The sequence below is a fragment of the Prunus dulcis genome, chromosome 3 (genome assembly GCF_902201215.1).
Source record: "Prunus dulcis chromosome 3, ALMONDv2, whole genome shotgun sequence".
NCBI classification, from domain to species: domain Eukaryota; kingdom Viridiplantae; phylum Streptophyta; class Magnoliopsida; order Rosales; family Rosaceae; genus Prunus; species Prunus dulcis.
The window spans coordinates 6,852,734-6,922,364 of NC_047652.1; the positions used below are offsets into that span (position 1 = coordinate 6,852,734).

General features: G+C 37.0%; 9 protein-coding genes across 12 annotated transcripts; 5 read left to right on the plus strand and 4 right to left on the minus strand.

Moving 5' to 3' along the window:
* Positions 1–4,761: 4,761 nt before the first annotated feature.
* Positions 4,762–5,625, plus strand: LOC117621648 (ethylene-responsive transcription factor ERF084). The gene has a single exon (XM_034352210.1). It carries the CDS (start codon positions 4,762–4,764, stop codon positions 5,623–5,625), a length of 864 nt encoding a protein of 287 aa, XP_034208101.1.
* Positions 5,626–17,181: 11,556 nt separating this feature from the next.
* Positions 17,182–18,299, plus strand: LOC117622928 (receptor-like protein 12). The gene has a single exon (XM_034353746.1). The coding sequence runs from the start codon at positions 17,195–17,197 to the stop codon at positions 18,170–18,172; it is 978 nt and encodes a 325-aa protein (XP_034209637.1). The 5' UTR covers positions 17,182–17,194; the 3' UTR covers positions 18,173–18,299.
* A 6,050-nt stretch (positions 18,300–24,349) lies between these two features.
* On the plus strand, positions 24,350–26,864 carry LOC117623120 (shikimate O-hydroxycinnamoyltransferase-like). Its single transcript, XM_034353982.1, has 2 exons — positions 24,350–24,925; positions 25,787–26,864. The coding sequence occupies exons 1-2, from the start codon at positions 24,494–24,496 to the stop codon at positions 26,702–26,704; spliced, it is 1,350 nt and encodes a 449-aa protein (XP_034209873.1). The 5' UTR covers positions 24,350–24,493; the 3' UTR covers positions 26,705–26,864.
* A 4,032-nt stretch (positions 26,865–30,896) lies between these two features.
* LOC117623166 lies at positions 30,897–36,094 on the minus strand. Of its 3 annotated transcripts, none has more exons than XM_034354044.1 (6): positions 35,439–36,094; positions 33,375–33,425; positions 32,754–32,816; positions 32,593–32,661; positions 31,671–31,772; positions 30,897–31,554 (listed from the first exon to the last, which is right to left on the minus strand). In XM_034354044.1, exons 1-6 carry the CDS (start codon positions 35,808–35,810, stop codon positions 31,267–31,269), a joined length of 945 nt encoding a protein of 314 aa, XP_034209935.1. In that variant the 5' UTR covers positions 35,811–36,094; the 3' UTR covers positions 30,897–31,266. The 3 variants fall into 3 exon arrangements, with proteins under 3 accessions (XP_034209935.1, XP_034209934.1, XP_034209936.1); XM_034354043.1 differs by having other exon boundaries at positions 31,665–31,772; XM_034354045.1 differs by lacking the exon at positions 31,671–31,772.
* Positions 36,095–41,287: 5,193 nt separating this feature from the next.
* LOC117623287 lies at positions 41,288–46,765 on the plus strand. Its single transcript, XM_034354201.1, has 5 exons — positions 41,288–42,353; positions 43,449–43,531; positions 43,794–43,905; positions 45,413–45,465; positions 46,262–46,765. Exons 1-5 carry the CDS (start codon positions 41,414–41,416, stop codon positions 46,439–46,441), a joined length of 1,368 nt encoding a protein of 455 aa, XP_034210092.1. The 5' UTR covers positions 41,288–41,413; the 3' UTR covers positions 46,442–46,765.
* A 550-nt stretch (positions 46,766–47,315) lies between these two features.
* On the minus strand, positions 47,316–49,401 carry LOC117620622 (F-box/LRR-repeat protein 2). The gene has a single exon (XM_034350743.1). It carries the CDS (start codon positions 49,270–49,272, stop codon positions 47,551–47,553), a length of 1,722 nt encoding a protein of 573 aa, XP_034206634.1. The 5' UTR covers positions 49,273–49,401; the 3' UTR covers positions 47,316–47,550.
* A 2,580-nt stretch (positions 49,402–51,981) lies between these two features.
* LOC117621649 (leucine-rich repeat extensin-like protein 3) lies at positions 51,982–53,358 on the minus strand. The gene has a single exon (XM_034352212.1). It carries the CDS (start codon positions 53,356–53,358, stop codon positions 52,108–52,110), a length of 1,251 nt encoding a protein of 416 aa, XP_034208103.1. The 3' UTR covers positions 51,982–52,107.
* Positions 53,359–58,375: 5,017 nt separating this feature from the next.
* Positions 58,376–62,642, plus strand: LOC117623438 (probable receptor-like protein kinase At1g80640). Its single transcript, XM_034354417.1, has 10 exons — positions 58,376–58,945; positions 59,744–59,914; positions 60,037–60,287; positions 60,382–60,514; positions 60,613–60,676; positions 60,780–60,876; positions 60,950–61,052; positions 61,844–61,962; positions 62,041–62,130; positions 62,219–62,642. The coding sequence occupies exons 1-10, from the start codon at positions 58,774–58,776 to the stop codon at positions 62,360–62,362; spliced, it is 1,344 nt and encodes a 447-aa protein (XP_034210308.1). The 5' UTR covers positions 58,376–58,773; the 3' UTR covers positions 62,363–62,642.
* A 2,390-nt stretch (positions 62,643–65,032) lies between these two features.
* Positions 65,033–67,902, minus strand: LOC117622750 (ribonuclease 3-like protein 1). 2 transcript variants are annotated; one of them, XM_034353517.1, is made up of 4 exons: positions 67,791–67,902; positions 67,430–67,668; positions 65,752–65,866; positions 65,033–65,434 (listed from the first exon to the last, which is right to left on the minus strand). In XM_034353517.1, the coding sequence occupies exons 2-4, from the start codon at positions 67,644–67,646 to the stop codon at positions 65,275–65,277; spliced, it is 492 nt and encodes a 163-aa protein (XP_034209408.1). In that variant the 5' UTR covers positions 67,647–67,668; positions 67,791–67,902; the 3' UTR covers positions 65,033–65,274. The 2 variants fall into 2 exon arrangements, with proteins under 2 accessions (XP_034209408.1, XP_034209407.1); XM_034353516.1 differs by having other exon boundaries at positions 65,752–65,869.
* Positions 67,903–69,631: the final 1,729 nt, after the last annotated feature.

Sequence of the window (69,631 nt, forward strand, 5' to 3'; positions counted from 1 at the left end):
TATAAGATGAGATATCACAACGGTTTTAAACGCACCATCGTCTATTTTGTGTCATGTTTAACTATTTTGTAGTAGTGAGCCTTTCCCATTATTATAATAGGTTGAACAACTATAGTATTATAAATTATCTCAAACTCACACTTTGACACACGCAAAAAATCTATTTTCAAGTTCCACATCAAATTGATATCAGTTACCAAACAACTATTGTTCAATTTTCACTTTTTTAAAAAAAAAAAATTGAAACTAGTTACTAAACAAGTTTTCCGTTTAAAAAAAATCAATACTGAAAATTGAAAATTGAAAACTAAACTGTTATCCAACGGGCCTTCGCCAACTGGATAGGATCTCTTCGGAACACCCAAATTTTGATTGGGCTTGGTTGGGCCTATTTTTCATTAAAGGGTTATTTTGTGGCCTTTAGCTATGTAGTATGCATCCACATCATTCCCAAAGTTAATTTATAGCACTTTTTGCACGGATTCAATCCTTTCTTAGGATAATTAGTTAATTGCAGTTTGTTAATTTGCAGGTAACTTTAGGATGTTCGTTGAGAACCTAAAATCTTCTTCTGTTAAGGAACACTAGAAGAAACGATTCACAGATATGCACACCTAAGGCTCGGCTGCATAACACTCACTCCGCCAACTATGATCCAATAACGCCTCCTCAACGAAGCCAAATAGTTAGTTGGCGAGATGGGCTGGATAATGAAGCTCAAATCACTCATGATGACACACACCATGTGTCAACCCAAAACCAGATTGATCGCTATTCATCTCTAGTTTTCTCATTACTAGCTACTTTCACCAAAAAAGAAACAAAGCTACAAGGAATATTCACAAGTGCCTCTACAAGTTGACCCAAAAAAGAGAAACTTGGGCAATTTCACATTTCCCATAAGCCACGAAACTTTCAAAGTCACTTGCACACAAGTTTACACAAAATAATCCAAAGTAGGAAATCATAAAGATATCATGATAGCACACTTTCTTTGTCTTCTTTCTTCTTGGGATTTTCTCACTGACTCTCTCTCTCTCTTTCTCGAAACCCAAGTGAGAAAATGTTCCACTTCTCTCTCTCATGGCAATACAAAAACTCTCAGTCCAAAGAGTGTAAAACACTAAAACCCTCGCGTGCTTCAACCCTCCTCTCTCTTGGGAAAACAATCTTTTCCTTTCTCTATACACATCTCTCTCTCTCTCTCAAACACATAACACAGAGTGAGCCTAGGGTCATATATATAGACAGACATTCTCTTTTGTTCCCACCAAATGTTTCTGCAAATATCAAAACATCGATAAGTTCATTACACACCATCACCTTGGGTATTGCCCAAAACAAGCCAACAATTTATATTCAATAGATTCACATTTCGTCTGTATGCCTGAGTGTGTGTCAGAGAGAAGATTAACGAGAAGGAGAAGATTGACTTCAAACTTCAAAGTTTACTTTTGAAATAAACTAATCTGTTTTTTTTTCTGGGTAGGATAATATAGTCCACCTTATGGACCACCGATCAATTTTTAGTATCCACGGTTTTCTACAAGGCCTCTGAAGTTGGTTTGTTTATTGCAAAGGTTAAGACCAAAATGAGAAACATTTGATTTGCATTATTTTATAATTCCAAAGCTCATGTTCTGAGAGGTTCTCACGTGACCTTTGCGTGCTCATTCTGCACACATTTGATAAGGTAGAAAAGATTGGGACCTTAAGGCTTCAACTGAGAAACGTAATTAGGTTTAGACCTCTGCGTGCATATTTTAATGCAACTCCATGCATGCATATCCTCAGACAGGCACGCAGCTTTTAGGTGATTGGATTAGGGTTTAGGTGAGGTGACCAAACCTTGTTGGGAAAAGTCTAAATTTTCGTGGATTTATATACATAGAAATTATAAATCTCTATCCTACAAACACTGCATAGTTTTTTTTTCTTTTCTTTAAGGTGGTTGGATTAGGGTTCAGGTCAGGCAATAGAATCTTGTTGGGAAGAGCCTCAAGTCTTGTGTTGTGTGTATATATCCTACGCATAACATATTTGTAAAAATACAGAAAAGAAAAATATTTAGACTGTTGGGGCCAAAATTTTTAATTGAATTGTAAATTACTTGACCTTCTTAAATTTGGGGGATCCTATTTTCAATAGTAATGTTTGTTGAGTAAATGATTTGACCTACTTCAAATTGGGGGATCTTAAGATTCTACCAATTGTTAATTGGGTTAGAAGCTAATGTACACATTTTTCTAATCAAACTCCATCAACTAACGTTTTCAGTTAAATAAAGTGGATGATTGTAAAAAGTTATCGTGTAATAAACGAAACGTGTGGTGGCTTTATAAAATTATGCCAAATATCTCAAGGGTCTTAGTAAAATTGAACCTTTTTTCTTGCATTAAAAAACCTTTCACAAGCAAAGGACCTGCTAGTGTAGTGGTTTGGAGTAATTACTCAATTTAGACAAGGTCCTGCGTTCGAGTCCTAGCATCCGTGTAGTTTATATGGATTTAATATACTATCGCCTATCTCAATAAGAAAGGTCCTTAAAAAAAAACCTTGCACAATTCTTCAAATGATGTCCAAGTCAAATGATGCATATTTTTTAATCAAAATATGAACCTATTTTTCCACCAAACTTCACTCATTATTATTTATTTCTATACCAGCGTTATTGAAAGATGAGACAATCGAATTTAGAATATCTGATGTAAGGATAAATGTCTTTTTAGTATCTCTAGTGTAGGAGAAAGACTTTTGTAAAATGAAGACATCATTATTTTTCTATTAACGATCAATAATACTATGACATGAATAATAACACTTTGACTTAGAATAGAATTATTAGACGGGATAACTTTTGCTATTTCGATTGCAATTAAGTTTTTTTTTTAAGGGTATATGTCATTTGAGCTATGAAGGCCCCTAAAACCGTGTTCATCTACGTGTTCTTATTGCATGTCATATGATTTGTCCCCAGCCATCAATTTGTTTTTATCTATGAGCCAGGAGCATATCTCTGACTACATATATGTAATGATAACTTCATAATGTATATTTAAATTACGGAGGCAATAATTCCATTAAATTTCATGTACAAATACAGCAGTTGCGCTAGCACCTCATGACCGTAGGATCTGCTGACATCACCTAACATCGCAAGGCTACAAGTAAAGAGAGTTTTCGACCCCAAAAATCGAAATTCAATCAAAATAAATTTAAGTTTTAACTAAAAAAAAACTTTCAACTATGAAAATATTTTAGTGGGTACCAAGTAACCTTTGACTGACATGATGAAATCATATCAATCTTCAACTTTTATTTTTATTTTTACACAAGATCACTGATCACGGTATCTTCCTCTTGCATGACGGTTCTTTACCTGCATCCTCACGGTCACTTTCGTGCACCTGCGTAATATCGGAACTTGTCTTCTCTTAAGGCAAGCAATCGAGAAATAACATCACAAATTAGATGTAATCAGTCGAACAATCTTTTCTTGACCACAATGTGACGCATTTCTCGCCCTCCGATACTAAATCCAACGGCCATTAACTGCCCTTCATCCAAAGTCTCGAGATCATGAACTCTTTAACACCCATCAAATCATTATGTACATGATGAACCCTCATTGACTCCATGCAGTGGACTACGTATCTTGTGTGGGCATATAATATTAAACTTTAAACTTTAAATATCAATGTATAAAATCTTGAAAACTACTTAGAAGAATTCTACCTAAAATCTTGAGAAATTTAGGTGCCAACACAGTTTCTTTCTCCTATATTTTTAGTTAGAATGATTTTAACTTTTACGTAGTATTAAAGTGAGACTATTTATCCACAAGTCAACAACAATTCAACTACAATTCTCTGTGATGCAATGTAATTCATCCATGTATTTGATCAATTCAACCACATACTAGATATATGAACTTCACATCTAAATATATAAAGTTTTGAGCAAGGGTGAACCTATGAAGGGGCTCAACTGGGCTTTAGCCCAGTGCTTGTTTTGTACTTTAGTCTTTATTGTACAACAAAATACACTACAATTAAATATTAGCTCACTTATATTTTAGAATTCAGCCTATTCTAACCACCCAAATTAGATTTTTTTTTTTTCTTTCTTCTACCCACTGAAATCCTATCATAATTTCACTCAAAACTCACCAAATGACTCCTCCCACCGTATTATGATGTTCCCCGAATTTTAAACTCAATCGGATATCGATTGGTGAGCCTCCTTGTGCATAGGCAATAGTTCCTTCTTGCAAAATATTGGGGCAACATGTACGAAGTATACACTTCATTTTTTCAAATCTTTGTTTATGTAAATAAAACAAAACAAGTACCTGAACAAATTATTTAATGGAGTAATTTGCGGACCTAGCAATAGAGGCTACTCCGTAATTCTACATTTCCATGATAACTCGACACATTTGATAAGGAACTTAAATTACTTAACCAGCCCCTTGACCACACGAGTCCAATATCAGTATGGTAGTGGTACTATCGACATTTTAAAAGGTTTATCCCCGTCCTGCCAAGCATAGACAATGACGTAAATCTGAGGGATTACGGTCTCATCGAACTTGACAGCAATATCTTAATAAAATCTGATTTTTTTTAAATATTAAAAATGGTTTTTTTATTATTTTATTCTGTATATATAAATTCTTAAGGTGTGGGTTGTGGGCTCACAAAACCCCCATTAATGTCTCTCACGTTTTCTCCGTTCACCACAACTATGAACAGTAAGACAATGGCCACCGTTCCGTTCTGTCATAACCCGTTAACGTTTCATGCACCCGAAACGTTTCGGTTTCTGTCCGATTCGAATTCTCTTTACGAGTCTTTTTCCAGCAAAACCCACTTCTCGGTTTCTTCTGTTTCGTTCCCAAACCAGCTTAACATCTTCAACCCACCATGTCATACCAATGTTTCGGCTGAAATCCCGATTTGTGGTGTCAGTGGTAAAGAATCGGAGTCCCAAACCGGAACTCCTCCGGTTCTTGACGGAATCGCGGCCGTTGTCGGCCAACATGTCCTCTATGGAAGCCAAAAGACTTGTAACGTCCCAACCAAAGGCGAAACGACACAAATTCCGGAATTCGGTTACTGTTCGGAGCGTATCGGTTCAGCCGAAACTTCCAAAAAAGATGCCGACAACAAGAAAGGTATTGGAAACCTTTCGGTGCAAAAGAACTACAGGGGAGTGAGGAAGCGTCCATGGGGAAGGTGGTCGGCGGAGATAAGAGACCGAATCGGGAGGTGCCGGCACTGGCTGGGAACGTTCGACACGGCGGAGGAGGCGGCGCGTGCTTACGACGCGGCAGCGAGGAGGCTGAGAGGTGCAAAGGCTCGGACCAACTTTGAAATCCCATCAGTGTTTCCGCTCTCCTCACCTTGCTCATCATCTTCTTCTTCAGACGCAAAGAGAGTGATTAGGGGTAAAAATAATATTAAGGGTTTGAAAAGCAAGAGAAAATGTTCAGTGGTGACTTGTGTGGCTCATTTGTTTAGTGAGGCTCCAACCCATCTTAGAAGCCAAGTTATGGAGATCAAAGAAAATGTGGAGCTTGATTTGAAGCTGGGAGTGAGTGATATTGGTAAAACAACCCCATAATGGAAATTATGTGTTCTAACTGTTCTTTAGTTAACTTTCTAATTTGGGTTTTTTTCCTTTCTGGGTTCTAAGTCATGCATGGGTTGGAACTTGGATGTGCATGACAATGTAAGCAAGCAAATGGCTTTGGTGGATTTTGTAACCAATATATAAAGTATTAAGATTTCAAGTTTTCAAGAATATTTTCATGTTTGTGACCTGGGTTTTTACTAGTGTTGAAGAAAACTTCTGAGGATTGACCTTGTTTAAGATTCTTCATGTGGTATATATTTACACCTACATTCAAGTAACAGTCTGATAAGTTTCTGATTTTGCAGGATTTTATCTTGTATCCGTACTGAATGCTGAGCATACATTTTTGTTGAGCAGATAAATGATGATGTGTGCCTGGAGACTTCGAGTATTTCCTGGCCTTAACTCGGAGTACAATTAGAACCAACCAAATAGTAGGTGACCTTTTTATATGCACAGCACTCACTGAGATCTCAGGATCAGAAAAAGGACCCTCAACCAAGTACAATTTATAACCAATAAAGTCTAGCTAAAAACCAAACCCTAGCTGCACTGTTTTACATGAAACTGACACCATTTTTTTACTGTTGCCTTCCACTCCATGTTTACATATTTTTTTGATATGAGAATCAAAAGGTTAAAATTGGAGTGCGAGCAACAGTATATAGATCGATGGTTTTAAATTCGAATCATCCCTCATTTTCCTAACTTGGGTAACAAAAAAATCAGTATATATGTATATCCCGCCTTTTATTATACAAAAGTTGCACATAAAATCAAATATCAGGTATTAACTTTGTGCAAAAGCTAACTTTATTCTATAAAAAAAGAAAAAAAAAAGTGGGGAAGTCTAATAAAATTCAAAGGTTATAGAAGAACCCCATGAAAGACGGGTGTGGTGGTGGAGGAGTGAAAGAAACAGAAAACGTAAACCATGGAGGTCTTCTCATTCTGGCTTCAACAGGGAAAAAGACAGAGTTAAACTGATACTCCTTCATTTACTTTCCTTTTTTACTGCCACCGAGGAATGACCTGGGGAACTCAGGGAGAGAGAAAGAGAGAGAGAGAGAGCAAAGACACAGCAGGTTTCTATTTTCTATAAGATGCGGATTATACGTCACCTCTCCAAATCGTATTACTGTCATATTGGAAATCTAAACCAGTTCAGTTCAGCAAGCGTCAGTGACATTAATAGGCAATGGACAGTGATAGTACATTGACTGATTGGCGATAGCATACCATGCCATATTATATTATATTTCTTTTTTATTTTTAACAATACAAACTTTAATTAATAATTTAATATAAATAAATAATTAGATGTTATGTTTTTTTTTCGGGGACGAAAACCACCCATAATGAATAGTCCATTGATTTCTGCTGATATTTGGTCCGAGTATATGTTTAGAGCGTTTTCTTTCGTAGGGCGGTAGTGGTAATTGTAGTAATTTATCTTCCTTTCAAGGTCAAATTTTATGGTTATAAGAGCAACTTTAGAAAAGTGGAGGGCTTTTATTTGGGCCAATATGTCTACAGCCCTTCGATCAATGGGCTTAAAATCCTTTTAGTCTTTTTTTTGAGATGAAAGGATGAATTGAATACAAAGGTGTATGTTGGATTAATCTCTGTTGGGGATTCGACTTATTTTTGGCCATAAAGTGCATTTAATGAATTTCGAACACCTGTTATTGAGGCATTAGGTAGCTCGTTAGTCAGTGGCGGAGCTAAAAACTAATATGTGGGGGGGCCAGTACCATAAATGCAAGATTATATAGAGCTATATTTTAACTAATATTGTAGTTGATGCATAAGAAAGAATTGGGTTTTCATGGAGTTTGGGGGGCCCTGGCCATGACAGGCTTACATGTGGCTCCTCCCCCGTCGCTAGTTGTAAGTGACAGTTTACTATTGTAGTTGATGTTAAATTACAAGGTGTCGTGCGGTAATAAACTGTCACTTACAACTAGCGATAGGGGAGGAGCCACATGTAAGCCTATCATGGCCAGGAACCCCCAAACTCCATGAAAACCCAATTCTTTCTTATGCATCAATTACAATATTAGTTAAAATATAGCTCTATATAATCTTGCATTTATGGTACAAAGGAGAGTAAATAGGGAAAATAGGGAATACAATGTTGGATGAACTCAATTGGGTGGAAAAGTGGGTGGAAAAATGAGACAAGGAGGTAGAAATAGCAGAACTCAATTTTATTTTTCTCAAGTACAAAGGAGAGTAAATAGGGAATACAATGTTGGATGAACCTGACCGCATGTACTACTTTTGAGTAGGAGGTTAACTTCAAGAACCATTAGTGACAAAAAATAAAATAAAATAAAGGCGCAACTTGATAATTTCATAAACTTTTGTTGTGATAAAAACCCTTAAATAATACATAAATAGTAAAATCTCAGAAGAAATATATTTGAACTCTGAAAGTGATTTATTTATTATACAAGAGGTGCCTTTTCAACCAATAGAAAGGGTGTGTTTGTTTTTTGGCCATAACATAATGAAATGTAGTATATTAGAGAAATTCATATTAGACAATTGTTTGTTGTAGTATGGTGGATGCCTTAAATCAAGTTTTTTTCTTGGTCGAAAGCCTTAAATCAAGTTAGTGATTAAAGCAAGAAAAGAAACCTCTCAACGCACTGGGCCAAGATCTATGGGTCGTCCCTTATTGATTTCTCATTAACAGTCCAACACCAAATATCAAGCCTAAATCTTAAATGCAAAACTTCAAGGCCCAAACAATATGTTATAATATTTTAGTAGTTTTAACTAGGGGTGGCATTTTAAACCGAAAAACCGCAAAAATCAACCGATATTTTACCGCAATAAAACCGCAATTGATGTAAACCGAACCGCAATCGCGGTATTAAGAACCGAACCGCATTTGCGGTTGCGGTTGCGGTATTTGATTTTCAAAATTTGCGGTTACCGCAAAGTATAGCCGCACGGCTATACTCTATGAATAATTAAGTAAAATTGTAAACCCTTCTCTTCTCTCTCTGTAGCCGTGAGATGAAAACCTGGAATCTGTTTCTTCTCCTGATTCCCATTCGTCTCTCTCTCAACTCTCTCTCAACTCTCTTATTCCCATTCGTCTCTCTCTCTCTCTCTCTCTCTCTCAACTCTCAAAATCGGCTTCTCTCTCACAGACCCGAATCGAACTCATCTCTTCCTCTCTCTCTCGATCTCAATGAAGTGGATAAGTACTTGACGGATCCTTTTGAGAGCCCCTTGAGTAAACAATTCAATCTCTTGAATTGGTGGAAAGGGAACCAAACAAGATATCCTATTCTTTCACAAGTTGCCAAGGATATCTTTGCAATTCCAAGTTCTACGGTTGCTAGTGAAAATGCTTTTAGCCTAGTCAAGAGGATTGTGGATCCTTTTAGAAGCTCTTTGCATCCTAAAATGGTAGAGACATTAGTGTGTACTAGTGATTGGCTTAGAGCGGACGAATTTTCCTTTTACAAAGAACCAACGGATGATGAGGTTGAATTCTACAAGGAAATGGAAGATATGACAACTTGTAAGTAATTAGTTTATTTATGCTAATGTTATTTATGCTTCTTCTTATTATAAAATGTACTAAACTATGTTGTTTTATTTGTAGATAGCATTGGTGCTCAAACAACACAAAGGGGTTCTTCAAATCCACTCACCACCAACACTTGAGTTTGTAACATTGGTGTATTGTATTTTTCCTTTTAGTTTGTAACTTTAATTAACTTTGAATTGGATTTTTCTTTTTGGTTGTAACTTTAATTCATTTTGCTTTTGGTTTGTAACTTTAAAGGATTTGGAATTGGAAAGCTTGAGAAGTTTAACTTTAATTGGAATGTTTGGAATTGTAACTTTAATTTTCTTAGGTTGTGAATGCTTGAGAATTGGAATCAATTGTGAATTTATATATGCTTGAGAAATTGAGGTTGTGTATTTATTTATTTAGGTTGTAAATTTATATTTTTGTGAATGCTTGAGAATTTGCGGTTTTAAACCGCAAATTCGCGGTAGTAAACCGCAAAAATGCGGTCGGTTTGCGGTTTCAAAAATCACCAAACCGCAAATAGTCGGTCGGTTTGCGGTTTGAGTAAAAATTCGCGGTTACCGAACCGCAACCACCCCTAGTTTTAACAATATTAGCAAGGTTTTTCCTTAGGGGGGAAACCAAGAAAAAACTCTAGGAAGTAAAACAATCACTGTTTGGTCTAATAGTTGTTGACAGAGATAAGATTTTCTGATTATAATGATTCAATATATTTACTTGGGTGAGAACCCATGTATATATACAAGCTTAAAGTTGACTAATTACATAGCTGAAACATAGCTCTAAATTACAGCATATAAAATTGGAGACTTAGTCGACTAATCATCTAAATTACAGGAGATGAAATAGGGGAAATACATAATAGACGTGATTGACTTTAACACCACCCCCCCTCCCCTACAGACGGAAGATGCTCGAGAAAGCATGTGAAGTTCGGATAATAAAAACCAAAAACGTACTGCTGAGTGAGACTTGGTAAAGAGGTATGCAGGCTGCTGCTCAGAGGCAAGATAGAACAGAGAAATAGTCCCTTGGGAGACATGGTGGAGAATGAAGTGTCAATCAACCTCGATATATGCTTGGTGCGCTCATGAACACATCGTTATGGGCAATTTGAATAGCACTCTTATTGTCACAAAACAAAGAAGTACATGGAGGAAGAATGACACCCATATCATGAAGGAGCCAGCGAAGCCAAAGAACTTCAGAAAGTGGTATGAGCCAGAGCACAATATTCAGCTTCAGCACTAGAACGAGCAACTACTGTTTGTTTCTTACTCTTCCAAGAAATCAGAGAATCACCAAGAAAGATACAAAATCCAGTAGTTGAACGACGATCAGTGATATCTCCAGCCCAATCTGAATCGGAATAAGCTCGAAGGGTGAGATTGGATTTGGAGGAAAAATGAAGTCCTTGAAACAGATTACCCTTGAGGTACTGTAGGATGTGAAGCACAGCAGCAAAGTGCACTAATCGTGGGGCAGCCATGAATTGACTCACAATGTGAACAGCGTGACTACTATCTGGTCTCGTGATTGTGAGATAGTTAAGACTCCCAACAAGTTCTCCATACAACGTTGGGTTGGAGAGCAAGGTACCATCAGAAGCATGGAGTAACATTATGCTCAAGTGGGGTTTTGACAACCTTTGAACCAGTTAAACCTGCACGTTGTAAGATATCTGAAGCATACTTAATTTGAGAGAGAAAATAATCATCAGGTGAGTAATCAATTTCAATACCAAGAAAATACCGAAGCTGGCCAAGACCTTTCATTTCAAAATATGCATGCAAATGAGATTTAAGACGTCGAATACCATCTAAGTCACTGCCAGTAATGACCATGTCATCTACATAAAGAAGAAGAATAACAATACCATGACCGGAGATGCAAGTGAATATGGCAGAATCATGAGGACTATGAGAGAATCCATATGTAAGAATAGAGATGCGAAATTTCTCAAACCATGCTCGTGGAGCTTGTTTAAGCCCATATAAAGCTCTTTGAGGTTTACATACTTGATGAGGGGAATGAGGAAAGCCAGGAGGTGGTTTCATATAAACTTCTTCATGAAGATCCCCATGAAGGAATGCATTGTGTGATTATATTGCTTTATTGCATGGAAATAAATGGATGAACAACTTCCCAGTGGGTCACCTATCCTGGGATTGGTCTAGCCCCCAACTGGCTTAACTTCAAAGTTCTCATGACTCCGAAGCCAGTGAGCTCCCAAAAGGCCTCGTGCTAGATGGAGGCAGGCATATACATATAAGGCACATCACCCCCTCTCCGTTGGTCAATGTAGGATTTACTAGGGGTGGGCACTCAAACCGGCAAACTGAAAATCCGAGCCGAACCACACCGAACCAAACCGGAAAAAAACCGAGTTGACCAAAAAGTCAAAAACCGGTCAAAAACTGAACCGGACCGGTTTGGACCGGTTTTGGATCCGGTTCCATGTCTTCAAAAACTGAACCGGGCCGAACCGAACCGGTGAAACTAAAAAAATATATAATTTCAATATATATTTATATTTAATGCTATATTTTTAATTTCACTAAAAAAAAGCTAATATTTATCCAAGTTCAATGTCAAAATATCTCTCTTTTCTCACTTTAATATTTATTTTTATATGAAATTGAATAATTTGTTAATTTTCAAGTAAAAAAATAATATTTCAGTTGAGAATTGTATTACAAAAAAATTTTAAAAAATAATTTTTATAATTCGGTTCAAAACCGAACCCGAACCGAAACCGGACCAAAACCGGTTCAAACCGAACCGGACAGTTTTTGAATTTTTTTAATTAAAACCGAACCGAACCAAACCGCATAAATAGTAACGGATCGGTTCTAATTTGAAGCAAAAACCGGTCCAAACCGAACCGTGCCCACCCCTAGGATTTACAATCTACCCCCCTTAAGGGCCCGACGTCCTCGTCGACACACTCGCTTAACACGGCAGAGTGACTCTGATACCAAATTGTCACATCCCGAGATCGGCTCTGCCATAGCACAATATTATCCGCTTTGGGCCCCCTCTCTGCCCTCACGGTTTTGTTTTTGAGAGCTCACTGGTTTCGGAGTCATAGAAACTCCGAAGTTAAACTAGTTGGGGGCTAGAGCAATCCCAGGATAGGTGACCCACTGGGAAGTTGCTCGTGAGCTCCCCAAAACAAAATCGTGAGGGCAAATAGGAGGGCCCAAAGTAGACAATATTGTGCTACGGCGGAGCTGATCCCGGGATGTGATAATTTGGTATTAGAATCAATCTGCCGTGTTGAGCAAGTGTGTCGACGAGGACGTCGGGCCCTTAAGGAGGGTGGATTGTAACATCCTACATCAACCAACGAAGAGGGGGTGATGTGCCTTATATGTATATGCCTGACTCCATCTAACACGAGGCCTTTTGGGAGCTCACTGGCTTCGGAGTCATGAGAACTCCGAAGTTAAGCCAGTTGGAGGCTAGAGCAATCCTAGGATGGGTGACCCACTGGGAAGTTGCTCGTGAACTCCCAAAAATAAAACCGTGAGGGCAGAGAGGAGGGCCCAAAGCGAACAATATTGTGCTACAGTGGAGCCGATCCCAGGATGTGACAATTTGGTTCCCAGTGGGTCACCCATCCTGGGATTGCTCTAGCCACAACTCGCTTAACTTCGGAGTTTCCATGACTCCGAAGCCAGTAAGCTCTCAAAAACAAAACCATGAGGGCAGAGAGGGGGCCCAAAGCGGAAAATATTGTGCTATGGCAGAGCCGATCTCGGGATGTGACAATTTGGTATCAAAGCCACTCTGTCGTGTGGTGCGAGTGTGCCGACGAGGACGTCGGGCCCCTAAGGGGGGTGGATTGTAACATCCCACATTGACCAACGGAGAGGGGGTGATGTGCCTTATACATGTCTGCCTCCATCTAGCACGAGACCTTTTGGGAGCTCACTGGCTTCGGAGTCATGGGAACTCCGAAGTTAAGCGAGTTGGGGGTTGGAGCAATCCCAAGAGTGGTGACCCACTGGGAAGTTGCTCGTAAGCTCCCAAAAATAAAACCGTGAAGGCAGAGAATGAGGCCCAAAGCTGACAATATTGTGCTACGGTGGAGTCGATCCCGGAATGTGACAACAATACTCACCTTTTCATTGTTGAATCCAAATATAACAATATTGCCAATCCAGTCACAATTGCAAAAGCTTATTTTCCCCCAAATTGCCATTTTATTCCTCAAGCTCCTTACAAATCCCTTAAATACTATAGAGATATCCTTCATGAGACCCAGTCAATTGAAATTAAGCCTATCAAAGACCGTAATCACATTATTCTCTATCATTCTTTGTATATTCATCACATCCTAAGTGAAGACAAATGGAGTAATATGATCTAAAAATTCTCCAATCCGATTTACAATATTGCTATTATGATTACATCGAAGCCTGGTATACAATCTTCCTTCACCAAACAATTGATTTCAGTCACTCATGGTTCATTAATTTTGACAGTAAATTCAAAAGTCATTTTCTCATATGGTTCCTCCACTGGTGGGAAAAACATGGCCCAGTCATTGACCTTCTTCCTCCTCAAATGCAAGAATTAGTAAATTATTTTTCCAATAAAAACAAATTCAAAGAATCAGAATTATTCTTTCCCAATCTACTTATTTTCATTGCTAAATACAAAGTTCCTTGGATCCTGAAATGGTCTTACAATGTCAATTGGGATTCTAGAGTCCTATCCCGTCAATTTTCAGTCAAGTGGTGGGATAAGTGCAAAATCGAAAGAATTGTTTATTATGTCAATTCAGATTTTCCTCCAGTCAAAATTCCACAAAAGTCTTCCCAGAAGCCATCTTCCTCTGGAACGTCTCATTCTTCCCTCCCAATAGAAGGAAGATCAAAGGCCGAGTTACAGGAAATTGCCCGGCAATTAATTACACTCATAGTCAACAGTAAAAGTTGTTTCGTTGTTTCCCCAACAAGGTCAAATCACGCAGTAAAAGCAAAAGTCTTCGCGTGCTTCAACAGTCACCCTCCAAAGTATCCAATGTTGCCGACACTCCTTAATCCGACTGTTTAATTAGAGGTTCAGGCCTCAGTAATTGCAAGTTAAATTTTAGTTTTTAGTTTTTAAAGTTTTACTCTTTAATTAGAGGTTCAGGCCTCAGTAATTGCAAGTTAAATTTTAATTTTTAGTTTTCAAAGTTTTCTCTTAGACTCCCTCAAGAAAACTACTATTGTAAAATATGAGTGTAATCCTGTATGTTACTGCAAGTTATTGATAAAATCCTTCAATCAGGATTTCCTGTAAGTTCAATGTTTTCAATTAAACATATTTTCATTTATTCATTACTTTCATTTCTGCATTATTTTCACATATTCTATTATCTTTGCTTCATTACTATCACAGTTAACTTGTCCTTCTGGTTCTAAATCACTATATATATAAACGTGCCTTTTGTCTTTTTTATATAGCCCATGTTGGCTGTCAGCTTTTTTGATTTTTTTTTTCTCTTTCTTCCTTCACTGGTTGTACAGGGTGGTGGGATTCAATTTCAGTGTTTGTTAAGAGCCATAGATTCAAAGTGATCTAATGGCTGAAATTTTCGCTGGAGATATTTCAAACAAAGATACGGAACTGACATGACTCAGACCAAGTCACCACAAGATTCTTTTCACTAACCTAAAAAAATAAAATGGAAATAAAAGAGTGGAGGAGGGAAATGCCCTCCTCCCTCCTCAGCAGGCAACACATTTGGGTTTCCTCCCTTCTCAGCAGGCAACACATTTGGGTTCACAAATTATGTTCAAAGCGATCATGTTCGATTATGTCACTACTTTTAATAATTATAGATAAATATCAATCCTGCAGACGACTTTGACTTCAAGTCTTGGAGTGATTGATTTGGCTTCATCCCCGCTCATCAATCATCCCGATTTTCCTTGATTATTTTGCATGAGCTGTGTCTATAAAAGGAGGTGGATTTCTCGATCCTTAATTACGTAAGATAAGCATTTCCATAATCAGAAAACATAGCTGTGATATGGGAATGGAATCGTGGCCGTCAAAGTTTATTTCTGTACGTTGTTTTCTTTTGCTATTACTCAATGCCACTCACTGTTTTTTACTTGTACAGACTCAGGCACTTGGCCAGGTTGATGAGTGCTCAGCCTTGCTGCAGTTCAAGGAAAGCTTTGCAATTAGCAAGTCTGTTTCTGCATATCCTCTTGCTTATCCGAAGGTTGCATTTTGGACGCTAGAAGGAGATCAGAATCGGAGTAATTGTTGTTCATGGGATGGTGTAGAGTGTGATGAGGACTCTGGCCATGTTGTTGGCCTTGACCTCAGAAGCAGCTGTCTTTACGGTTCTATCAATTCCAGCAACAGTCTCTTCCGCCTTGTTCATCTGCAGAGGCTTGACCTCTCAGATAATCACTTCAATTTCTCTGAAATACCATCAAGGTTCGGTCAAGATCTTTCGAGTCTAACATATCTCAACCTTTCAGATTCCTTGTTTTATGGCCAAATTCCATCAGAAATTTCAATGCTATCGAAGCTGTCTACCCTTGATCTGTCTTACAATTCTCTGAAACTTGATCCTGATATTATCCCTTTGAAACTGACCAAGGGATACATGAGAAGCCTGGTTCAAAACTTGACCAACATAAAACAACTTCATCTTAGTGAGGTAGGTATTTTCTCTACTGTGCCTGATATCTTGGTCAATGCATCTTCTCTCACATCTCTCCAACTTGACGATTGTGTGTTGAATGGGGAATTCCCAGTAGGTATTTTCCACCTATACCAAACTTAGAGATTCTTCATGTGAGTTCTAACCCAGAGCTAATAGGCTATTTTCCCACCTTTAACAGGAGTAATTTCTTCAAGAAATTGGGTGTTGCCTACACGAATTTCTCTGGCCAACTTCCTGGCTCCCTTGGAAACCTTCATGCCTTAAGTGTGTTGGAGATCGCCTACTGTCAATTTTCCCCCCTTGTTCCATCTTCCCTGGGAAACCTTACCCAACTCAGTCACCTAGACATGTCTTTTTTTTTTTTTAGGGGGACGAAAATCCTAGACATGTCTTCATTTGAAGGCTTTCCAAATAATTTTTCCACATGCCAAGTTACTGATTCTTGGTCATGGGTTGGAAAGCTAACCAAGCTCTACACTTTGGGCCTTGAGAATACCCGCATAAAAGGAGAATTCCTATCTTTTGTGGCTAACCTGACCCGGTTAAGTGCTCTAAGCCTCATGGGTAACAATTTTCAAGGAGAAATTCCTGGGTCACTCTTTCAGCTCAAAAATCTTGAATATCTTGACCTTTCCTCTAGTAACTTGAGTGGGTTTGTTGAGTTTGATCAGTTTTCCAAGCTCAAAAAGTTGAAGGTCCTTCGATTATCAGACAACAAGTTATCTCTGCAGAGCAAACCCAATTTGGGTGCTACTTTTCCACAGCTTGAAGTTCTGGAGTTGATTTCGTGCAACTTAACAAAGTTTCCAGAATTTTTAAAAAATCAATACGAATTGTCGTTCCTAGACCTTCGTAACAACAGCATCCATGGGCGAATACCAAAATGGGTGTGGAACGCAACTAGAGAAACATTGTTCACTCTCCACCTCGCTCATAACTTCTTAACAGGGTTTGACCAAAATCCAATCATTCTCCCATGGCAGAATCTAGATTTTGTGGATCTCCAGTCCAATATGTTACACGGATCATTGCCAATTCCACCGCAATCAATCAGAAACTATGTTGTCAGAGACAATAATTATAGTGGAGATATTTCGCGCTCCTTCTGCAACTTGAATAATTTACAAGCTCTTGACTTGTCCAACAACAGCCTGAGTGGCATGCTTCCAAAGTGTTTGGGGAACTCCAGCTCTCTGGAAATATTGGACCTGCACCACAATTCTTTTCACGGCAGTATTCCTCAAATATGTCCAGGCAAAAATAGTTTGAAAATGGTTGATTTAAGTTACAATCAATTACAGGGGAAGGTGCCAAGATCAATGGCCAATTGCACTCATTTAGAGTTTCTTAGCCTTGGAAACAATCAGCTGAGTGACATCTTTCCATCTTGGTTAGGGGCACTTCCAGCTCTACAGTATCTCAGTTTGAGGTCCAATGGTTTTCATGGCATGATTGGGAAGCCTGCAACAAACCATGAGTTCCCAAAGTTGTGCATCATTGATTTATCTAACAATGGTTTTTCAGGTAAGTTGCCCTCCAACTACTTAGACAACTGGAATTCCATGAAATTTGTTGACGATGAGAATCACCAAATTTATTTTCGAGTCTCTCCGACGTCAAAGAGGTCAAATACATATGCAGACTCTTATGATGTTCCATACTCGATCACGACTACTGCAAAAGGTGTTGAGTTGAAATATGATGCGACCCCTTATCAGCTTAGGTTGATAGATTTCTCAAGTAATAGATTTGAAGGAGAGATTCCAGCAGGTATCATTGGGAATCTAAGAGCCCTTCACTCGCTTAACCTTTCCAACAACGCTCTCACTGGTCAGATCCCCTCATCTTTAGGGAACTTGACTGCTCTTGAATCGTTGGATCTCTCCCAGAATCAGCTCTCAGGAAGGATCCCCGGTAATTTGGCACAACTCAATTTCCTTGCATATTTCAATGTCTCCCATAACCATCTTTGGGGGCCTATACCACTTGGCCAACAATTTGGTACATTCCTAGAAGATTCATACCAAGGAAACTCAGGTCTGTGTGGAAAGCCATTGTCAAAGAAATGTGATAGCTCAATATCGCCACCACCATCAATCTTTGAAGAAGATGAAGATTCCGGGTTTCAAATTGCACTAGATTGGTATGTGGTTCTGCCAGGAGTTGTTAGTGGTCTAATAGTTGGAGTGGTTGCTGGGAACTTTTGGACAAGCAAGAATCATGAATGGTTTTTAGAGAAATTTAGCAGGAAGAGGCAACCAAGAGGCACACGGGGGAGGAGAGGACAGAGAAACTAAGTACTTATTTAAAATCCATGTTTATATTGCAGCTGCTGCTGTTGTTGTTTAGAATTCTTGTATGGGGTCTGGTGCATTCTGTTTTATTACAATATGGGTAGTGGTGTAATTTGCTTGTATTAATTTGTGGTGCTGTAAGTTGCTTGTATTAATTTGTACAAGAATGTTTGTAATATATTTCTGTACGAGTACAAAAAAGTAGTGTACATTTTTTACTAGCTACCAACTACATTTTCTGTTTCCTGTTTGCTTTAATTTCTTTGATTTCCTGTATTGTTGTTCTTAATTAAGTACCCAATATTTGGATGCTTAATGCTTACTTTGCAGCCTGTATATGTTGCTACTATCAACTTCTAGTAGGTAATTTGACAAGACCCGCTCCGAATTTCTCGGAACCGGGGACGAATTCTGTGGAAATTCTGACATCACACCGATGCCGGACCCACTTATTAAAACTATAGCCTCTTTTCCATAAATATGAAAAAGGGCGCGAGACTTTCTGCCAAAATTTCGGCAAAGTCTCTCCTGAAAAACGAATATTTACCAAATTCTCTTACCGGTAGAAAGAGCAATAAAATACTTCTCACAAATTTTCAGCATGCAATAAAATACTTTTGCAAAAGGTGTTGAGTTGGAATATATTTGGACCCCTTATCGGCTTAGGTTGATAGATTTCTCAAGTAATAGATTTGAAGGAGAGATTCCAGCAGGTATTATTGGGAATCTAAGAGCCCTTCATTCGCTTATCATTTCCAACAACGCTCTCACTGGTCACATCCCCTCATCTTTAGGGAACTTGACTGCTCTTGAATCGTTGGATCTCTCCCAAAATCAGCTCTCAGGAAGGATCCCGGGTGATTTGGCACAACTCAATTTCCTTGCATATTTCAATGTCTTCCATAACCGTCTTTGGGGGCCTATACCACTCGGCCAACAATTTGGTACATTCCTAGAAGATTCCTATGTTGGAAACTCAAGTTTGTGTGGAAAGCCTTTGTCAAAGAAATGTGAGAGCTCAAGACCGCCACCTCCATCAATCTTTGAAGAAGATGAAGACTCTGGGTTTCAAATTGAACTAGACTGGTACGTTGTTCTGCCATGAATTATTAGTGGTTTAATAATTGGAGTGATTTCTGGGGACATTTGGGCAAACAAGAAGCATGAATGGTTTGTGGAGGAAGCCAAGAGGATCAACAGGAGGAGGGGACGTATTTGAGCCTGTATTTGTTTTTGATATATGGTTTTTATAATGTATTTCTAGACGAATTTACAAATTTCTTCTTTCCTAGCTGTTTGCTATAATCATTTTGATTAGTTACTGTCCAAGCAACCCCATAATATATATCAAGAAACAGTTTGGTATTTAGATCAAACAACTACTGTGACAATCGAGTGTTAGTTGGATTAGCCCAAGTTTTTAGTGTGCTCTTAAGTGGTCTTAAGTTTAAGCTCCTATAGTAATATTAGCAATTTAATAATCAAACGTAACATTAGCAATATTATTGAGTTTTCCATATCTTCAGAGAAGTCATGTGAGTCATGTTTTATATATAGACGACAAAAATAATCTCATGTTTAGGATTTTGAATACTAAAATTTGTTTGGCATTATTCATTTACTCTTATACTAAAAAAAAGTTAATTTCCCTAGTAGAAAATGGCTCTATAGACATAAACAGAAATAGTTTCTAAGATAGAGAATAAGGCAGGACGAACTTATTTTATTTATTTATTAATAAATTATTAGATAAAATTTAACAATATAATCAAAGACATTAACAATATAATCAAAGACATTAGAGTTGGTTTGAATCACTCCTATTCCGAGGAAGTGATGAAGGAGTCCCAAATCTGTCAACTCATACTTTATCTTCATGTCTTCCTTAAACTCTTCTAGCATTGATTTGCAACTGCCAGTGTTGACTATATCGTCCACATAGATAGAAACAATCAAGATATCTTCTCCCCTTGCTTTTATAAACAGAGTTGGTTCACTCAAGCTCTTCTTGTAACCACACTGTGAGAAATAGTTTCCAATCTCTCCATACCAGGCTCTTGGAGCTTGTTTTAGACCATAAAGAGCCTTATGAAGCTTGTACTACTTTTCCTCCTTGCCTTCGACTACAAAACCTTCAGGCTGCTCAACATAAACCTCTTCTTGTAGAACTCCATTCAAGAAGGCCAATTTCACATCTAACTGATACAATTTCCAGCTTTTTTGTGCAGCCAAGGCTATTAAAGTTCTAATGGTATCCAACCTAGCAACCGGTGCATAAGTCTCATTGTAGTCCAAACCAGGCTTTTGTGCATAGCCCTTTGCAACCAGCCTTGCTTTATTCTTCAACACTGTGCCATCAAGATTTAACTTGGTTTTGTAGACCCATTTAACCCCTATAACAGGTTTTTCAGTTGGTCTGTCAACAAGCGTCCAGGTGCCATTTTTTTCAATCATAAATAGCTCATCCTCCATAGCTTTTAACCAAGACTCGCCTTGTTTGGCGTCCTCATACTTCTCTGGATCCATGATACACATAATGCATTGAGCTAACACTTCATTCAGGTTTCTCCACTTCAGTGGTGTATGGTCAAATGCTTGATTGTGCCCTTCACTCAAGTTTGACATGCTTGCAGCTTTACCTGAGATGGGTGACTTGGATTGAACTTCGGAGTCTTCAATACTAAGAACTCTCCTAGATGGAGATAATGTAGATGATGTAGGAGACAACACCATTCTATAACTTCTTTCTGTACTTATGTCACCATGAATAAAACTTCTAGTATTTAGGGATATTGACTCTGAGTTCTCTTCCCAATTCCAGGCAGCTTCTTCATCAAATACAATGTCTCTTGACAAGAATATTTCTTGGATAGTGGATCAAATACCCTATACTCCTTTTCACAAGTTGCATATCCCACAAATACTCCTTTGAAGCTTTTAGGCTCAAGCTTATGTCTGCGATCAACTAGGACATGAACATAGCATAGTGAACCAAATACTTTCAAGTGTGCTATTCTTGGTTTTCTTCCAGAATAAGCTTCAAAAGGTGTGATGTTGTTCAAAGCCTTTGTGGGACATCTATTTAGAATGTACACTGATGTATGCACTGCTTCTGCCCAAAGAAAGTATGGCATCCTCTTCTCATGCAACATGGATTTAGCCATCTCAATCACAGTTCTGTTCTTCCTCTCCACTACTCCATTTTGTTGTGGAGTATATGCAAGAGTGAATTGCCTTTGTATTCATTCCTTTTCACATAATAGGTCGAATTCAGATGACTTGAACTCCCCTCATCTATCACTTCTCAGACACTTAATCTTGAAACCACTTTGTAATTCTGTCATAGCTTTGAATTTTTTTAAACAGTTGAATGCATCAGACTTATATCTCAGGAAATAAACCCAAGTCATGTTGGTGAGATCATCTATCAACAACATGAAATACTTATTTCCAGCAATTGAATCATTCTTCATAGGTCCACACAGATCAACATGAATTAGTTCAAGTGGAGCAGTTGCTCTTTGCGCTTGATTTCTTGGAAATTCTTCTCTGTGTTGTTTTCCAAATTGGCAATCTTCGCAGACTCCATTGTAGTCTTCAAGCTGAGGCAACCCATGCACCATTTCCTTGTCTCTCAATTGTTTGAGACCACCAAAGTGTAAGTGCCCAAGTCTCATGTGCCAAGTCTCACTAGATTGAGTGACATTAGCTTTCAAAACGACTTGGTTCTCAGATAATAAAGCCAATGGATAGCACCTATTCACTTTCTTCTTCACTTTCATAACTAAGCTTTCCAGTGATGGACCATCATACACATTGCACATTCCACCACCAAACAGCAAGAAATATCCATGCTCATCCATTTGACCTACACTTAGCAAATTTTCTTTTAAACCAGGTAGATACATTACTTCTCTAACATACTTTCTGTCCTTATTTGATGTAACAACTAACATAGTTGGCAAAGTTCAAATGCCAATTGGACACCTTGTGAATGTAGCAGGAATAGACTCATTGGTGATTGATACAATAAATTTTGGAATTATGCTTCTTCTTTTTTTTATTATGCTTTTATGTATGGTTTGTTTTGTGTGTTGTTTGCAATAAATTAAGGTTTGGTTTTAATTAATCTTTGTTTTGATGCTCAAATGTTTTTAATAAATAGTCATATTAGTTAATGCTTTTTTTATTTAATGAAAAGGAAACAATACAACAAATTAAATGATAATACAACAATACAATATATGGCAAAGGTGTTTCAATACAACCTAATGGTTTTCATCATTTAACCAATCCGTATTGCTAGATCCGTCGTCATGGAAAAGTTTTCTTCTCATCACATCCCTTCGTCTATGCTTCCAATAGGCCTTTGTTTCAAGAGACATATGGCTCGTATCCATGGCCATGATTTTCATCTCTCTATCATCCATGTCTTTTTCTTGTGCCTGCTGCTGTTGAATTGCAAATGTTTCCTCTCATGCCTTATCCGCTTCATCTCTTTTCAAGTCTCCCTCAATTTTTAGTGAGGTGTTCTTAGCTATTTGCTCCAATAATTGTATACATTCATTGTTTGAAGTGCCCACTCTCTTGGCCTTTGCCGCCTTTCTCCCAATAGGTCTCGGTGGACATGGGAGTGATGACTCCGTTTTCATTGGGGAGTCCAATGGCGAATTGGTTGATGGTGAATCGTGGAGCGGCGTCTCATTCAATACAACCAGCAGACCGGTGGGAATAATTTTGAATCTCGAACAATCCTTCACAACTTCCCAACATTGGAAATGCACGAAACTTTTTTTTGCCTTGCCCCATGGCACCGAACCACATTTGTGCTTGTATGATCTATTAAAAATAAATAATTGGAAGTGCAAGAAAAAAAATTTATTATGCAAGAAAATATAAACTATTTTGAAATGCAAAAATAAAATTGATTATGCAAGAAAATATAGACAAATTGGAAATGCAAAAAAAAAAAAAAAAATTATGCAAGAAAAAGAAATAGAATATGCACACACACAAAAGTTACATTAAATTGATGAAAATGACAATTATAAATATTTTACCTCATCGGATAGATTTTGACTGCTTCGAATGTTCTCCTTTGCTTTTGTCAATGCATTTCTCCATTTTCCTAACTTTTTATTCCGAAGTTTTCATCTACCAGACAACGCCATTTCTGTCCGAATGGAACCCGATCTTTGACAAAATTCTCCATGAATTTTGCTCCACATATGATGGAACTTCATCTCATTGCCCGTAATAGGGTCATGACTAACATTCACCTAAGACTGACACAACGCAATATCTTCCTGAGTTGACCACGAGCCTCCGGTTTCGACAGAAGATGCCATTTTTTTTTTTTTATATATACAAATGGAAAGTAGTAGAAATATGTGACTGGAGAGTAAAAAATATTGGAATGAGAAGAGTTTGTATGGAGAATTGGTGTGGGAAGTGAATAATGTGAGGGGAGAGTAAAAAATATTGGATGAAGAATAAATTGTATGAAGATTTGGTGTGGAAAGTAAATAAAATGGTTAGGTATTTATAGGGAAAAAATAAATTATTTTTTGGTATTTTTAAAAAAAAAATTCAGAATTTTTTCGATTTTTTTTGCAATTTTTTTAGCTAAAAAAACGAGGACCGTCGGATTTCTGGAAAAAAACATATCGGAGCGTCGCGATTGCAACACGTGTCACATGCAGGTTGGGTTCTGTCATCGCTGACATCATCACTGAGGTCGGTGCGCGGAAGTCAAATTTACGTGCCAACGGTAAAAAAAATTTGAATTAACCTGCGCTGACGTCACAGCCCTCGGACTAAAATCCAGACGAAACTTGCCCTTGGGCCTGCCCGGGCTGGTGGGACTCAGCTCTTGCCCGGGCCTCTTCTCTCGAGCTGGATGCCGTTTGGGCTCGGTCGAAGGGCCTTTTGCCCAAGTTTGAAGCAGCGCTGGAACTGCTCTGAGTGGCTAGAGTTTGTTTATACTAGTGAAGAGCATGAAGACCTCCTACGTGGAAAGAAGAAGGTTTAGAAAAATGATTAATAAATAGCAGCATTTTGGAATTAGGTTCAGTGGGGCATTGGGACTATCAAAAGGAGAAATCAAAGGCCATTAATTTAATAATCACTTTTTGAGGTCTTCGGAGACCAAACCTCTGATCTATTGAATGTTAGATGTAGCCTAACGGCTATTCTCTGAGAACTCTAAGCTGTTGTAACCACAAGAAAGCCAAGAGGTCCTCATTTTCTTTCCATTATAAAAGTAAAAGAAGAGTGTGATCCTCTTAAAACCCAAAGAAAAAAGAAGTAGAAAAAGGTGAAGAGATGGGGGAGAAGGTGACAGTTAGCATAAGGGATTCGAGCATGGTGAAGCCAGCCGAGGAGTCGACGCCTCGGGGCTCCCTATGGCTCTCCAACTTGGACCTAGTGTTTCCGCCCTTTCACACGCCCAGTGTTTACTTTTACAGACCAAGCTGTGGTCATGAGCACAATTTCTTCCACCCGGAAGCGCTCAAGCAGGCGCTCATCAAGGCCCTCGTGCCCTTCTACCCTATGGCCGGCCGCCTCAAGCTCAACGACCAGGATGGCCGTTTGGAGGTTGATTGCAATGCGGAGGGAGTGCTCTTTGTTGTAGCTGAGAGCTTCTCTACCGTCGATGATTTCGGAGATTTTGCACCCTCTCCCAATTTCCTTCCGCTCATCCCCCACATTGATTATGCTGCGGGCATATCCTCATATCCCATTTTGGTGTTACAGGTAAGTAGATCAAACCCCCATTTAAGTTTAAGGCTTAGTTTGGGACTGCTATACTTCTTTTAGAAGCAGTTTTTTTTATTATTATAAGTTTTTTAAAGATTTGGTGTTTGGTAAAAAAGAAAGAGAAGCTGTTTTTTTTCCTGTCGTTCCTCCTGGGTATTGAAATTACCCAACAAAACAAGAACCTTTCAACAAACTTGAGATTGAAAAAGCTGAAGCTCCAAGATCTTTTAGGACCAAACAGCAAAATAAAATAACGTATTTTAGGAATTATTCCGACCCAAGTCTGGAAACCAATCTCCTCCGACCCATCATCGTAGACTGCTGCCAGAGAGAAGAGGAAGAAAGGAAAGAAAAAAAATGAAACGGGGTCTAGGAAGGAAGAAGAAAAGAGAAAGGAGGAGAAGAGGAAGTAAAAAAAAAATGTTGGCCTGGGAAGGAAGAAAGAAAAAAAAAACCTGGGAAGGGAAGAAGAAGAGAGAGGAGGAAGGAACAAAGAAAAATGAGAAAAAAGAAAAAAGGAAGGGGGTGTCGACTGAAACAATTGCTTTTGAGTTGTTTTTTCTAATTTTTTATTTATATATTTGTACATTAATGTATTTATTTGTTAACTAAATTAGACATTTTTTATTTTATAATGATAATTTTTTTTTATCGCATTTTTTTTGTCATTATACACTGTTACAGCATTTCTATAAATAAATAAAAAGTTTACTAAACACTTTGACCTGTTTTTCACAATTAGACTACTTTTACAAATGTAACCAGACAATACCAAATTAAGCCTAAGTTTTATGCGTAACCCCCATCCACCCAATGAATATTTGTGTAAAGTCTAGACACCATTTGACATATATGCAGGTGACCTACTTCAAATGTGGTGGAGTGTCACTTGGTGTTGCAATCGAACACCGCATTGCAGATGGAGTTTCTGGTCTCCATTTTGTACATACATGGTCTAGTATTGCTCGTGGGGATCTCTCCAATATTAAACCACCCTTTATGGACAGGACATTACTTCGTGCCCGTGACTCGCCTCAGCCTGAATTCCCCCACACCGAATACCATCCTTTTCCAGAAATGAAATCAGATTCTGATGAGCATCTGCAAACCACAAGTAATATTACTACGTCCCTTTTTAGATTCACGCAGGAGCAGCTCAGTCTCTTGAAAGCCAAGTCTAAGGAAAAGGGAGACGGCCAGAATACTAATACAATCAACTATACAACATTTGAGATGTTGGCATGTCATATTTGGAGATGTGTTTGCAGGGCACGTAAACTTCCGGATGATCAAGACACCAAGCTATTCATTCCAATAGATGGACGGAACAGATTGCGACCCCCACTCCCACCTGGTTTCTTCGGCAATGCCCTTTTCAGAACCACACCAATAGCTGCAGCAGGAGATCTCCAATCGAAACCAACTTGGTATGCTGCAAGCTGTGTTCGCAGTGCTTTGGTGCGGAGGGACGATGATTATCTTCGATCAGTCCTTGACTATCTTGAGCTTCATCTTCCTTGTAATCAGAAACTTGTTACGGGGGTTCCAACGATTCAGTGCCCAAATCTTTCGATAAACAGTTGGATCAAGCTGCCGATTCATGATGCTGATTTTGGTTGGGGTCGACCCATTTTCATGGGGCCTGGCCGCCCATTTGTGTTGGACGGGAGGTGTTTGTTGTTACCAAGTACAAATAATGATGGGAGTACATCAATTATCCTTTGTCTGCAATCTGAGCACATGAAATTATTTTCCAAATTTTTGTATGACATATAATTAGGTCTTTAAGGTTGTTCAAATTTGAACTTGTGTATTAATTTGTGCACGTTGCTTCACTGAGTATTGCAAAACTTTGTTTCAAAATTCATCAACATGTATATTGGTGCATGTACGGTGGCTCTGTTTCTCATGAAATAAAAAGAATATTGAATTCTTATTATGATGAGTTTTTGAAATGTTGTCATTCTGTGTTCACATATTGTTGGTGAGAGAAATGAAGAAGTTGTGCTCGCATGTTGCGTTGCTTTAAAATATTAAATTCCCTCTCTCAAGCTTTCAATTTTGATATAGGGGACAATCCTAAGGCTTTGAATTTCACAAAGATTCGATCTTTTCCCCTCCTAGTCAAGAGATTAAGAAGTGGATGAGATTAAGAGTTAATTATTTTATTAGTTTTTAAATTTTGATCCAATTTGTATTTGAGTATCTCAATTTCCAAAATAGTTCTCATTGTTCTTAAATTTTAGTTTTTTTGGACAAATGGTCCTGCCCTCAATTTTGTTAACTTTTTCTGTTAAATACAGAGGCAAAATGGTATTTTTATATTAAAACCAAAAATAATAATAAAAATAATATCTTTAAAATAACAATAAAAGAAAATCCAATAAAAAAACCAACCACAAAAAAAATATAAAAATTAAGTTTCGAGTAGAAATTCGGATTGAGGGAGAGAGAGAGTTTAATTTTAATTTTTTTAGTTTTTTTTAATTCATATTTTAATCAATTTTGATATAAAAATATTATTTTATTTCTGCATTTAACAGAAAGTAAACAAAATTGACGATAAGATCATTTATCCTAACGAAACTAAAGTTAAAGGATCACGGAACTATTTTGAAAATTGAGGTACTCAAATGCAAATCGGGTCTGAATTCAGTGACTAATAAAAAGATTAACCCGTGAGATTAATGAACAAATTCGAAATCTGGAAGATGATAAGGCAACTCTCATCTATGGCAAAAGATGCATCCACTCCATCTCTCAAATCAACGCCACTGCTTTGTCAACTTGATGGATGACGCCTAGATTCCAGCACTAAATCAAATCTGCTACTTTGTTTTACTAAATAAAAAATCTGATTATTTGAACTTTGAGCACAGCCAGAGATAAAAAAGAACATGCCTTAGTTCAAATCTTCAATGGCCTCCATGGCCACCCTCTTCATCAAAACACAATACTCGTCCCACTCTTTGCCCAAAACGTTCGATATCCATTTCACCCATGCACTGAAACTATCAATCCCTCCCTTGAGGTGGGGTGGGGATGAGGAAGAAGGATGGGAGGTGTTGTGGCGGGACGGAAGGAGAGGAGTGATGGAGTTGGTTTCAGGGCGGCGGGGGGGGGTGGGGGCCCGGGCGGCGCTGGGTGTGTTGTGGGAATCGGAGAACTCGAGGCGATGGGATGGGGGAGAAAAGGACGGAGTGCGGCTGTGCGTCTAGTTTTTTTTTGTATTTTTTATATTTAGTTTTTGCTTAATTATATAAATTTAAAAAAAAAATTGGTTGGTTTAGTAGGTAGGTCTAACAGTAGACATATCAGCATTTAACGATTGACGATACGATCAATTTATGGAATGATGAAATTGGATGATATTACAAACGTAAGAGTGTAAATTAATAAAATTGATATCCTGGAGTTCATATTAAAAACCACTCCAAACTAACAGGGTATCTTTTGTCGTTAGTTCTAAAATTAAACGTATTTTTAATTTTTAATTTATCTAAAAGGACGCACTCTAGAAATTTGCCGTTTTCTGCCTTTTGAAAACCCAATACCGACCCTGATCACTTCGATAAACAGTTGCATTGGCACCTTTTCGAAAAATCCACAAACGACCACCATTGTCCATTGGTCTCTGATAGGGTTGCAAAGAAATCTGAAAAGTTGTCACTTCTATTTCGAAAAGGGCATCCATTCCTTGGGCTCATTACCAGAAATCTCCAAAAGTTGGGGCATTATAATAACACAACGGTCATGTTTTTACCGAATGAACTAATAATTCTTAACCCAATGGTGTTTACTAATTTATATTCAAATAAGAAATTTAATATTAAATTTCTCAAAAAAAAAAAATTCGAACCAAACCATCCGCATTTGTTTAGTTTGGAGGGTTTGAAGAGAGAGAGCAAACCCAAGACATATAAATTGAAACCCAGAATCTAGCAATACAAGATAAAAGTGGCCCAAACCATTAACCCTTCTCCGGATGGCATTAGCAAATCCTTGAGGCCTGGTTATATTACCAAAAGTGGAATTAAATATCAAATGCTTCAGGACAAAAAGAGAAAAGTCAAAGTTTCAAGTGCCTTCTCTTCAGTTTTCTGCCAAAACAGAACTTGTCAGGATTAGTTCCCTTCCTCCAGCATTTGTCATTTCTTCTTCCAAACACCCTAGCAAATTTCCACAAAATTTCTTCTGCATGATTGAAAATATTACCATAAGAATTTTATTTTGAAAAGAAAAAAGGAAGAGAGAACATAGGGGGGGTGATCCCCTAAATATATACACATCCTCACCTGATCAAATTACTCATTAATTAGAATCAAGCATGTCCATGAGAGAGAGAGAGAGAGAGAGAGAGAGTAGTTACACTAATTGCAACTACAATCAAAATCAATGTACTTATGATGGGTGTTCTGATACTACATATGTAGCCACCCATAAGTGTTAATTCATACCTACTCTTGTTCTCTCTGAGGATTTTGGTTTTGGTAAGCTTATTGCAAATCATACATTTATAAATAGCTGATCTAAAACCTTAACTATCCATTAGGTTTTCGAGATTTCAAGCAAAAAAGGAAAATACTATATTCAACAAAGACAAGAAACAAAATTATACACTGTTGAAACCAGAATGACTTATTTATCTTACAATCAATTTTCATTTGAAAGGATTTTTTTTTAATTTAGGATCTTTCCTATTGAAAGGAGCGATAATATACAAAACTTACACACACTACATGAATATTAGGACTTCATACCTTTTCTAGAGATAGCAATTGCTCCAAACTACTAGTGGATCCTTTGCATTTGAAAGGTAGTTTTAGTTTGACCAATTTAAGTTGATTTAATAGTAATCTCTTGGTGGATGTCTGAATGAAGTGACCATGCTTATGTCTCCTGGATAGTTCAAATATATTTTGTGATCATTTTATAATTAATTAGGCAACCATGTGGTTACTGATTTTCTGAAGTCAACGCTCTTTTTTTTGTCATTTTCTTTTTCAAAAGTTTAACATTTCCTTCTCTTCTTTTTTCTTTTTCTTTTTTTCTGAAATTTCCAAATACAGAAGTACTGAGTAGTTATTAGTTTAGTGTTATTTTTCTTCGTATATTACGGGTTTATTTATTGAAATACCTCATGTGGTTTTCAAATAGTCTCAGTTTGCCCTTGACGTTTCAAATGACTCAATTTCTCCCTAAACTTCCATTATGTGACCAAAGTTACTTCATTCTGTTAGTTTTCAAATAAAAATTGTTAAATCAGTTGATGTGAATTATTTTTATAAAAATTCAAAATTCAAAATAAATATAAAAAATGATTGAAATTATTTAAAATAGATATGAAAATTTTATCCTTTTTTTTTATTCCTCAATCATAAGTTCCCACCACCTTCTCCCTCACCCCCCAACCAACCCCAGCAACCCTTCCTCCTCTTTCTCTCCCTCTCCTCCTTCTCCTTTCAACATCATCAAATCCTAACCAACAATTGACCCTGTCTCTATCCTCCCAATTCTCTTTCTTTCTTTGGCAACCATCGAGGGAGATCTGAACTACCATAGATGCGAAATATGAAGTCAATTTTGTGATTCTGTTTGTGGGTTTTGTGCCTTTTGACAAGTGGAGAGAGAGAGAGAGAGAGAGAGAGAGAAGGTAGAAGGCGGGGTGGGTTTTGGTGGGGTTAGTTGAGATGAGGGAGAAGGTGATGAGGGCTCATGATTACAGAGAAAAAATAAGGAGACATTTTTATCTTTATTTTTTAAATCATTTCAAGTATTTTTTATATTTAATTTAGATTTTTTAATTTTTAATATTTCAATTTACCAAAATGCTCAGGTCACTTCAGTTGATTTAATAATTTTTATCTGAAAACTAACGAAATGGGACAACCTTGATCACATAATGAAAGTTTAAGGGGACGATTCGAGTCATTTAAGGCATTTCAACAAATAAGCCTATATCATGGAGTAATTACACCATGCAGTCAACAGTTCAATATATTTTTAATAAACTAAAAGAGGAAAAAGGATGAGGGTTCCCAAAGAACTTCAGACAAACATAGAAACCTGAACAAGGGAAGAATGTATTAACTAAAGGGTTAGGATGTCTACACTACCCTCAGTTCTTTCGTGTATGAAAAAACAAATTAATGTCCGCATTCACTTCCAGAAGCGGTCAAGGTAACTCGTTTTTTGATACTTACACTTTCAGTCTGTCAACCTAAAATACAGTTAGGAACTTAGGATCAAGGAGTTAAATCTTATTCAGCTAAATACCGCTGATGATCTTTATGTCGCATAATTAGAGAAACTGAATTTTTGTATACGTTTGAATCTGCTCAGCTCGTTCGGTATAAAACCTCGGAGCTAGGGTCGTCTCCAAATGGTAGATTTAAATCAGGTAGCGAAAAGGCAGCATCCTGGCTCCCAGCCTCTTCTACCTTGCAAGAAACATTTGGTGGACAGGAGCTTTGGGAAGCGCCAAGATTACTGCAATGAACAATTGTTGGCATGATTTTTGTAGGGACACCAACTGCATTTACTTGCTCAAGTTGGTACGAAATGGATTCACCAGGCACAACAGAAGTTGTAGCTTTCATCGTTGTCAGGGGCAACTGCAAATCAAGCTGTAATTGAACATAAAACCACTATTAAAATCCATGTCATACCTGTTCTATAATACATTCTTATTTAAGTAGCTGATAATCACAAAAATATAGACGGTAAAATCCCATACGCATACTTGAATGCAGGAAGCATCCTTAGTGGAGGAAACTAGAGAACCAGGAGTAGGCCACTGTTGAAATGAAAGTGACCTTGAAGTCTTGAGACAATGTGTAATCGTCTGTGATGCATACCATAGTGTGCCCATTATGTATTAGAAGACCATATATGACATTCCCTTCCCAAGCATAAAAAATTTAACCCTCAAGAAAAGATGAAGCACTGCATCATGCAGCAGGCTGGTTCAAAACATATACATAGTGTCCACATGCATATATTCCGAGACTGAGGTGGACTTCCTACTTAAGCACATTTTCTGAAAGTTCTAATGAGGGATGAGAAAATTTCTGCACTGATGTTGAGATGTTCTGATACTTGATTTGTACCAAGATCACAACTCTAAGCAGATGGAACTACAAGTCTACAACTTTCAACACACGCCCTTAAACGATGCAACAAAGGCCCCAATGCAGACGTCAATCACTCATCCGAGACGACTAAAAGTTCTAGAATCATGTAAAACAGAGAAATCTCCCCGAGAGGAAAGAAAATCAGCACATTTGAGGCATACAAATTATCCTACAAGTGAAGAAGATTTTCTAATCCAATAAAGAACTTATAAACAGCTTTTGATGTGCAAGCATCAAATCTTCACAAAAATAGCTAGGAAGCCATTATTTTATAATAGCTAGAATCTCTCCTAGCTAGAATCTCTCCAATCCAATAATATCTTTTAGTTTTTGAATAAAGAAATCAAAGGCTGGTCACATGAAAATTCATGAAACTTTAAGTTTTAGAATAAAGCCATTATTTGCAAACAAAACTGAATCCGTTATCAGGTTTCAAACTGCAAGTTTCATGAAAATTCAAATATATCCAAGTTCGCTTTAAATGCATACATATAACATAAAGAGTCTAGAGAGTAGTAGCAGCATGTTCACCTTTATTTTTCTCAAGCTTTCATTTGTGGCCCTCTGTTTTTCAACAGTGAGGCGTAGTGTTGCCAGTTGCTGCTCAAGGGATGTATTAAAGAAATCAATATTCAGAAATCTCCACTGAGACGTATTATGAAATAAAAAGGGAGAATGAATTAAAGACATACATTTTTCAAGTTTCGTCTTTCCTTCAACAGAAAACTCTCCTCCTCTTTTAGTTCAGCAAGCGTCTGCACGCAGCCATGAGAAATTATTACTACACTATGAGATATGAATCTAACAAGTATTCCACTCACCACCACAAACAAACCAAAGAAAGAACATGGGAGATGCATAGCCTTAAAATACTTCTTCATCAAGAAAATGGCAAGATGTGGCATTACTGGTTTTCATATATTTGACCCCAAAGTTAGTTTTACAGATGAAATCAAGTATTAGTTTTTCTGCTTCATGCATATGTTGCTAACTAATGTCGAGATAAGTACTCCCATTTAATTTTTCGAAAACACATTTCACCGGCAGACATTAGAATTAGGCTAGTTGTATCGTTCATTACTTAACTAGACCTCCCATTTATTCCAAGGGTATTTACGCAGTAAATGAAAGAGATCCCAAGTTTGAGCCCTATCAAGGACACTTCTACCGAACTTTCTTGTGATTTGCTCAGCAAAGATATTCTCTATGTTCTATGCACTCTCCACAAAAAAATTAATTGAAATTAATTGTGGTATAGGACATAAACGTTCCATGAATATCTTCTTCGGCGCAATACATAATGGTATATTTACCTTCTTCTTTCTTGGTCTCTTGAAGATGGCTGCTTCACTTCTAACAGCAACCTACACAACCCAATATAAGACAACCCAATTAATCACCAAATCATATTTCAGCAAGTTGTACAGTAAATTAAAAAAAAAAAAATTAATACAAATGACAGCTTGCCGGCTCAACGGATATAGGAAGGCCCCCGAACAACTTGGAAGAGAAAAATATAAGACACTTTGCATCCAATCAAGTACACATATTACATGTGGCGGTGATGGAAAATCACTTGCATGGACCATGCCACAATAAATCCATAAATTCTCAACGCTCCAAGGCCTCAAAATTTCAAAAGGGTCTCTCATAACTTTCTCGTGACAATGTGCGTTTCACTTATGCATTCAAATTGTGACCATTTCAAATTGGCAGCCCACAAATAGTGTGAAGCTCCATTATCTTCTTTTCTTTTTTCTTTTTTCCCTTTTTTTTAGCAATTAAGCTCTCAGTTTTCAACCACAATGCATAATGCAACCTACCCCAAAATAAAATTACAAAAAAATACAACCAAAAAAAAAGTCTTGAGGGCCCTACGTTTGTTGAAAAGTTTATGAGTTTGGCAGGCACCAAAAGAGCAAGCAAGTCAGGTTATAACAATTTGGGGGGCCAATGTGGCCTTCCCACCCGAGAGACACTTCTTCTACAGTGAATCTCTCAATTTGATACCCAAAAAGAAAGCACTTTGTCCCATTGAAATTTTTTTCAACTCCCAACTCTGAACCCACCCATATATTATTTTATCTCTTCTTGGACCCCACCAAAACATTGAAAAGGTTAACATGCCAGGCTGTCACATAAGATAGAGTAACAGCCTGATCAGAAATTACTTTTTACCCATTTGACTGTTCCCGTTGGATCCAAGCTTTGACGTCGTCTTTCCATAAAAAGAAGTGACTTGCCGATCAAGCTGTCACGCAAATACGGTAACAGACAAATATTTTTTTCTTGTCGTATTTTAATAATACACCCTCTCCCTGCCTGCCTATGGTCTCTGGCGTAAAAACAACGTCGCAGGACGGGGACTCGATTTGGTTGGCCTTTTACCATGCGCCTGCAGGAACGCCAAACTGTGGCCGACCGCACCCAATCATTCCCCCTCCTCACTGCACAACTGCTCCTCTACCAGCACCACACCAAACCACACGTAGACCTATTTTTTGCCACGAAGACACGCCACCGATAAAGGGGGTGACAATGTTTTTTTCTCTTCCTAAATGCCCTCGAACTTTAAGTACGGTTTGACTTTTGCAGGGTCGTTTACGTCATTTCGCGAAAAACTTAAGCTGCCAAATGCCAGTTGGGGGTATGGTTGTTGACTCCGACAAAAAGGAGTTGGGAGCTGGGAGCTGGGGAGTGTTGTGCTGCACGGTTTCTGGGGTTGGCCGAGGATTTGTGAAATGACGAAAATGGTCCTAACCAGAAGGGTATTTTGGGGTTTTCAGCAGAATAAGCGTGACAAGAGCGGAAAGGAAATGAATGAGAGAAGAAAAAAAACGTGAAAAGTGTCATCGAGTTCTCTGACTCTATGCGTTGAATGGAAGTCACCGATTTTCTCTTGAAAATTAAAAAATTCTAGAAAAAGAGAAAAAGAGAAAGTCATCGTACTCGTAAAGAGGAGGGCATTTCGGTCCACACGATGTTGACAATGGTAAAACGACAACGTCCAGTCCAAAGGACCGGCGGGTCTAGAAACCGGTCGGGCGTACGAAAATGAACGAATTGGCCTGGGCGGTCACGAGACATCCCCATGCACATAGGGGCATAATGGTCAATAGAAAAAAGGACCAGTTGGAAGCCCTCCCTCCAACCAGATTGCAAAAAAAAAAAGAGAGACTCTGACAGGTGCCCAAAGCCAGACAATCCATCCTATCTGACTCCTGAACCTCCCCAGGTAAATACCCCACCTTCCCAGGGGTACTTTCGTCAATTAAGATAGATAGGTAAAAAAAAAAATTGAAAAAAAAAAAAAGAAAAGCCACCGAATCAAAACCCGGCCCGACCCGAATGAATGACAGAGACAGAGACACACAGACCTTAGATCTCGCGGCATCGGTCGGCTTGGGGGCCCTGCTGGACTCTTCGGAGCCGTCGAGGGCGCCGCCGCTAACCGAAGTGGCGCCGCTCCAGGAGAGCGGCGTGGTGGGGCTGGCTCTGGCTTCGCTCGACTCGCCCTTCTTCTTATCCTTACCCTCAACGACGACGAGGTCGCTGGCATGGTGATGACGTGGCACGTTCTTGGAGCGGCGCTGCCTAACGCTCCACCGCAGAGACGGAAGGTCACGGCTGGTCTTGGACGGCCGCGGCGGCTCGGCGTGCCTGAGGAGGAGAAGAACGTCGACGACCGCCGCCTCGTCGTTCATGGCCAGGTTGACCCAGCCGTCGTCGTCAGTAGCAGCAGCAGCCATAGTGTCGTCAGTGTCGTTTTTATCTTTTTTCCTTGTTTTTGCAGAGAGAGAGAGAGAGAGAGAGAGAGAGAGGGGAAGAAGAGGGTGGCCAGAGAAAATCTCTCCTTTTTATTTAGGTGAGTTTTGTGTTGTGTTGTTGTGTGTGTGCAGAGAGAGAGAGAGACAGAGAGAGAAGAAGAGGAAAGAAAGAATAATGAGGGGAGGCTTTTATATGTGGTGGATTTGCTTTGTTTTGTTGGTTGCTTGCTTGCTTTCTTTTTTCTTGTGTTTCTCAACAAACAACTCTTCCACTTCCTTCCTCCTCTTTTGTGTGGATTTTTCCCTTTTCTTTTTTCTTTTTCTATTTCCGATCTTTTCTTCTCATTTTCTGTGGGCCACCATACTGTTAACACGTGGCAGTGTTGGACCAAGCTCGCGTGGCTTTTCCTCTTTTTTTGTTTTGTTTTGTTTTGTTTTCTGGTTATGGGTTTTTGATGGATGACACTAATTTATTTATAGACAGGGTTTATAGGTGTAGATTGGTTCAGAGATGTGAGCTGGACGCGCTCACAAGGTAGGTGAGTGAGTGAGTGAGTGAGTGAAAGAGAGAGAACATGGAGAATTGGGGCAGATGTGGAAGATGGTGATGTTTGTCAGTTAATGATGCGGCACGTTTCGCTTAGGATATGGTGGCCATTTCTTTTCTTTTTTTCTTTCATTTTCCTTTTATTTTTTTATTTTTTTATTTTTTTGGGTATATAGTTATAGTAGGAAATGGAAAAAAAAAAGCATAGAACCCTAGTTTATTTGGCTGGTTTATTTTATAATTTAGTTTTGGAAAGGGCAGTACGGCGTTAGACTTGGCATTTTTGTATAATATTTGGAGTTTGCGGCAAGGCAGCGTCAACCTTGCCATCTTTAATTACTTGAATATTTCGAGTATGTCATCTTCCTTCGCATCTTGTCTAATAAACATAAGGGCAAACTCAATAGTGGAGGCTCTAAATATGGTGGATAGAACTTTTTTTTTAGAGTTTCAACGGAATATACGAGGCTTTAAAATTATCTTTCCCACAATAACAGTAGCTTCTATACTTACGCTCTAAATTTTGTTTACCTCTTTCATTTTTTAGTTTCTTTTTATCACAATATGACTTCAACATGGAAAATAAAATAATTGAACATATTATCAACTTAATCAACGCCGTCATGGTGCTAACCGTGCATCTTTTGGTGTGCCATCTTCATTGATGTATCGTCGAGTAATCATCAATAAAGCTTCCAAACATTATTATTTGCTATAAGTTATACCCAATAAATATAAGTGCTTTATTACATTCATATGTCAGCTTTTTGGTTTTTATCACATTATTATCTATACACGAAATTACTTTAAATGAACATGACAAAAATTAGACAAAATAGAGGACCCATGCGAAGGAAGAGGGGACTGCTTCCTCTTCTTTCACTTCAAATTTCTCTACTTCTTCAAGCATTGTTAACTCCTTTTATTATATTAGTCATCACTACCAGATCAATATACATATATCTTCAAATCCACTTTGGTGTTCTTCTACATCTCAATCTCACTCACACTTCGACTCCACCCTTTGAACTTCTTCTCTTTCGCTACCTACAAAATAAATTTAGGTCAACAGACCACACTCAAGAGTGTTGACCAAAGGCTAATTAGTTAAAGGATTCTCAGAAGATGCAGCAAATACTGGACTTACCTCAAATGCGAGTTATGCTTGCCTTTATATAGTCTCCTTGCTTGGCTAGGGTTTGTAGAATAATTTCATATTTAATTGGGATTATTCTTACCCAAAAATAGGTGATAAGATTAATCAAGGAGGTTTGGTGGAAATCCTCATCCTTAATTCAGGGAGATATCCCTATCTTAAATCAAAGATAATTACCTAATTAAATAGGATTTAATTAAAAAAATTAATTGACATAAGGAATATTTCCTTTTTAGAGTGTCACATTTCTATTGGTTGTTGAAAATATGTGTTCTCATAATCACTCCTCTAGGGTTACATTGACCGTTGGTGTTACACATGACAACAAAATTCTTTCTTCCAAATGGTGTACATAAATTTTTCTAAGATAGTATTATGATGTAATTAATGAGCGTATAATGCAATTGTGATGAATATGAATACAACAGTTGTGATCGCATTTCCAATGCTGATGGAAATTTGAATACATGGTGCGATCTCACAAAATGCCACGACTGAAAATTAATGTGCTTTCCAAATGACAAAAAGAGAAGAAGAAAACAAAAAAGTGCAAAAGAGAGGGAAAACCATTTGGTGCGTACACTTGGCATGTTATGAAAAGGTCTTTCTGGTAGGTAATAATTGATTGCAGTCATGCATTTTTCTCATTCAAGTGGATATGATTCAATTTAATGAAACCTAACAACAGATCATGGTAGAATACGTGTTCATGGCACATAGCTAGTCCTCAAAAACTTGGTAGTTCGAGCGTAACTCTTTGGTATCTAATCAGTTGGTGATGAGGGGCAACTTTGAGGGAGTGCAAACTCAGGGCAGAGGGCCCCAATTTCAAGAGGCCCTTAAATTTTACCGTTGTTTCAATTAAGGTCTAAAATATTAATGATATCGAAAATATAAGTAGTTCAAAAATACGAAAATTTCGATGGAAATATCGAGATATTATTGATATCGATAAAAATTGAATTAAAACTACGAAATTGTAAGAAAAACTTGGGAATTTTTATTGAAACTTTGGAGGATGTTTATTCAATCAATTATCTATTAGTTTATCACAAAAAAAATAGAAGGAAATGCATTGCATAATGAGTTAACTGATTTAAGTTGATTATATAGCGAGCTGACAAACACTATGAGTGTAGAAAATATGTAGTAATTAACGAAATAAAATTAAACGCACCATAATCATTTATATGTAATGATTTACTACAACATTTTACACTTTATACATTACGTGGTAAGATATATGAGTGACTTAATATCACACAGAGTTCTTATGAGGTTCAAATTTTTGCACTATCTTCATCATCTCTATGTGTAGAGTAAGTCTATTGTGGGAAGTAATCATCAAATGATAAACCCACAAAATAATTTTGCATGTAATTGTTCAAAACAAAACAATATAAATATACATATTTTAGCATATTATCATAAAAACATAAACAACATGGTGATTAAAACGTTGGAGGAGTGAAATGGCAAGGGTTTGAATCCTCTTTGTGTGTGTGTGCTTTGTGTTTTTATTTTTCCTTTTCATTTTTTCCATTTCATCGATATTTTCGATATTATAACGATATTGTACCAATATTTTGACAAAATATTGCTGCTGTGTGAGCGAAATTATCGGTATCGATATTATCAATATTTATACGATATGTGTATGGATACGTTCCAAAATATCTGTGACCCGAAAAAACGATAATATCCTTGATATTTTGTCGATATTATCGATATTTTATACTATGGTTTCAATGTGTATGTACAGTCCCCATCTATTGAGGGATACCTCAAATAATTTTATTTGAAGAACACCCTTTAGGGTATCTTATGAATTTTTTTTTCTAACGATTCAAACCATTTATTTTTTTAAGTCTACATTCATAAATCAACATTGCAAAAAATTAGACAAATGGGATTCAAGTGATTTTTTGTAGAGATGATTCTTGAATGAGTATCTACAAAATAGATGGTTTAGATTAGTGAAATACAATATGGAGTGGGCCATACAAGGGTGTCTATCAAATAAGCTTATTTGAGGGATCCCTTAACTAAAGCTCCCTGTATACACTAGCGGATCATGAATTTTTCAGGCTTCTCATCCAGATCCAGTCTGTCGTCGAAACATATGGACAAACCATCTTCGACCTCTTCCTTGGAAAAAGTATCAAACTCCTCCATCTCACCAACGTGGGACCAAAGTATCTCCTGCTGAAAGAGAAAATGGACACTATTAAGCCCGTTTGAGCTTACCACAAGCTTTAACGGCCACTATCAAGGATTAACCTCACCATGCAAAATGCGTAGAACTTTACTTCATACCCGAGTGAATGTACTTGAGGTCAACAATTTTCTCCATATGCATAATCATAGTTAGCTCTTTACTTTGTATTTGTGGAACCATAGTTATGCTCATGGACATGTGTCAAATGTTGAGAATGTTAGTGAGGGTACACGTTAGGTTAAAATGATGAGCAAACATGCAGTCCCAAAAAATACCCACCATTTCCATTAAGTTGGTCCCACATAATATATTAATATTATTAAAACTAGCTTGGGCGTGTGACAATTAGGTTTTTATTTTATTTATTTATTTTTATATTAGTAATTGAATTTAACACTAAGAAAGAGAAAATAGGAACCATATTCTCTTTTTAAATTTTTTTAAAAATCTAAATAGTTTTAATTTACTATATTACCTTCATTTAATGAATATGTTCATTTTTGAATATTTTCTTCAACTAAGGGCATATTTTAGTTTTTTGAATATTTACTATTTTTTGTCTCTGTTTATATATATATATATGTGAATATATTCTTCAAGTAAGGACATATTTTGGTATTATATATATATATATAAAACATATAAGGAGCTGTTGTCATAGGTTTAGTATTTTTTTTTTTGGCTCGCAAATGAGAAAACTTCATTGGTTAGAGGATATCTCTTGTATGCTATTGTCTTTTATTGGTCAATTATAATTAATAATTTGATGAATCATGGTATTTTGATTTTAAGCTCTTTGTTGAATTAGTTGTTTAACAATTCTTTTTTAATATTTTAAAAAAAAACATATGTTGATGAGTTTTAGTTTTGCATAAAGCTCCTAAAATTTCAGGATCATGATGGTCTTCGATCATGTGCTATTAATACTAGTCTCTCCAAACGCACTTTTGAGCTTGAGAAAGGCTTTTAAAAAAAAAAATTAAAATTTATTTTAAAATTAAAAAAGATAATGGGTAGTTGTGCTTCATAAAAATAGGATCCATTATTTGATTTTTCTTTTAATTTTAATTTTTTTAATATGAAAAAGTGTGAATTTACCATATTATCCTCATTTAATTAATAATTTTAATTTTTAATGTTTGCATTAACCAAAGACATTTTATGATATTTTAAATGTTTTATTATTCTTTGCATTTTGCTGTATATATAGATAATTTTTCTTCCATGTAGTTTTTATACAGTTTCGCATTTCTCTCTACACTTTCAATTGCATCGAATTATGTATCTTTGTTACACTCATTTGGCCAACTTGCATATTTGCCAAGAGAATTGTAATCCATAGTAAAGGGCAATGTTGAAAAGTAGCTAAAGTTTGGATGTTAAACACTTTAGCCAAGTTTAAGAAAATGTTGATCGAGTATTGTCCTTTTCGTGTTTAAGAAAATGTTAGTACATATTTCTATCATCAGTAACAAAATTTGCAGTTTCGATTGATCTATATTGATCTATTTGTACTCGAATCAACCTAAAGACCACTTCCATGAAGCCAAACCCGGTCCAACCTCAAAAGAACCCGGTTCCTAAAACCCAAGTATCATCTAAACCCCCACATTTCTTCTCCACGGTCGTCTTCCCCAAAATTCCAAAACCTAAGGCCATCAACCATGACTCTCCAACTGAGAGCCAGACACCGAACTCTAACAAAACCACCTCTCACTCACCTCTTCTCCACCACCACCTCCTCAGACCCATCCGACCCAAAAGACCCAAAAGACCCAACAGACCCAAATCCCCAATCTCACTCTTCCTCGCTCACATCCTATTTCAGCGATGTCAAAGCCAGCCTCAAACAACAACAACAACAACCACAACAACAGAGAAGACCCATTTCTCAAAATCCCTCATTTTCGAACCATCCTCTGTCCAGGACCTCCGGAGCGGCTTCCTTGGAAGAAATCCGCAAAAACCTCTCGGAGTTTCGGCGGCGATCCGCTGTGCCGGAACCCACAGACTCAAACTCTGCACCTTCACAGCAATCTTCAACAGCTCAAGGTTCTAGACAGCAAGTCTCTTTTCAAGAGCTTTATAACAGAAATGTGCTTGGCAAGTCTGAGGACCCCAATGCCGATAAGGGTGGGAAGCTCTCTTTCAATGCGATCCGAGAGAGCTTGAAGAAGATAAAGTCGAATACCAATGTGCAAAGTGATAGGAAGAGTGTGGACCCTATGTCCTTATCGGCATTTACCAATAGTTTGAAGCTCAAGCCGAATGTGATCGGTGGGACTGACACTTTGCCGATGTCGATTTTTGGGAAGGAGAAGATAAAGGGGAGAAATGAAGAAGAGGGCTCGTATGCAATGAAGACAGATTTTGTGAAGTTGTATGACCATGCAGAGCTGGGGGAGAAGTTGAGGAGGTTGAGGCCGGAGGCCAAGGGGGACAGCTGGTTTTCATTGAAGGAGTTAAATGAGAGGTTGATGAAGTTGAGGGAGATGGAAGAGATGGAGACTCAGGCGGCTATGAGCGGCGTTTCGTTTAGGGATTTGAGGGATAGCTTGGTGAAATTGAAGATTTCGGATGAGGAGAAGGTGAAGAAAACTTCGAGTAAGTAAGCAGTTTTGTGCTGTTTTTGTTGAGTTTATGTTAAATTTTTTATGTTATGAATGATATATGTTTGTAGAGTTAAACAGTTCGGTTGTTTACTGAGAAAATGTAGTCGATGAAATACGATGAAAATTGAGACCAAAAGTAAACAAGTTCCTTCTTAGAACACTTGATAAGGTAAGATGGAGAAGATGCAAAGTGAGTCTGTTGAGCAAATAGTTATGTTTGTTGGTCAGAAGAATGTTTACATTTGTGTTTTCTCTTTGTGAAATTAAGGGAAAGAGGAGAGTTTATGACTTTGCACTTTGACATTGAGGGTTTTTAGTGAGGTTTTCATTTTGAACTTCTATGAGAAGCCCTTCCATTTGTTGTTAAAACCCTTTCTAATTTATAGACAATTATGAGAAGGCCTAGAAGTAGCGATTATATTTTTGTTCTTCTTGTTGCACAATTTTGAATATTTGCTGATTGAAGATTTCAATATTTGCTTGCTGAAAAATTGTGGAGACGGAAAAGGAAGCAGTGTTAAAACTCAAGTTTTAACATAGTTTTAACCCAATAGAGATTATGAGAAGGTGCAAAATTCATTTACTGAATAACTCTTGTGCTACTTCCTATATAGGAGCCATATCTCTATATTGCTAGAGAGATATTAACTTGCAAACTTGAATTTTACGACAATTCAGGCTATATATATTTTATTATAAAAGCTTACATAAGTTATAAGTTTAATGTTTGTCTTGAATTTACCAACTAAACATTTTGATTTGTGTAGAAAGTTAGATATGCGACAGATATAGTTATCTTCCCTAAGTGGAATATATACGCTCCTTTTCCCAGTTTAGATTAGACTTTGAAAATATGGCCTAGGCATCTAACATAAATTAGCTCGAGTTCTATCTTGTGGGATTATATTCTGGTTTCTTCCAAAGAAAACTCCTGGGTTCATCACAAGAAGGGAATTATCAAATTTGAGTTTGTTGGTTTGTACTTTTATTAACAAGTATATTATAAACAAAACTTTACGTTGATTGAGCTCGATTGGTTTTATTTGCTAGGTATCCTGCAATTTATTAATTGATTTTATTGTTGCAGTCCAGAGGCTTGATATCTTGGGCCAGTTCGGCCGAACTCCTAGCTTTATGCTGCAACCTCCCAAGGAATACTTGGTTGAAAAGGCAAGTATATCTTTTCTGTTAACTTTATGCATCATTTGGGAATTTTCACAAGATTCATGATTTAAGACGCTAAATTACCCATGCCCCACCATTTTCTATGTTGTCCTCCTCTCTGTCAAGAGTATGTGTTCTTCTCAGATAAATTTTGCTTTGCACTTATAGATGCTTGAGTTGTTGTAACTCTCGCATGAAGTAATACTAATTTTGTTAATGTTGATCAGTAGTTTGGTGCCTAATATGTTTAATGAAATATTTGATGCAGTATTTCCATCCAGATAACATGTCTTCTGCAGAAAAACTGAAAATTGAGCTTGCCAAAGTTAGAGAAGAATTTAAAATGTCAGAGTCTGATTGTGGTTCTGCTCGAGTTCAAGGTATAGGTTATGATTTTGGTTTCATTACACTTTTGTTATTTGTATTCATTTTTATGATTTTATTTTCCATTGTAAAGTGTTCTTTGCCTGTGGCACGCACATTTTTTTGATCGTTTAATTGGGCAGAAATTTAATTCCACTTTTCGTCTAGTTCTTTCAGTTGCCTTGCAAACAGTCTTTTAATCTACTTTCATCGATAACATTTACGAGGGCTGTTTAATTGTTATTTATTATTTTTTCATAGTTTCTTTTCTATATTATATTCTTCATTGTTATACCTTTCATGCTGTTGGAAGAGAAGACAAGGGTGAGAAAGGTTATACTGTGCAAAAGGATGTTCAAACCTATAATATAAATTGACATTGGTTTATAGTGCAGAGTTGTGTCGGCCAAGTCCTTTTAGTGGGTGATAACCCCTTTTTACTTTGTTTTCAGTTAGTTATTATGATAATTACAGATCAAGAACTATAAAGAAACATATTCTAGGAAACTTTTAGTGGTGTTATTTATCAATATAGCTAACCATAGAGAAACCGAGGAATAGAAAAAAAATGAAAAGATTGCGTTTTCTGAACTTTTAAGTAGTGAAGATTGAAAATTTCTGGAGATGTGCTTAGATGGTCTGTGGGTTCAATAAGGGTGTTTGAAGTTTGTAGTTTCTACAGCAATGTTAAAGGTTCTCGTGAGTACCATTTGGTGAACTAGAGTACTGCTTAAGCTGACTTTCTTTCTTTGTTTGGTCTTTGTTGTAGGGTAGAATCCTCACCTTTGATGATTTCAGGAAGAGGGGTATCATCTTAGTTAAAATATTTTGTATGTTAAAAAATGCCAAGGAATCAGTTCACCACCTTTTGCTATACTACAGGTGGCTTAAGAGTTGTGCTCTACTTTCCTCTATTATGAGGAGGTTCAGTTGGTTATATCCGGCTCATTGAATGATTTCCTGCGGCCAAGGGGATATAGAGCTAGTAGAGTCTAGTGATTGTTGGTGGAAGGCTCCCTTGTGTATATGAAGGGAAAGAAACAGTAGATGTTTTGAGAATATGGTTCCAATTGGGGGTCCTTAAGCATTCCAAGACGCAGACCCAAATTGTCTTTTTCACTTACAGAAGGGCCTCTATAATCTATTTTGATGCTCTTCTGGTGTTTTGGAGCAACCTTATACTGTAGTTCTGTAGGAATTAACATTGTTAAGGTCTCCATTGAAGTTTGAACTTGATATTTGATCTTGTTCTTCTTGATTTTTTGTGTGAATAAAATTGTCTTGCTTATTAAAAAAAAGGGGAAAAAAAAGGTGGAACAGGGAATTTGATTTTTGGCAGGAAACTGAGTTAAAAAAAGAATCCAAAAACTGAGTTAAAAGAGAAAAAAAAATTCCTGCCCCACTCCCCTTTCTGGGGAAAAATAAAGGGTTCAATGTGCTGAAATTAGCACCGGCATAGCATGTCTCCTTCTGATTCTTGCTTTGAAGGTTTATTAACTGTATGTTTTCCTGATTGTTCTGCAGTGGCACAGCTCACAACCAAGATCAAACATCTATCTTCAGTTTTACACAAAAAGGTGACAATGGAACCAATAATCTCTTCCTGTTTCATGCTTTTGTTTTCATACTTCAAATATTGTTGGTCATGCTACTATTCCAGGTAGTAGTTTAACTCTTCCCTGTTTTTTGTGCACAATTGACATGGTACAGCTCCACTTGTGGGTTTTGAGATAGCTTTGTGAAGTCTTAATAGTCCCAAGTAATTAGAGATAAAATTAACGGAGGGGCATGTTCATTGGATTAAACACAATGTTAGCTTACCCTAGCTGTTACTCGTTAAGGTTCACCTTGAAAACGAACATTGGCACTAGTTGTGTGCAAGTATTGAGGTGCTGGTGTATTTGTATTTTCACTTCATAATTTTCTGGTGATTATGTTTACCAAAAGCCAGATTGTCCGTGTGAACATTATTGCATTGTTGATTGAGAATACACCTCAAAGAGTGAGATTCCATATATCTCTGCAAGAAGGACATGCATACACATATGCCACCCACCAATCACTCTTTTGCTGTTATTCTTCTCCTGTTACACTTTTTATTTACATCAAGTGGTAAACTTTGAACCACACTGACGCATAAATACTCAGGCTTACTTGATACATGTGGTTTGTGAGTGATTGCACCCAAATTTACTTAAGGCCTTGTACTCGTTAAGGCCATGGAGTTTTCCTTTGTTACCGAAAAGAAAAAAAAGCAATATGCTGATGTTGACTTGTTAAGCATATGTGCATTACATGGGTCTGTTTAACATTTTAATTTAGTGACAGGTTTCTATTACTCTACGTAACAGTTTGTTTATTTATTTATTGTAGGATAAGCATTCCCGTAAGGGTCTTCAAGCGATGTTGCAGAGAAGGAAGAGGTTATTGAAGTATCTTCGAAAAACTGACTGGGATTCTTACTGCTTTGTTCTCTCTAAACTTGGTCTCCGGGACAAGCCAGAGTTTCTCTCTAAACTTGGTGTCCGATACAAGACAGATAACAAAACTTGACCAGTCGACATTGTTTGCCTGTTTCTTCAGCATTTTGATTTGTATCTGGTCAGCTATAACTTTTTTCAATTTTGTAGGGAAGAAAAGTGAAATTGAAGGCCCATACAAGTTTCATTTCGTTTTTCTTTTTCACTTGTTTTGAATAAGTATGTTGCTATTCTGTTCTTCTACTAAGACTTGTTTGGCAAACTTTTCTAGTTATACGACATCCCACTAACACAAGCATTGCTGTATTTGGTTCCAATGGGTTGCGTTAGTAAAGACTTATCAGTTGTAAATTCATCTTTACAGTTAATTTCTTTTTGTTTGTTACTAAAACCCAAATCGAATTCTTGTTTCTGGTCTTCTCAATGGTTTAATCCAACTTTTTGGGAAGAATTCGGAATTGTATTTTTTTTTCCTTTGTTCTCTTGTTTCTTTTCTCATTTTCTACAGCATTGTTGTAATTTTATGTTTCAGTTAAGATTGGGATTCCACAAAACTCCCTTTGATGGAGTTCATTGCCAAGAAAAGATGAGTTCCAGACCTCCCTTTGCTGCCACTCACAGAGCGCACCGAACATAAGCTCCATTCTAGGCATAATTTACCGGATTGAATTAGATTGAGAAATCAATGGTTGAGCTAGCATTAACACAGATACTTTTGAGTTCACTTGCCCTACTGTGCCTTTTTAGTATTTATCTTTATGGAAACCTTAACTAGTTTGTCTAAATCTACTTGCCGTTGAGCCATTTCTTGCAATTGAACGCAATTTCATTGCAGCCATTTCTTGCAAATGAACACAATTTCTAACTTTGGATTCCTTACATGTTAATAAACGTCAAGAAGTTAGAAATTGGAATAATTCCAATACCCATTCCAACTATTAGCGATATAGGTCTTAATAACAATGCATCGTTATGTAAAATTCAAGATACAATTAAGGGTTTAGGGTTTAGGGACATCAACATCAGAAAGCATCCTCTACAATTGCTATTGGCTGTGAACAGAGTTGCTACATAATAAATTGAGTTTAACAATATAAGAAAGACAAACATCCAAATGCAATCTTCACATATTTTTATTCAAAAAAGACTTTGTGCAAGAGAATACTTCATCACCTGTGAAGTTCATTCAAAGGCACCCCCGTCATACACCATACACCCATGACGCAAGAAAAGGTTCCTTTGTCTTTCAGTAAGAACAAAACGACTAGGAGGAACTATTTTCTTCAGTGATGGTCTTGAAAACACCATCCAAGGAACAATATCAGCACTGAACTTATTACACCACTTCAAATTTATCTCCTTCAATTCTTTGCAGTTTTCCACCACTTCCTTCACCCCCTTTGATGTCAAACTGAAGCAGCCTGCCAAGTCTAATTTCAGTAGCCTGCAACATCTTTTACCAATCATAGCCAACGCATCATCATCGATTCCAGAAAACATTAGAGACAACACCTTCAACTTGGGAAGTTCAAACTCAAGGTGCAAAAAAGAATCCGTCATCCCTCCAATGTGGTTTACCTCCAATTGTCTAATCTCAGAGCATCTCTTCAATACTTCTACTATGCCTTCTTCTGTAATTCCCTTACATTTGCTCAAATTGAGCAGTTCCAATTTGGGGCAAATAGATGCAAAACTTGTTATAAAGTTATTGCCCAATGAACTATTTGCCAAGTTTAAAGATTTGATTCCATGGCTTGCCTTAAAGTCAGTCTCAATGTTTTCCTCCCCAATACTTGTTGCTACCATTTCCAACTTATCCAAAACCAGACAGTTTTTTATGAGCGTGTAGAAGGTGATACAGGTCAACCCATAGCAATGACTAAGGTTTATATGATTGATACTATGGAGGAACCTGGATAGCTCAGCTATGTCCTTGTCCCTAAGAAAATATGCTGCTTCAAGATTTAAGTACTCAAGAGATTGGTACTCATTCAACAAAACCGAAATTCCAGAAAAACTGTAGTTTGCGCACCTAGAAAGAGTGAGCTTCTTCAGAGGAAAACGTGCTTCCGCAACTGCATACAGAAATTCATCCGAAATATCGGAATCCGAAAGAGCAATGGCCCATAAAGCTTTCGAGCTTAGGAATGGTACTTTGAATGCTGCATTAACAGAAGGATTCCCAATTCCATGAACCGAAATAGAATTCAAGTGAGAACAGCCACGGATGAGCTTGGATATACCATTCAGTGATATAAAGTTACAAAAGTGAAGCACAACTTGGCTTAACAACAAGCAGTTGGTAGACAAAAACACAAGGGACTTATCAGTAATGAAGCTATTACCGGAAAGGTTGATCTTCCTCAGGCTCTTGAGCTTCAATGACAATGAAAAGATGCCCAAATCAGATATGGGCTTCGACCCAGTTGTGGAATCATCCGCATGATAGCTGATGTCAAGCTCTTCAAGGCATGGAAATGACTCTGCAATCACATTCAGGTCAGAATCCCCAAAGCACCTCATCTTGGAGCAGTTCAAACTCTTCAAATCCATCATTTTGGAGCCCAACGCTCTTAAACCAACCACTGGTAAAGTTGGTTGCTTGGAAACGTTCAGAGATTCTAGATTCAACCCAGATTGCGCAATTTGATGAAGAATTGAGTTCATGTCACTTTGAAATCCAGTGAGTTCTATCTGTTTGATCCGACGGAACCTTTGAAGAAGGCGAGGCAGAAGGGCTTGAACTGTTGGATCAGAAAGTTTGAGACTCAATAAAAGTCTATTGGTGATTGACAGGAATTGCTTGCAGACCTGAGAGAGTGAATTGAAGTGAGAGGGGTGGTCTAGCAGTTTAATTATCAGTTCCCAGCATTCTTCTGGCAAATCAACAGCTTTTTCTGCCATTGTTTTACTTCTTCAAGGTTTGCAAGAACTGAGATGAGAGAAGGATGCGGCACCTCGGGTTTGCGTGTTGTTGCGGGCTTTAGCTTTGATCTGGCAAGGGTCTCTATTTGGAGAAAGACTTTCAGGAGACGGGATAGCAACAAGAAAGCAAGGCACCAATTTTGCTATCCCGACCAATAAGGAGACTTTCAGGAGACAGGATGCGGTCCCTAAACCAATAACGTTGTGACCATGGACGGATAAACTCAGGATTTGAACGTGGGTTAAATTTGAGGAGATTCACTATTATACCCAATATAGGAGTCCAAATTATAAAGAAACTTATATAAAATGAACTTTAGAAACACACTTAAAATCCATTTACAATATAACAAAGAGGCTTTTAACGTTTTATAAATTACAAAATTGCAATTAATTTTTTAAAACAAGCCAAACTCCAAAACCTTATAAAAAACCCAAAAACTCAAAAGGGCATCAAAGTAATTTAATAATCAAAATTAAATTCATTAGGGTTAGTTGTTATTTTTTGGGTTTATTTATAGAAATTAAGTGGTGTAAGATTTATCTACATCATTAGCGCTAAGAATGAGTATATGACTAAATATCCTATTAACTTTAAAAGGGAGGAGGGGGAGGATTATGTGTGAAGATGGTCTTAAATTGAGAAAAATATAGAAATTGTTAATGAAACTTTAAAAAAGGTTACATATTATTTTAACACAAAAGAATTGAAAGAAATCTATTGCATAGTGTGTTCAAGTAAGTATTGACAAAGATTGTAACTTATATGATTTTAATGTATATTAATTAATGAAACAGTATAAAAACATTATATAAAAGCAATAAATATGGGAGTGTGTTAAAAAATTAAACAAAAGTCATTGTAGTTTGTTAGTTGAGTCTCTAAGGACCCGTTCGGTTAAGTTTTAAGGGCCCGTTTTCATTTTCAAAGAACAAAAACAAATCAAGAATCCGTTCGGTGGTAAAAACAGAAAACACTGAGAATGTTTTAATAAAATGAGAACAACTTCACGTATACTTCTGGAAAACAGAAAAACGATGCTTTCATTCTCACAGGAAACAAACGCCTAAAACACGCTGCTGCTCAATCTTCTCTCCCCATCACTTTACCTAGCAAAACAGAAATGAAAATCAAACCCACCACAACCATGACTATCATACCATCGTCACCGCCATCGCCACTGACCCTGCCACTGTCACCAAACCTCACAGACCCAGTCCCCACATCACCACCACCCACCCAATCGAACCCAATACACATCATCGTCACCTAGTAAAAAAGCAATCGGCCCCAACACCTCCACCACCCATACCCAATCAAAGGATCATCTTCGCCATTACCACCCAATAGAGAGGGAGAGAGAGAGAAAGAAGAAAAGAGAAAGTAGAGGAAGAAAGAAAGAAAGAAATGGCCTAGGGAAGGAGAAGAAAAGAGAGAGGAGAGGAGGAAGAAAGAAAAGGGAAAAAGAAGAAAAAAGGAGAAAAAAAATAGCAAAAATGAAAAATATAATAGATAAAAATAATTTTAACTTTTAAAAAATAATATAATTTTTTATTTGTCAAATTATAAAATTTTAAAAATATTTTTTAGAACATAAATGAGCAAAAGTACACTTGAAAAATAACTCACATATTATTATTCTCAAATTGTACTACTAGACACGTTTTTATTGTTTTTATTTTCTGAATCTGTTTTCTAATTAATCTACTAGAAGCATTTTCAAATCATGAAATTCAAATTCGTATTCTTGTTTTCATTCTTTGAAAATATTCTCAAAAAATATTATCTGAAAACGTTACTAAACGGGCCCTAATCCTCTATTGGAAAATGCCCAGGTTGGACACATGTTATTTACAAAAGTTGCATTCTAGGCATTTTTTTTAATTTTATTTTTCTGTGAAGACTATAATCATATGTAGGAATAAATAAATAAAAATTTGTATGGGCTACAGCCCATACAGCCCACAGTGTCAATTCATTCATAGTTGTAACACACATGACAACACTTTCATTTTGCTATTCCAGACCAATAACGTTGTGACACGTGTAACAACACTTTCATACGACATAGTATTATTGGTCGGGATAGCTACATTGTTATCCACATTGCAATTAAGTTTTTCTCCTCTATTTAGGGCTCAACAACCACGGAACTCCCATATATATATATATATATATATATTAGGGTCGGATTCGGTACGGTTTAGTTCGGTTATGTTTTTAATTGAAATAGACAAATGAAACTCTTGCTTTTTAATTTGGATTTGAATTTTGAAGTTCAAATAAGAGAAGCTACTATCAACTAGCTCTTAGTACGATGATATATATATTTTAGAAAAAGGGAATTTAAAGGCTAACCAACTGATGGCCAACCCATATTATGAGTTTTCTGTTGAAATTTCGCCACGAGTTATAAAAGCAAACTATGGGTTAAGTATTTGTATTTGTATTTATGGCAGAATTTAAGAAAGAGGTAAGCTATAACATCAGGGTTAAAAGGACGTGAGTGAAAATGAACTCATTAATTATCAGTTAATTTAGCTATTAGATATTAGTTAGGAAATGTTATAGGTTTCATGATCAAGTGTTCCAACAGAATGCAAACACTTTTACTCTGTTTTGCTCTAACGACATCGTTTCGTCAGTAAATCAGTCATACGCTAAGAATGTGAGAGAATATTTGGCATCCAAATTCTCCAAAACATTGATACATTACAAAACAAAACACAACTCACATTTTGGTACGTAGCAATTATTTTCATCTAGATTGAAGAAGCATAAGAACCAAAGAAAACAATTTAATTAATTAGTTCTTAAGTATAAGAGGGAGGTGAATCAAACGGTGGAAGCTGATCAACAGGAGGCAGAAAAGGGATTTCTGGGGGTGACAATGGCTCAATGAAATCCATATCTGGAGCTGGTGGCGCGGACCCAAATGGAAATGGCTCCTGTGGATTTTGGGGTACTTCAGGAATTGGAGGTGGCAGAAAGATTTCTGGTGACTGAGGAATGGGCAAAGATGGTGGCTGATCAATCACACCAGGGTCTGGTGCAGTTGGGGTTGATATAATTGGTGGTACAAATGGAAATGGCCCCTGTGGATTTTGGGGCACTTCAGGAATTGGAGGTGGAAGAAAGATTTCTGGTGACTGAGGAATGGGCAAAGATGGTGGCTGATCAATCACACCAGGGTCTGGTGCAGTTGGGGATGATATAATTGGTGGTGCAAATGGAAATGGAGGAGGCTCAAAAGGCAGTGGCGGTGATGTAAATATTGGGACAAGTGGGGGTGATGGAGAAGAGTCTTCATCAGGTGGTGGTAAGTCTGGTGTAGGTGGAGGAAGATCAAAGGCTGGTTGCTCTGGTGTAGGTACTAATGGGGGAGGTGTTAGCCATGGAAGGGTGGGTGGTTGTATCATTTCTGGTGGTGGATATACAATTGGGATGGGTGGGGGGAGGAATTCTGGTGGTGGTGGTGGACTAGGAGATGGTGGAGGTGGTGATGGAACTAATGGTGGTGGAGGAGGTGGAGAAGGCGGTGGCGGCGAAGGCAAAGGAGGTGGTGGCGATGGCAAAGGGGGTGGTGGTGAGGGCGAAGGCGGAGGTGATGATGGCGGTGGAGCAGCAGCTAAAGGTGGGGGTGCTGGTGGTGGTGGAGATAGTACTAATGGGGGTGGAGATAGTACTACTGGGGGTGGAGATGGAAGTGAAGGAGGGAAGGGGAGTGTGGGAGGAGAAGGCGGGATACGTGGCGGTCGAGGAGAGGGTCCAGGTTTTGGGTCAAAAGGGTTGCTTGGGGAAGGGTTTATAGGAAAGGGCCATTGGCCGCAGGTTCCAAACAGGTATTGAAACAATGGATCACAGTTTGATCTTGTTCTTCCTCCATGGCTGCTGCCTCTTCTACTTCTGCTTCTGCTTCTGCTTCTGCTGCTGCTTCTAGTGCTTCTTGATCTCTTTTCTTCTTCTACTTCTTTGTGTGTGGGATTGTGCTGAGCTTCTGCGATTGTTTGAGTGATCAGTAGCAGAGCTAAAGTAGTCACAATGATTGCTGTGTTTGCTTTCATTTTCTAGTTCATGTCTCTCTACACTTGAGGATTGTTCTAATATATGCAGTGAACAAAAAGAAGTCTTTCCTTTCCTCACTAATTTTGGATTTAATTTTGAGATTAGCCACATAAATTTTTTGTCAATCATGTCTTTAATTGGTTCATAATGAGGTGAAGTGAGCGAAGTCAACTGCCAAATCTGTAAGATGCTTAAATCCACAGCACAATGTGCATTAATGTGCTGCAATTACTATGCATCAGATAAGGCCACAGGCTCACAGCTATGGATACTAGTTTCAACAATATGGATGAACTCTCTCTCTCTCTCTCTCTCTCTCTCTCTCAGCTGAGACTGAGGAAGGTTGGAACTTAAAATGTGGGCAGAATGGGCGGGTTGCCTAGTTTGAAGTGCCAAGGTTGACAACAATAATGAACAAAACCAATAAATGAGATGGAAAATATAGTTGAGTCCTGCTTCCATATGTGCATGTTATTCAATTCATACATGCTTTCCTTAATTTTACCAGTTTACTTCACTGCACTTGCCATAGAATATACAGATTTTACAGGAGAGAAAACCAGAATGTCTTTACCATATTTGCAAATAGAATAAAGCTTGGGCTTGGGAGAATTTCTCTGATTTACAAGCTTCTTTTGTTGCCCATCTAGTCCATTTAAGAAAATGGACTCTAAGGAAGGAGTTGCTCATTGAAAAAGGCCAGGGCCGATTATTGTCTTTAATTGTTTTCTTTTTTGTTTGGTGACATTGGAGAGCGATCGAACCCTAACCTATCCTTCCGACCTCATCATCCCACTCTCCCTCGCAACTTAGGTTTCAAGGGCTTGTTCTTGAATGTAGGTTTTCTTTGATGCATTAAAAAGAAATGCATCCATATTAGCATTATTAATATGGCCAAAAAACCATTAGTAACATTATTATAGCAAAAATTATCTAACTGATTAGTTTTCTTGCTTCTAAAGTAAAAAGACTTTGGGAGACTCATCACTCCTTTTCCTTTTCCTCCTAATTTGTGGTGTGTTTGGCATCATATGAGTGTTAGTGATGTGTGTAAAGTGAGAGGAGGCCTTGGTCCACTTGAGGAGCAAGCAGACTGACATTTCTTTATCCCACTGAGGTTACCAAACATTATGCGAGGGCCCTAGATTTTGAGGCATGTGCTCAATGTATGACTATCTTTTGGACGGAGTTAGTACCAGGTGACACATTTGGTATTTTGAAAAGTAAAGATGATATGTATTTTTTAAGTCATCGACTGAAACTCGTGTATAATTTCAAGTGACATTTCTAAAATTTTATATTTGTCGTGATTAGAAGAGGGGGGCATACTGACTCCTTTCTGCCATACAAAGTGATGTATCCTCTTATTAATCTCTTGAAGTCTTATCTTCTCACAGAAAAAAGGGAGCAAGTAGAAGCAAATTTAATAAGCTAACTAATATTTGACAAATGAAAGTTTAGCAAGACAAATAATTGTACTCAATAACTATAGCAGAAAAGTCAAAAAGATATATATCTAATAAATTCTTTATCAGTTTTTGTGGCTGAATTCAACAATTTCATTAATTTAAAAAAAAAAATGTGTATAACATTGTGCCGATATTGGAATGATGAGTGGTGCAGTGCTCTTCCATCAAAGAGAACCTCAAGATCACATCAACTCACTCTCCTCCGCCACCAAGAACTCCCTACCTCCAGATTCCGACTCGACCCCTTAGCCCCCGCTTCCTCCTTTCCGATCGGACTCTTATAATGGAGCATATACAAAAACCACCCATCAAATACACGTAAAGACTACTTTGCCTACTAGAAAGAAATGAAAAAATTGTTTCACTCCAAAAATAGATGCAAAACGTGAGAAATCTGACGGTAGGGTTAATCGTGCCACATCGATTTGAAGAACTAAAGATCTAAATTAAATGACCAAAATATAACTCGTATACAATTAGTCCTATAAATTTCTAGCCACTAGTTTACTGAATTGGTTAGATGAGAGGTTGCCAATGAATTTCTTCAAAAACTTCACTGAAAAAGGGGAAAAATAGAAATTGTTATCAAAACTCCAAAAAAATCGTTATTACTCCTCCGTTTTAAAAGCATCATAAAGAAATGACACTTGGAAATGAGATTTTTGAAGTAATGGGCTTCGCTAAGTTGGCGAAAGTGGATGTGCTATCAACTCTGCACTCGAGTTCAAATCCTCCTCTCCGCAATTTAGATTAGATTAAAATAAAATATCGCTTGTATAAAATAAAAAAATAAAAAAATAAAACCTTATTGAAAATGACTCAACTTGTGACCTAAATGCACTTGTATGTCGTGCAATGGCACACGTGCTCTGTTTTTTGTTTTGGTTGCTAAGAGCAAGTCCAGCGCGCACCCAAAATCAGGCAAAAGGCTGTCTTCGCTAGCCCAAACGACCTCCAGCGCGCAACCAATAGCCCAGGCAAGGCCTGGGTCCCACTAGCCTAGGCAAGCCCAAGGGCAAATCTTGCTTGGGCTTCAGCCCGAAGGCGCTGATGTCAGCGGTGATGTCACGCTGACGTTAGCGAGCAAAAATAAATTCGAAAAAATAGAAAAAAATTCAATTTTTTATATAAAAAAATACTAAAAAATTATGGATGTTTTCCCTATAAATACATAACAATTTTATTCACTTTCCCTATAAATACATAACAAGTTTATATTTTGTTGCATATTCTTTTTTTTTTTTTTTTTTTTTGCCCTTGCCCTAGCCTTTTGGGATAGAACCAAAAAAGACAAGGCTGCTACTATTACTATTCACATGAATAGTGACAGCCCTTATTTGCCCTTCCCCTTGCCTTAGCCCTTATGGATGAAGATGCTCTAAAGGGGCCCAAAGGACCAAACCGAGAGCATGACTTTCTCACTTTATAATAATTAGAAACTATTCCAGACATCAGCTTAAAGCGACATGCATGGAGTGTGATGAAGGGATCCTTGATTCAATTTCCATATGTAATGAAAAAAAAAACTATTTCTGACAGTTGATATTATTTCAATTTTTATATGATAGCATAAATATTTAAATATTATTAACTAATGTTGATTGTGTTATTATTATTTTTATTTTCAAAGAGACAGAATGATTGGATTTGAGATCTCCCCCAACAAAGGAAAATGAATACCGCAAAACCAATACCTAAGATTTATCATATAGATTCTTAATTTTGAGATATATTATGAGTTTGTGTTGTTTGAATGTATTTATTAATTTCAAACTCATGATAGTTTTAGGCATTTCATTTTTAGATCAAACGCAGTATAGAGATAAAAAAATGAAGAAAAAAGATAAAGCATGAAATTTAATCTCGATTGTTTAAGGAAATGGATACTACTCCATCCATAATTATTAACCATATTATTATCAAGATTGTCAAACAGGGTTTTCATTATCCTCCATGTTCATTCTTGTATCATCTTTGATTGATGGAAACTCATTCTTTTTTTCGTGTTTATAAATCTATTATAGCAACAATGATCTAGTCGTCCTCTTCTGTTTGTTTTGTTCCCTGTACTGCTAATGGAGTTGTAGATCGTCTTGTTCGATTCAGTCTTAGTCAGGAGGACCTGTTCTTTTGGTTTGCTGACCCACCTCCTTAGTTGAGGGATTGTCTTTGTGAAGAATGTCCTGTTTGGTTTATGGGAAAGGAGGCTTGGGGATGAGAAATCAATTGCTTTCCCATGTTTCGTAAGTCCATGCATGAGAAATGGTTGCCTAGCACATGAGAAAATAGGGGGAAAGTGAAGCCCTACTCCCAACTCGGATTTTATTTTCCGTCCTTATGGGAAAGTTTAGCAAAATGAGCCAACATTAAATGCACATTTTTCATGACCATTTTGTCCCCATTAACAATTTAGAACCACAATATATCATTAAATGCATTCTTTTTTTATTTGATTTAATATGGGTATAATTGGAAAATTATACAAACTATGGATTCCATTCCTACTCAAAACAAAAATGGAAAATGAAATAAAGTGATATCTCCCGGTTACTTTCCCAGCATTACCTAACATGGGAAATGAAACCCATTCATTGGGAAATGACATGAGAAGTGATATCCCCTCACATTCATTCGGTGAACCAAACGGGGATAGTTTTGTTGATGTTTGACACTCTTGTAGTCTATGACATATGTGATACTCTTTCCTTCTTTAGAATTTTGTCCCTCTGAATTTTCATCAAAGAGATTTTAATGAGGCCACTTGCAACATATTATTGCATCTTTGTAACGATTTGATTATCTAATGAAGTCTCCTCTTCTAAAAAAAATTACCCTCATACTCACATCAAAACTTTGACTCTCTTTATTTCATCATAAACAAAAAAGAAAAATTATTTCATCATAAACAAAAAAGAAAAAGAAAAAAAGAAAAAAAGAAAACTAAATCTTTAGTAACAAAATAATAAATAAAATTGTTACATTCCATAAACCCATCACTAATTATTGTACGGAAGTATGAATAACTCTTATAGAAAATAAATTGTGATCTCATCTTTCATCCAACAGATTTTTCATTTTAGCAGAGAAAAAAAATCACTAGTGAGAAATAAAAATAAGGGCAAAAAGTCATTTTTGGTATGGGTAGTTTGTCATATTTTTTACTTTAATCTCTTTAGTTTCAATTTTGGGAATCTGATCAATGTAGTTTCCCTCATACTTTAAGGACACGTCCAAATTTTCGTTTAATTTCTTGATGGAGTAAGTACGTGTTCTTGACGTGAAAGGGTATTTTGGAGAGAATTTTAAAAGAAATTTAACAGATTTTGTAACTTGTTGAATTATGAGGAATTTAAAACTAAAGAGATAAAATTGACATAATTAAAATTACGGAGACGAAAGTCGTAAAACCAGCAAAACCTTTCACCAAAATCAAAACGAAAAGATGTTTTTCTTTTTACTGGATAAGGGCCATTAATATTTAACTTTTATATTTTCGCAAGAGATAATGGGCAATGGCCATGATACTTTGGCCAGTGGATAACGGGCATAATTGAAGATGGTCATGGCTGGAGACTTACGAGTCACGTGGAAACCTTCTCCCCTCCCTCCCACCATCAACATCCAAACTCAAAATACCATAACTTTTTTCAAGCTCCACCCTTTTGATTGTTTGATAACTGCCGCATGATTTCATGCCCCATTTTGGCTTTAGATACACACAGATCACATTCAAAAGTGCTTTCTTGGTTTCCCTGCAACAGCCCTTTGTCCCCTTCTCCACACAAACAGAAACATATATGTAAAAAGATTTAGATTCAAAGTTTCAAACTAAACATAAGAACATAGAGACGTTTCTCAAAGTCCAAATACCACAACACCTTATTCCCACACTCATACAAACACACACACACGAGAGTCTTTTCACTTTCTTCGTAAAAAGTGGACATGAATCTTGCTCTTCTGTTAATACCCATGTGGGTGTCAACCACCAGTTTGTTGGTAACCATAATTGAAGCCAGAGCAGAGCCAACAAGTTCCACCATTTCTGGTCACATTATCCTTTTTGAGGAAGAACCCATCACTCAGTTTTCTGCAAAAATGGAAGCTCAATCTCCAGGTATTTCAACAATCCAGAGTTTTTCTTTGTTTTCTGTTTTATGTTAATTTCACATTATTTTAATTTTAATTTCTGTTTACTAGATGGGTTAGTGGGTTTGTATGATTTTAAAATTCTGAACTAGATCACTGAAATTCCAAACTAGAATAAGCAAATTGTCAGTTTAGATTTGTTCATCCTTCTAAGTATTTAATTCTACCTTTCCTGCCCTGTTGACTTCTTTGAATGCCTTGCTTGATTGCTGAGAAAATGCAGGGGAAAATAATGAGCTGAAAAATTCAATCTCCAATCATTGTTTATTTGAAAGTTAAAGCCATAAGAAAGCTTTTGGGTCTACCAATGATCCACTTTTACTTTTGGAGAATGCTTCTCCTACTTTTTGGTTAAAAAGATACTTAATTTGCGCCCTCTTTTGGTTGCGTAGAGAATGTGGGAAGGAAAGAAATTCAAATTGTGAACCTTTACTTTATAAATTTTCTGAAACCAGGAAAAGCAAAAGGTTCTTCGCAATCGTGACTTTGTATTTTGAATTTAAGAGAATTGGAAAAGCATAGGAAATACAGATAAGAAATTCAGTTCTCTTCTCCCCTCCATTTTTCTATAGATGTTTAGGTTCACCAGAGTTAGATAACATCCTATCTGGATTTTCAGATAAAAAATAAATTGACTTCCTTACTCTTTCTTTGCTAAATAAAAGTGATATGATTATCTTTAATGGACTTCACACATGGACTTGTTCATATGCTGGGTTACACTAATTACTGATTATGATTTTGGATATTTTTCCTCTTAAAACAGGATTGCCTGAGGTTAGAGTAGTTCACCATCAAGATTTGAACAAGAGAATTCTTATAGCACTCATTGTTGCTTCCACACTCCTTGGAGGAATCTTGCTGTTCCTGTCATGTTTTTGGATCTATAGACAGAAAACCTTGAAACATTTCAATGGGAAAAAGGGAAAGCCAATTGGTATCCTCTTCTCATCAAACATTTCATTTGATTTATGTTCATACTCTATTATCAAGATAATGAATAATCATAAGGTTTGTTTTCCTTTTTCCCCCTATTCTACTTTTAATATCCATCTAAAGAGACTGCAAAGGGGATGCAATTCAATCCAATGACGGTTGAATTTAATACCTTGCGAATGGGGAGTAGGAAGGGTTCAGTTGCAGTATTCAATTATCAATCGCTTGAAGATGCAACAAACAATTTCAACGAAAGTAATATTTTGAGTGTGGATGGTTCTGGACTTCTTTACAGAGCTAGTTTTGATGACAAACTTATTGCAGCTGTTAAGAAAGTAAATAGTGAAGGTCCGGATTCTGATAGAGAATTTAAAGTAAGTTCATCTTAAACTTCTTTGAATTCAGTTTCCTGAATACAACTTTTTTTTTGTTATGGGGTTCCCTTTTTGATGAATACTTGTTATTCAGAATGAGGTGAACTTGTTAAGCAAAATCAAGCATCAAAACATCATTAGACTTTTGGGTTATTGCATTCACAGCGAAGCAAGGTTTCTTGTTTATGACATGATGCAGAATGGGTCCTTAGAAACTCAGTTATGTGGTATGAATTTTCTGGCTCAATTTATGACAAAAGGCATTTGCAAATGCCCACCTTGAAGTTACCATTTATTTTATACTGATTTTTGACTAATCTTGTAGGACCTAATCATGGGTCAGCTTTGACTTGGCATCTACGGTTGAAAATCGCTGTTGATGTTTCCAGGTAATTCCAATGAACTAATTGTCCTGTCACCTATTTTTGTATAGGTATATACATATTCTTATTTATTAACATGATACTTCCTCTGTCATTAATGTTCATTTAGGGGATTGGAATATCTTCATGAGCACTGTAATCCCCCTGTGGTCCATAGAGTCCTAAAATCGTCTAACATTCTTCTGGATTCAAATTTTAGTGCTAAGGTTAGACATATCCAAGCCCTTGTTATTACCATAATAACAGTTTCATTGTCTAATGAGTTTTGCCTTGATTTAGCTTTCAGATTTTGGTCTTGCTGTAACTGCTGGGATGAAGGATAAGGACAACGTAAAGCTGTCAGGAACTTTGGATTATGTAGCACCAGAGTACATTTTGGATGGTATGTGTAAACATTTGACGTGTGAATATGCTGCTGATGTCCATTATGAGTGTCATTCAGTTGCAATGCTCCCCCGCAAATGTCTCGAGTTTCTGCCGATATGATAAGTTGCAGTTAATATCTGAAATTTCTATCGATGAAACTCTTTTTTCTTGTGATGATTTATGTGTACTTCACTTAGTTAGGGTCCCTTTTTTTGTGCCCCCCAAGTGAAACTCCTCATAAATAGCAAAGCAGTTTTCATATCCCGTCTCCTGTTAAGTAAATTATTTAATGCCAGTGGATTTGCCTTAGAAAAGCTGTGATATAACTAATTTGGACCCTAAATTAGTCTTCAGAGATATTTTAAACTCTCATCTTTCAGGCAGACATCATCACCATAAATAAATCAGACCCACTGCGAACGTATGTGGTCCCAGTAACTCTTAAAATCATTTTGGACTTGGTGGTTGAATATTCTGTGTTCTGGCTCCGAATGCAGTTTTGCATTATGCTTCTTTCCATTTCAAGGCACTCTTAAAACAAAAATTAATACCAATAAGGCAGGTTTTTAGTTGGAAACTTGCTTTGTTTTCTGTTGTAATTGGTTGACGTGGGATTTCTTGAGATGTGAGCTGTTGGCTTGCAATCCAATTTTTTTTCTCTTTAGTTCATACTAAATCATATCTATAAAATGTCGTCTCCTTGTTCTGCAATTGTAGTAATAGGGAATTGTCTTAAAATATTGCCTAGATCCTTGATGATTGTTAAGCGATTTTGATGATAATATCTGAATTTTTCTTCTTTTTCAGGTCAGTTAACTGATAAAAGTGATGTCTATGCTTTTGGAGTTGTCCTTTTGGAGCTCTTGATGGGAAGAAAATCGGTGGAAAATAAAGCCGGAGCTGAAAGCCAATCCATAGTCACATGGGTATTTATTTTCAGTCCCTACAACGGCCCTACATGAGTTGTTGGAACTTAATGTTTCTGTTGATTTATTGACATGCAGGCCATGCCCCAGCTCACTGATAGATCAAGGCTTCCAAACATTGTGGATTGTGTGATAAAAGATACTATGGATTTAAAACATCTGTACCAGGTACCTAAATGAGCTAGATTATATTGATACTTTGAACTTGTACGTTCTTGTTTGAATTGATAAGTTGAAATTATTTTGCCATGAACAGGTCGCTGCTGTGGCAGTACTATGTGTACAACCTGAACCGAGTTACAGGCCATTGATAACAGATGTTCTGCACTCGCTAATCCCTCTCGTCCCTATCGAGCTTGGAGGGTCGCTGAGGATTGCAGACTGTGTACCCTCAGCCTGAGCCAAGCCTTCCACCGATAAACGGTGCTCTCTAGGACTTGTATGCATAATCCAAGCTAAAGACGGTCGCCGTTCTTATTGCTGGAAGAGGATGGCTTGAATCTTTGGATAGCTTTCCTTGTGTTCTGGTCATCATTTTTGTATATTTTCCTCAAAGGATTCAGATCCAAGAAGGTGTCCGAAAAATAGAAGAAGAGCTTATTGTTGCTCCAGTTGTAATTGAATCAAATTGAAAGTAGACATTTCATAGCAATCTTAAATGTCTTTTACTTTTTCCTCTAGCTGATGCATTGCCATGTTTATCTCTGAGCTCAAATGAAGCCTTTTTTCTTTTGAATTTTTTTGGTTTAAAGCAAGACTAAAGAAATAAACTGATGGTATAAGAGACAGCTTTTTCCTAAAATCACTTTTTCTTCAAATCAGCATTATTTTTCCCAGAAAAAAAGGCAGAAGATGGAGAAGATTTCGTAGAGATCTCACTCACTTTCTTTGTAAAGATAAATTCAAAGCTAATAATTAGTGGCTACTAAGCAATCCCTAACCAAACATTTTGTCTTAGCAATGTGGAGATTTAAGTACAAATAATATAAAGTACAAACAATATAGAAACATCCGCCAAATTAACGAGATAGGATTGACCAACATCATCAAAGCCAAACATGAAAAGCATCATAAGTCACTTTCCAGCAAATAAAAACCAGATTCGACTTTGGATTTACAATTGAGACAAATTCAATCATTTTAGTACCTAAATGCAACAAATGTACCACGATATTTTCAAGGAATTTTTATACTTTAATTACAATAAAATATGATAAATCATGTTAGCTAGAACACCAACTGTTTCATCATGGATATCCACGATTCACACAAGAGAAGAGCCACTGCTTAAAACTCACCCAACAAAAATACCAACCCCACAAATTCTGTACAATTTTTTTTCTTTTCTTTTCTTGAAAACTACAGGGAAAACAATGTCCTTGTCAGCATGGCTTTGCACAAGCAGCACCAAGAAGATGCTTGTCAAAATTGTTCACCCTGGCGGGCATGTCGAGCTGCACGACAGCCCTCTTCTTGCAGCAGAGCTCATGCTAAGGAACCCAAGATGTTGTGTTGCACATCCTCACATTTTCCAGCAGCCATGGGCAATTGTGGCACCAGACACCATGCTAAGGCTAGGGCAGAAATACTACGTGGTGCCGATAAGCACGATTCGGAAGCTTCAAAGGCTCTCTTTAAAGCATTCACCTACTTCAGTTCATGAAATGCAAAGTAACATCACACCAAGCAAAGAAGATCAGAAAAGTGATGACATGGTTCCGATGGTAACTTTTCTATTAAAAGTGCTTATAATGTGCAGATGCAAGATGCTATTTGCCATCCTCATGCTACTCTGTTCAACAAAGTTTGGAGGCTAACGATCCCTTCTCAAATTAATGTCTTCTGTTGGTTACTTATCAGAAAAAGAATTCAAGTTCGAAGTCATTTACATCGTTTCATGCCTCATATCAACCCTGAGTGCCCTATATGTAATCTTCAGTGTGAAACAATCTTCCATCTCTTTTTTACATGTCCTTATTCTCAAAGCGTCTGGAGTTGCACTACCCTTGCACCAGATATCACCTATGCCAATTTTGATTTTATGACTGTGTACTCTTTCCACTATTACTACTGCAGAAGGGCCTGACATCCTTAGCAAAACTTTTTTATTATGTTGGCAAATTTGGGGAACTAGAAACAATCTCATTTTCAGAGATTCACCCCCTCATCCTGGTCGGGTTCTTAATGTGACTGCTCAGACTGGAATGGATTATTGGAATCACAATTTCAAGAAATTGGTTCAAACCAAGCCCCTTATTAAGTGGCACCCGCCCCCTCTTGCTTGGTTAAAGTTAAACTTTGATGGTTATGTTAGGAACAATTATGCAGTTGTGGGCTTTGTTATTCGATATTCTGGAAGTCATGTCTTACTTGATGGAGCCAAGAACATTGGTGATGTTTCTATTACAGTAGCTGAGTGTACCACTTTACGGATGGTCTTGCCTATGATATTCACAAGGGCTGGCGTAAAGCTTTGGCAGAGGGGGACTCCAAGGTTATTGTCGACTATATCACTTAGAAGACTGAACCCCTTTGGAGTATTAAACTTCTAGTTAAAGACATCCTCCTGCAATGTTCCTTTTGTTGATTTCCTTCTTTCACTCATGTCCACCGAGAAGCTAACGTCACTGTCGATGAAATCCTAAACTTGAAAAACGCCAAAAAATAAACTCACATTTCATTCGAAGCCCCTCTAACTTCAGTCTTACCCTTCATAAATGAACACAAGATATTTTTTTCATCAATATAAGTGTATAAACCTCGTTAGGGTTGTAGGAACATGATGGTTTGAGAAAAAAGTCTAACTAGAGTTGTAGGAATATATTTGGGGTATAGTGAGCAAATTTAATTTTTATTTTAAATATTTTTTGTCCTTAACGATAATTATGTACAAGAATAAAATAGGTTATTCATGTTTAAAATTAGTATAGGGTGCAAAGAGCAAATAATGGGGTGCCAATAAAATCGCTATGATTTTTTTTGGCCCTCAACGATAAGCTTTGACTTAAAGAAGCACTCCTAGCGACAAAACCACATAGCAATATTTCTGAAAGATGCGGGTACTTAGATGTTAAAATTGAAAATTCAAGTATAACATTCGTTACCGTGAAAATGTTCAAGATACTAAACTAAAATTAACCTTAAAAAATTTGTTGACTCTAACCAATTATATAACTTCAAAGAATGTAAATCTACCACTATTAGTCTACCAAATGTGGATCCATAGCCTCTAAATTGTTTGGCTGGGGACGAAACCAAAAGTAAAAAAATCAGTAACTGACTGATCTCAATGGTGCTTCACGATAATTCATTTCACCGATCCTTCGAGTCATAACCAATATTCTTCAAGTACCATAACGCTGCTTCAGCCGCGTGCTCTGCTGCTGATTTCTTCTTTGAATGAGGAGCGCCAAAGCATTCCAAAACTGTCTTTTCCGTTTCTTCTATCTCAACAATAACCTTGTAGGTGAACCTGTTTAAAATAAGGGTTTGGTTAGTCACTAATAACAAAATACTAATTACAATAGGCATCAAATTTTTAAAGAAAATAACAACTTAAATTGCTGTGCTCATTCTGATTATATAATATGTTTTTAGGCATGGTTGGAAGTGATTCTGGTTCTTCTCCATGTAGTAATTTTAAGCGATTCGAAGGAGAAACACCTCCCATGTGCGTCTTCATAAAATCACTTAAAACTACTTAAAGTGATTATATGGAGAAGTGATTATTCCGGAATCACTCTCAAATGATCTTGAACTTGGCTTTCTAGAATATGATCTTGAACTTACATTCTCATGTGGGGTGGTCCTTCCTCTTTGCAGCACTCATACAAAGGGAGCTTCCATTTTTTTCCAACACATATCTCATATAACTGTGATCTTGCTGGTAGCTTATTACAAGAACCTGCTAAATCGATCAAATGGAGTAAGTCCTGGAACTTTGTTCTTATGCAATATATCAAGGAGATTCTGGAAGTAACTTTGAGCAGCACAAAACAATTGCAACTTACTAGAGATGGTCGATAGATTTTATAACCATTAATTGGTAAAAGCACCATTTTCCATTTTTCTGGAATATTTAATTGGCAACTTTCTAGGACAATAACTATCTACTTTGACTAAAAAGAAGGAAAATTCTCCTCCAAGGTTGGTGTGGTTAGGTTCTACTTTTTTTAATAAATATATTGGATTTGCAAGAGAAAGAGAAAATAATAATAAAATATTTCAAATTAGCCAAAATAGAGAACATTGCTGGAGGAAACACCTTATCGCTACTCCCTTATCCCTAGCCATTTTAACAAAAAATAAGGAAAAACTGACGTCCAGCAGCCTCGCTACCTCTCTCGCTATTTTAGCTTTCGCTATTTTGGATCGCTACATGTAGCAATGGGGAGAGAGAAATTCAGGCTCGCCAACTGAAAGCTGCGCAAAAGAGAGAGGGGGAAAGAGAGAGAGAAAGAAAGAGGGAGAGAGAGAGAGAGAGAAGAAAAGGCTGGAAGAGAGAGAGGGAAAGAGAGAAAAGAAAACAAAAAGGTTCGGTGGGGTCTAGAGAAAATTAGCTTTTGGGTTCTTTCTTTTAATTTTTTAATAAATTTAAAATAATAAAATATTTGAAGTTACCTAAAATAAAGAGCATTGCTGGAGAAACCAACTTTTAAGTGGTTAGCTATTTTAACTAGAATTGGGGTAAAATTTGGAGAGTCTCCTGAAGATGCTCTAAGTTGTTTGCTATAATAGCTTTCTAACTATTTTAGCTAGAATTTGGCTATAATTTGGAGACTCTCCTGGAGATGCTCTTAAATAAACTAACTCCAACCCTTTTCAATAGGGTCATGCTAGAGAGACCATCTCTCTAATAGAGGTAAAGCCCACCAATACAATGAATCTCACCCTCTATTATCCTCTATTAGAGAGATAGTACAAAAGTTGGTCTATAAAGATGTAGAAACACTTACATGAAATTGGGATAGCACTATCCCAACCAATCACGGTATGCCACGTTTGATCACTTTTCCATGTGTCAGTCTGTGATTGGTCGGAGATAGCAAAATAGTGTTATCTTATTTTCATACAAGTTTACATTCGTGTGTTCTACCATTTTTCAGTGGACATCACTATTTTACAAATAATTACATAAATCTTTTTCTTACGGACTTTTCATAAATAGACCTATTCCAACATGACATTTCATACAAAAATCCTTAGTCTATTTGGAAAAAAAAAGAAAAAAAAAAGGCTGAATTATTCACTTGTCATTTTCTAATTGGTTGTTAGTGTATTAAAAAATTTGACTTGAAAGTACAGCATAGAATCCCATATTAAAACGGACTTATTTATAAAAAGCTATATTTTCTTTTGTCCATAGCTATTGGTGATGTGATGCGATAGTGAAAACAGAGAAATACCCAAAATAATTACAAACAAAGCACTGCAATTTTGTAAACATGGGTAAAACATAGATCTGTACCTTCATTTGTTGAAGCAGTCTTTTCATTAGCCCCAATCTCTGTGTCAGAAGAAAATTCCCTGCACCCTGTAGAACCAGAAGAAGCATCTTCAACCTTCAAATTTTCAAGTTGTTGAGATATATCAGTAGTAGGATCTGATTTTGTAGCTCTCTCATCACATCCAACCACCTTCACTCCCTCTTTGGGGCTTGGATTTTCACCTTCGAGTACAGGCATTAGACTGGTGTTCTCTAGCAACCTCAAAGCCAACAAATAAAAGAGAAAACCCAATAATTATTAAATAATAAAAAATGAATTGATAAAACCTGTAAAAAGTGGGTATTTTGGATTAGAGGATTTGGATGGGTTGATGGGTCTTACAAGATTTATGGATCCAAAGGGTTGTGTGGTGTGTGAGATTGATGATGAAAATATGAAAGCTCGAGGCTTTTCTGGGTCTCTCTCACTCACACACTGGGATTGGTTCTCTCCATATAAAGATACAAAGACAAGGACAAGTGGCACTTACTCATGGAGTTGGTGGGGGTGATAAGAACATTCTTATCAAAATTGCTAAGCTGGATTTTTTGGCATCAATACCTTAAACTACCTGTTTTTTCCTTTCACAAAAGCTACCCACAATTTTATCTTAACAGTGTAGCGGACCCATACATTGAAACAAGAAAAGGATTGTGGATGGTTTTGGGAATCTGGATATTGTCATATACTTCATGTCCTTCCTTATTACAAAAAAAATAGTTTTAATTTTAATTTTAAAATGCTAAACTATATGACACATTGTTTGTTTCTTCAAGATTCCAAAGTTCAGGTAGCATGTATTGTTCTGGTTGCACAGGTTTTCAACCTATGTAGAACTTATCATAGCCTACATCATCTGTGTTTCCACTTATGTTGACTTAGTTTTTATTTTTCTTTCCATCTGGATTTCATATCATTTTTCGAGATGAAATTTTCTGGTATATTCATTCTCTTTCACTAAATTTGCTTGAGTATTCACTGAATGGATTTAAAATTTCTATGTGGTGGTATATATGAGTGCACCAATCTTCCCTTTATGCTGTTGCGGATTAATTTTACAATTAAGGCTTCGTTTGATATTGCTTTTTTTAGTTTATAATCACTTATTTTTACAATTTTTCCTTTCAATATTTACCGTGCAATTTTATATAGAGGCCCATCTCTTGATTAGGTTGGTAAGGCTGTACATTTTGAGATTAATACAGAAATTTATTGCGTAGTACCGAAATATTATCGCTTGGCTTATAGTCAGTCTTGACTCAACAACTATTATGCATTGGTTTGAAATTTGTTTTTGTGTTGGTATAATACATTGTGCGTATATACTTGTATACTTGTATCATTCAAACAATATATTGCACCCGAAGTATAGCGATGCATATGAGGTAATTTATGGTTTTCTCGAAGACTATCGGCCAGGTGAAATTGCATCTATATTTGGTAAGTGCATAAATAAGAGAAAATTGTATTTCTTGTCTTCATTTTTCAGAATTCCCAAACACGGGAACGAATGTATTTCATTTTCTCATCTTTTGGATTAAAATTGAAAGTTTCACTCCCAAGAAGTTCAATCTATGAACCAAACAGGCCATATGTGCTGAAATAATGCACCTAATATAGGGTTGCCATTTGTAGGGACGGTCCTACGTCCAGGCTAATATGGATTGCAGCCTAGGTGACTTGAGTTTTTGTAGCCTAAATTAATATCACAGACCACGTGACTATCCCCATCCCAGCCAATAAAATCTCATTAACAAACCTACCCCACATGTCTGACCAATAAAATAAAAAATAAAGACTACACACAAATAAAATCCCATTAACAAACCTATACCACATGTCTAACTAATAAAAAATAAAAACTAACCCCACACGGGACCAACCTCTTAAAGCAACTCTATCCATTTGCCTCTTGTTATGGCAAGGGGAGAGCTAGGTCAACTACTATTCACGTGAATAGTGGTTGCTCTTGCAAATAGTATTATGTGTTTCCATCCGTTGCCATGGCAAAGGGCAATTACTATTCATTTTTTTATTTTTTTCAAAAATTTGTTTACCTAAACAATTAATTTGGATAATATTTTCGGATAAGATTTAAAATTTTGATTTTTTTTCATTTTTTGATTGCACAAAAATTGGCTGCCGTTGGATTGGAGAAAAAAAAATCTAATCGGAGCGCCCAG

What these genes read in the sequence shown, in the direction of transcription:
- LOC117623120 (XM_034353982.1), top strand. Translation starts at nt 24,494, where the DNA reads ATGGGGGAGAAGGTGACAGTTAGCATAAGGGATTCGAGCATGGTGAAG. An exon ending in ATCCCATTTTGGTGTTACAG is followed by an intron (nt 24,926 to 25,786) that starts GTAAGTAGATCA and finishes ACATATATGCAG; the next exon opens with GTGACCTACTTCAAATGTGG.
- LOC117622928 (XM_034353746.1), top strand. Translation starts at nt 17,195, where the DNA reads ATGGCCAATTGCACTCATTTAGAGTTTCTTAGCCTTGGAAACAATCAG.
- LOC117621649 (XM_034352212.1), bottom strand. Translation starts at nt 53,358, where the DNA reads ATGAAAGCAAACACAGCAATCATTGTGACTACTTTAGCTCTGCTACTG.
- LOC117623287 (XM_034354201.1), top strand. Translation starts at nt 41,414, where the DNA reads ATGACTCTCCAACTGAGAGCCAGACACCGAACTCTAACAAAACCACCT. An exon ending in TGGTTCTGCTCGAGTTCAAG is followed by an intron (nt 43,906 to 45,412) that starts GTATAGGTTATG and finishes ATTGTTCTGCAG; the next exon opens with TGGCACAGCTCACAACCAAG. An exon ending in CTTCAGTTTTACACAAAAAG is followed by an intron (nt 45,466 to 46,261) that starts GTGACAATGGAA and finishes TATTTATTGTAG; the next exon opens with GATAAGCATTCCCGTAAGGG.
- LOC117622750 (XM_034353516.1), bottom strand. Translation starts at nt 67,646, where the DNA reads ATGCCTGTACTCGAAGGTGAAAATCCAAGCCCCAAAGAGGGAGTGAAG. An exon ending in GACTGCTTCAACAAATGAAG is followed by an intron (nt 65,870 to 67,429) that starts GTACAGATCTAT and finishes TGATCGATTTAG; the next exon opens with CAGGTTCTTGTAATAAGCTA. An exon ending in GGACCACCCCACATGAGAAT is followed by an intron (nt 65,435 to 65,751) that starts GTAAGTTCAAGA and finishes TATTTTAAACAG; the next exon opens with GTTCACCTACAAGGTTATTG.
- LOC117621648 (XM_034352210.1), top strand. Translation starts at nt 4,762, where the DNA reads ATGGCCACCGTTCCGTTCTGTCATAACCCGTTAACGTTTCATGCACCC.
- LOC117623438 (XM_034354417.1), top strand. Translation starts at nt 58,774, where the DNA reads ATGAATCTTGCTCTTCTGTTAATACCCATGTGGGTGTCAACCACCAGT. An exon ending in CTTAGAAACTCAGTTATGTG is followed by an intron (nt 60,515 to 60,612) that starts GTATGAATTTTC and finishes CTAATCTTGTAG; the next exon opens with GACCTAATCATGGGTCAGCT. An exon ending in GCCAATCCATAGTCACATGG is followed by an intron (nt 61,963 to 62,040) that starts GTATTTATTTTC and finishes ATTGACATGCAG; the next exon opens with GCCATGCCCCAGCTCACTGA.
- LOC117620622 (XM_034350743.1), bottom strand. Translation starts at nt 49,272, where the DNA reads ATGGCAGAAAAAGCTGTTGATTTGCCAGAAGAATGCTGGGAACTGATA.
- LOC117623166 (XM_034354043.1), bottom strand. Translation starts at nt 35,810, where the DNA reads ATGGCTGCTGCTGCTACTGACGACGACGGCTGGGTCAACCTGGCCATG. An exon ending in CCGATGCCGCGAGATCTAAG is followed by an intron (nt 33,426 to 35,438) that starts GTCTGTGTGTCT and finishes TGGGTTGTGTAG; the next exon opens with GTTGCTGTTAGAAGTGAAGC. An exon ending in AAAGACGAAACTTGAAAAAT is followed by an intron (nt 32,662 to 32,753) that starts GTATGTCTTTAA and finishes TCCCTTGAGCAG; the next exon opens with CAACTGGCAACACTACGCCT.